Source organism: Zingiber officinale, chromosome 1A (genome assembly GCF_018446385.1).
Source record: "Zingiber officinale cultivar Zhangliang chromosome 1A, Zo_v1.1, whole genome shotgun sequence".
NCBI lineage: Eukaryota > Viridiplantae > Streptophyta > Magnoliopsida > Zingiberales > Zingiberaceae > Zingiber > Zingiber officinale.
The window spans coordinates 9,712,282-9,778,267 of NC_055987.1; the positions used below are offsets into that span (position 1 = coordinate 9,712,282).

A 65,986-nucleotide genomic window follows, 5' to 3' on the forward strand; every position below is an offset into this window, starting at 1 on the left:
CATGCAATAAGTGACAGGTCTAACGGCATGTGCCTAAGTACCCCAACAATCTCAACCAAGGAAAATGCTAGTCCTCTAATCATAATATCTCATCTAATATAATACTCTATAAGTACACTTCAGTGTAACCTCACTAGCATATAGGCATGAGCCTGAGTAATAATTAAAAGTATAATATGATACTCGATACCCTATACTACGGTATAATCTTACTAAAATATAGGTATGAGCCTACAAAATCAATAAGGTTTAGTAGGATATTCGATATCCTACCCTACAGTATCACTACATAAAGATACAAGTATAAATAGCATGGATATTAATGAGACTATATGAATATCAAATAGATCAAACTAAGTACAAATACTTAAGTATTAACTCAAGACATAACTAGAATGGAGCCAGGGTAAGTAAGTAAATACTACCTAATCAATATATAAGCAAATATAATCATGCACTAAGATCAAAAATCTAAAGAAGACAAGCAGGAACTATCCGCCTTTATATGTACTCCATGCTAAAACTATCAGTATATCAAAATGTTCGTCTCGCATCAGAGTCCTACAACATAATGTATGGTTTAACTAATTATGTTATGCTTCAACATGCTAAACCAAATTTCAAAACTAATTAGGTCATACCCTAATCGAATAATAATCAATTAACCCTAATTCATGATTAACTCCAATTAATATCGATTCCTTGATTGAATTAGGTCTAACCAACATCAACCCTAATTAATTCATCTTCTTTATTAGATTAAGTTTAACCCTCAATTACCCCTAAACATTCCATAATCTTCAATTGACTGATCATTTAATCCATGAGTTAAATCAATTCTTGATTATCATAAATCAGTTAACCCATTACCAATTGATTATTCATCCCCTAATCCCCCATTAGTTGAACAACTAATCATCATCAACTGCTATCGTGAAATGACCTTGTTAATTGGAACCAACAAAATTTAAACAACCTTTTAATTCAACCAACTTATCAATGAAATGGTTAATACCTTCCTAAATCACTAATAGATTTATCCTCATGTATTACTGTAGGTTTTTCATAACATTTGAATGAACCGAGCATAGGGAATAAAGGGATTTCATTACCTATGGTTTCTTCTCCGATGGCAATGCACAGATGGAGGTCACTAGCGATGGCATAGCTATCAGTGGTGGCTCACGGCCAGAGGAGTGGTCGACCACAGAGAGAGTGCCTAATCTGTCCGAAATAGGATCCAAAGGTGAGAGGTGTGTCCGAGATGATTGGAACAGTGGCAACCCTCCTTGGTGCCTGGTTGATGCTCAGCTTCCCAACGAGGAGCGGTTCGAATCGACAGTGGCTTGGGAGGGCCGACGACTCATGGGATTGGTTGCGTTAGTAAGGACAACAATGCATGAGGATGGCGATGTCAACCAAAGCAATGACGACGGGGACGTCACACGGACACAGTGTAATGCTAAGTCAAGGGAGAGGGGTGACTACTAAGGAGGATCACAGAGAGGATCGGCCAAGGCTACACTGGCAGTCGGGTGTGCATGGTGGCGTGCACGGCGTCGCCGAGAGAGAAATCGTTAGCAGCATGAGTTAGGAGAAGAGATGAGAAATCGAAAAAAAAAATAAGTGGAAAAAACCTAGGTTTCCACTTATATACCTTAGGTTAATTAATCAAAAACTTATATTAATTATATTAAATAGCTCCCTTTTAAGTGATAATCCAAACAGGATTTCCCTAAGTCAATAGATATATCATCTTAAAACATCTCATATATAAGAGTCGGATAGAGCAACTGTAGAGATAAGAGTTGGGCATAATGACTGTTGAGATAAGATCCGGGCAGAGTGGCTATAGAGATAAGAGCTGGCCAGACTGACTATAGAGATAAAAGTCAGGCAGAGCAACTATAGAGATAAGAGCCAGGCAGAGCAGCTGTAGAGATAAGAGTCCGGCAGAGTAGCTATAGAGATAAGAGACGGATGGATTTTAATCCTAACTAGGAAGTTATAGGCGTGAGAGCCCTGCTTGCTTATAACTCATACTAGGGCAATAGTCTGGAATCTAACCAGACGGTCGTTGTCACGCGAGAGCCCTACTCGCTTATAACTCTCTTGGGGTGAGATTCTAGAATTCTACCGGACAGTCATTGGGATACGAGAGTCTTGCTCGCTTATAACTCACACTGGGGCAAGAGTCAGGAATCTGACCGGACGATCATTGGAATGCGAGAGCTTTGCTCACTTATAACTTGCACTAGGGTGAGAGTCTAGATCCGACCGGATGGTCATTAGGACTTGAGAGCCTTGCTCGATTATAACTCATACTAGGTTAAGAATATGGAATCTGATCGGATGGTCATTGGAACATGAGAGCCTTGCTCGCTTATAACTCACATAGGGTTAAGAATCTAGAATCTGACCGGATAGTCATTGGGAGGCAGAGCCTTGCTCGCTTATAACTTTCACAGGGGTGAGAGTTTAGAATCTGATCGAATGGTTATTGGGACACGAGAGCCCTGCTCGCTTATATCTTGCACAGTGGAGAGAGTTGGAATCCGATCGGATGATCATTGGGATGCAAGAGCCTTGGTCACTTATAACTCACACTAGGGTGAGAGTCTGAAATCTGACTGGATGATCATTGGGATGCGAGAGCCTTGCTTGATTATAACTCACACTGGGTGAGAGTCTGGAATCTGGCCTGATGGTCATTAGAAAGTGAGAGTCCTGCTTCTTATAACTCGCACAGGGGTGAGAGTTTGGAATTCAACTGGATGGTTGTTGAAATACAAAAGTCTTGCTCACTTATAACTCACACTGGGATGAGAGTCTGAAATCTGACCGGGCGATCATTAGGATGCGAGAGCATTACTCACTTATAACTCGCACAAGGGCGAGACTGATGATCATTGGGACATAAGAGTCTTTCTCCCTTATAACTCACACAGGGGAGAGAGTATAGAATCCAACCGGATGGTCGTTGGGATGAAAGAGCGCTGCTCGCTTATAACTTGTATAGGGGTGAGACACTGGAATCCAATTGGAAGGTTGTTGGGATGCGAGAGTCTTGCTCATTTATAACTCACACTGGGGCAAGAGTCTAAAATTTTATTGGACGGTAATTGGAAAGCGAGAACCTTACTCGCTTATAACTCGCACTGGGACTAGAGTTTGGAATTTGACCGAATGCTCATTAGGATGTGAGAGCCTGTTCACTTATAACGTACATAGGAGCGAGAGTTTGGAATTCAACCGGATGGCCGTTGGGATGCGAGAGCTTTGCTCACTTATAACTCGCACTAGGGCGAGAGTCTAGAATCAGACAAGATGGTCATTGGGATGCAAGAGCCTTGCTCATTTATAACTCGCACAGGGGCGAGAGTCTGAAATCTGACAGGATGGTCATTGGGATGTGAGAGTCTTGCTTGCTTATAACTTGCATTGGGTCGAGAGTCTAGAATATGTTCATTAGATAAAATTTAATACAGATAGAGAATGCTCCTCAATTATAGTAAGGCTAGAGGTATTTCGCGCTCCCTAGGAGATCTAGCTTTTCACCTTTAATATTTTAGACCCAAGCCCCTTGAGGATTTTCTATGGTCCATCCTCATGGGGTATCAGCTTAGCTACATCTTTGACCAACACTATACAACTTTCCGATCGAGTACAGGACATGTCTACAGAATGTCCCAGACGGCAGCATTTCCCTGGTTCTCCTCCTCCCAAGTTTCCCTCATTTCCTTTCCTCTACCGCTTGACGAGCCACCCAGATCTTCTTTCCCTTGAGGTGGATTAGTCAGTTGGGTAGAGATGTTAGGGATGCTGGCCTACTGTCTCAGAAGTTGAGGCATGATTTCGGTTGGAGGCAGGCCTAGTTCGGTTGCATGGTGAGAATCCTGAGCGAACTGGAGACAATTTCCTGTGTCATGAGTGTGAGATCGATGGTAAGTGTAGTATCGGGCCTCCCATGGGGCAGACTAGTTGACAGGAGCTTGAATAACCCTGACCCATTGTACCACCCCTTCTTCTTGAACCAACGGAATATTAGGCCGAGGATCCTTAGGACAGATAGGAGGCAGTGGTGGCCTCCTCTCCGCCCGATCGGTTGGAGCGGGGGTCTTTATTTCTTTCTTCTGGGAGGCTTGAGGTTCCTATGTATTAATGTATTTGGCCACTTTCCCTAGCAAATTGTCAAAGTCTTTTGCGGGTTTTCGGATGAGGGCTCGAAAGAAATCTCACTCTAACATGCCTTGAGAAAAGGTGCTTATTAATATCTAAAGGTGGGGGAGGGGATGTCCAGCATCACTTGATTGAAACGCTTGATGTATGCTCTCAAGAGCTCTGTAGCCTCTTGCTTGAGAGCAAATAGACTATGATTAATCTTCTGATATCTCCTACTACTGGCAAAATGATGCAGGAAGACGTTTTTGAATTCTTTGAAGCAGGAGATAGACTCGATTGGCAGTATGTCGAATCATCTTAGTGTCGAGCCAGAAAGAGTTGTCAAAAACACTTGAAATTTTATGGCATCGCCATATTGGTGCAGAAGAGCAACGTTCTCAAATTTTTAGAGATGATCGTCTGGGTCATTGCTACCTCTATACTCTTCAATGGATAAGGGCTTAAAACCCTAGGAAGTGTCTTGTCTATCACTTCCTGGGAGAAAGGAACGTTGATTTATTTAGACGTCTCCTGAATGGCTAGGCCTTTTCCCCTCTTCAGGACCCTAGAGGGCAAGTTCTTGACCAAGGAGGCTTGAGATTGCTCCATTCTATTGCCACCCTCCCCAGAGACTCGATACAATGCCCGGGGGAAGTCACATGATCGATTCTGTTGGACCGCCTTGGCCGGCTAGAAGGGAGGTTGAATAGCCCTAAAAAATAAACATAAAATGTCATTCTCGAACTTATAACTTAAACACTTGCATAAAATTGAAAGCAATAAACTAAAAGAAGAGGCTCACAGACTTGACTTGGTTACAACCGAGAAGGTTGTTAATCCAAGCAGTGAATCACATTCTAAAAAGATCTCCTTCAGGCGAAGAAGCCTCTTACAGTAGTGAAAGCGCAAAAGAGAAGCTAAACTAGAAATGGAAGTTCACAAGTGTTGTATTATTAATTCTTGTTCTGATATGAAGCTTCTGGACCAAGGTTATATTTATAGCCTTAGTCAGAGTGTCTGGAAGGGTTCCAGGCACCTGAGAGGGGACAAAACTTTATCCCCGATGCAACGATCAACGTCCACGTTGATATTGATAAATTTGAGGTTCCAGGCGCCCGGAAGGGTTCTAGCTGCCCGGACCCTTAAAGTCAACCTCGTTGAACTTTTCGGTCCGGGCTCTCTACTCCGGTTCAGCTCGCCTTGATCCGGGTCTTCCGCTCCGGCTCCGCTCGCTTGGGTGATCTCGTCCATCCGAAAATGGGCTCACTCGAACCCAACTTCCGGCCTTCTCGAGCAACCTTCCGCTCCGACTTCTCATCCCTCGGAAACGTCGCGCGCCTCCTTCTCATCCGCTCGCGTACTCTTCCGCAACACCTCATCTCTCAGGCGCAGCGAGCTCATTGGCTCTCTCCCGTGTCGTCCTTCTCGCTAGCTGCGTCTTTTGCTCGACTCTCTATGCTCCTAAGCTCCTACACACTTAGACACAAGGTTAAAACATCATAGAACCTAACTTAACTTGTTGATCACATTAAAACAACCTTGGGATTCCAACAGATTCCTCTTAGGCCTTCCGTCTGAGGTGGAGGACCTATCCTTCAAAGCCACAGGTGTGCAGCGCGGATGAGAATCTATAGTCTATTTTTCTGAAGTCGATCGCATCTTGGTCTCCTTGAATAATTCATATTCCTTGAGCATCATAGTGATGTTGATTTTACTAGTATTCTCCCATTTCACATTCTGAAGCAGGTGCATATGTTCCCATATATGACACTAAATTTGATTTCATCTGGAAACTGAGTCACATGGGGGTACCGGTGATGATGGCAAGAATGTTGATGAAGAGAGGAATCTAAGGCCTGGGAGAGAGGATCGCTGATGGTACCCACGACCCTGCAAATGCCACAAACCAAGCACCCGAAAGTTAGAACAAGAACTAGGAAGAGGTCTTTGGCACAGGCCCTTTGATGCTCAAGTCAAAAGAGAGGTCGAGTGAAAAAAAGATGAAGAATAGTAAATGTGTGCGTGTAACTAAGACTACTATCTAACATGTACCTAGCCAACGAAGAGGACCTCTCTGTCTTTTGTAACCTCCGCAATCATAAGACATCAGAGAATGTTGAATGTCAGGGTGTGTCGGGTGAAAGAATACGACGAGCTTCCATTGGGTAGAGGAAGGTTCCGCGATTTGTAGGTGGCAAAGTATTAGAATATTCCCTAATGAATAGCTATTATTCTTTGGCAAGTTATTACGATTCCCTGATAATGTTGTCCCCTTGGAAGTCCGACCGGTAAAGATGTCAACTAGGAGTAAGGCTGGGATGATGCCTAGCAGAAGGGGACTAAGCCTTGGGTTTCTGACCGGCTAAGAGGTCGATCGGGAGTAAGGCTGAGACGATGCCCAAGAGAAGGGGACCGAGCCTTGGGGGTCTGACTGACGTTAAGTCAGCCTGGATTATATTGGGAGCCTTGCTCATGAGAAGTGAGGGGACTGAGCCCTAGGGGTTCAACCAACTAAGAGGTCGACCGGGAGTAAGGTTAGGATGATGCACCAAGAGAAGGGGACTGAGCCTTGGGGTTCCGACTGACTAATAGATCGACCGGGAATAAGGTTGGGTGGTGCCCAAGAGAAGGGGACTGAGCCTTGGGGGTCCGACTGACGTAAATCCTATAGGGAGTAAGGCTGGGGCGGTGCCCATGAGATGGGGACTAAGCCCTAGGGTCCGACTAATGTAAAGTTGGCCGGAATTAGATTGAGAGTCTTGCCCATGAGAAGTGAGAGAACTAAGTCCTAGAGGTCCGGCCGACATAAAGTCGATCGGGATTAGATTGGGGTCTTGCCTATAAGAAGTGAGAGGACTAAGCCCTAAAGTCTAATCAGTGTAAAGCCGACCGGGATTAGATTGGGAGTGTTGCCCATGAGAAGTAAGGGGACTGAGCCTTGAGGTCTAATGATGTGTGTAAATTATATAAGTTTTCTGGCATATTTTAAGGCACATATATCTTGTATTTCATGAGAATAATGTATGTTTATTACATTCTATTTTATTATAATATCATATTTCCACTTCTTTTATTCGGAGATCTACTCTTTATATATTTTGATTGATATGATGCAATTTGAAGTGAAAACGGAGTAAAAGACGCACATTGGAGCAACTTGTGAAAATCCAGTAATCTGATCGTGCCAAAAGGCATGGCTGTGTGCCCTCTCCCGTGGTAAAGCAAGGGCAAACCGTGTCTTAAGGAACGGGTGTGCCTCCCATCAGCAACCAACTGAGTGGTTGTGTGAAAACACACTACCATGCCCTCTTTCCATAGCCAAGCCATGGTCTGGTTATGCCATTTAGCACGGTCGTGGCTCATTTGAGAGTCTAAGCAAGGAGGGGTTGTGCCAATTGGCACAAACGTGCCTCTCCACCCGAGGCTATCCATGCCACGATTGTGTCTCCAGGCACAACCGTGTGATGGAGAACATGAGGGGATCGTGTCGCGCGAAAATAAGGCTGAGTTGAATCTTGGCAAACTGCAGAGTTATTTTGAAATGGCTATAATTTTGCGTTTGATTAGAGTTACAGTCTATTCTTTATATCGAAACGTAGCTAACTTCAAGATCTACAACTTTACTTCAAGTTAAATCGATAGAAAGCAAGGTCTAGCCATGATAAAAGGCATGTTCGTGCCTCCCAACCGTGGTTGCATCGGAATATGTGCCCAGACTGCAGATCAAATTTTGAATCACCTTAACTTTCAGCTCCAGGGTTCAATCCAAATATTAGATTGTATATAATTTCAAGGGATACAACTTGGGTTCAGGGTGGATTACAAGAAAACTGGTTTAAGGGGTGAAAAACTTTATTTACCGGACCCCTGTAATCCTACTTTTCCTGGGAAGTTTGGAGGTATAAAATGGTCAATACCTCATTCTTTGACTCATCTTGGGTTTGAAACTTTGTCCCTCTCCTTGGGGAAAGGTTCTTCCCTTAGGGAAAAACCCTAGGGCTTCATTCACCTCTATTTCTTGATCATCTGTCCATGTTCGAAGCAAAGAGGTATCCCCAAGACATTGGAAAGCTCGGCAAGTAGAAATATTGTATGGACATGACTCTCCGACAATTTTTATCAGACACATTCTTTAATATGGGTATGACATCTAGATAGAAACATTTCCTATAAAAAAAAGCCCTGTCCCCGCATGCCAAGGGGGGACAAAAAGAAAATTTTCTTACTACATACACTCATTCTTCATTATTTTATGTCACTATTTATCTTTTTCATTCTTCATTGTTAACATTGTCAGAGACTGACTTGAGTGTCGAAGTAGAAGGTTGAGATAGCCCAGTCTCCGTTCTAACCACTCATTCGCTCTTTTACTCTTTGCTAACTCTTTTGGTGATGGGGATAGCTCACCCTCTCATTTTCCTGATTTTCAGTTCGAAGTCTTCTCCCCCAGTCAACTCCAATAACACCTCACCGACGTTCCATCTCTCACAACTTTAGAATAAGATCAGGGGACATGCTCCTTGACCATTCTAATGCCTTCTCTTTGCTTCCGATCGAGATCTAATTTCAAGGATACTGCTATCGTTCTCATGCTCATTCATCAAGTAATCTTTGTTAATCGTTGATGCGGATATAGCTTAGGGACCTAAGAGTAATTAGGGAGGAAAAGAGGGGCATTTTCATCTTTTCACATGTTGAGGGTTTGGGTTTTTAGAGGAGCATTGTTCACAGAGGAGGAGGGGGCTTCGTGTTTTTATCCGCTACCAAGGTCGCACGCAAGGGGGTATCCTTCTTTACGTCAACGTCGACACTGATGTCGACATCGTCGCCTATGCTCTCCTCCGAAGCAGGGAGGCTGCCTCCTCCCTTCTCCATGCCGACTGAGGTCGACAACGTCGTTGCACAGCCACCTCTTCTTCATGCTACTAGGATCTTACTCACGCTGCTTCTCCCTCTCCTCTCCTGCAGGACACGCTGCCACCGTCGGACGCAAAGGAGAGACCAGCAGAGCTTCTCCTCTCTTCTCCCTCAGATTTACTCAAGTCGATGACACTAACACCCCCTCTCCTCTTCTCTCTCCCGCAAGACATCGTCGCCTCCAGCGCAGCTGCCTTCACTGGCTACCCACAACTCACTCCAGCATCGAGGGCATTGTCGTCGTACTTCACAGCCCTCACATTGGCGCCACAACCCGGCGTCACTTCCTCTTCTCCCTCTCAGCCTTGGCCGACTACCACACCTGCGAGAGCACCGCTTCATATCCCTAGCAAGCAGCCACCAGCTATCGACGTCGCTGCCAATATTACTGTTGGCACCCCCGCCGTTGGATCTGACCAACTGGCACCTATGTTAGCATATTTGACTTGCCGACGCCTCTGCCTTTAGATTCGACTGATTCATGTTTAGCGCAACCTATGTTATGGCATTCCGCTTGGCCAATGATTTACCTTGTCTACGACCATCGAGCCGTTATGTTTCGCCCTTCGCACTGATGATGGTGAGCTGTTGATATTATCCGGCTATGAGCGATTATTATGATCTGGCTTTCGTGTTGCTATAGTATTATGGCCTGCGAGCCACTATTATAGTCCCTTTTGCGTGCCGCTATCATATTCCGGCAATTTAGATCGCGTGCAACTCCGTGCTAATAGATCCCTGCCGCATCCGACTTTGTGTCATCAGATCTGGTTCCTCCGGCTCACATTCATCTATTCTTCAAGGTTACGACGACTCGATCAGTGTCACAACTAGCTCATCGATCCACCAGATCCACCAGAGGACGCCCCCCTTGGGCCAGGGTACGTCACTGTACTCACTTTTCGTTCATTTTATTATTCTACTATTTAGTCTGCTTTTTATAAACCCCGTCGCTATCTGTAAGTATCATTGACCAGAAATCTTCTGACAACTTGATCAATATGAAGACGACTTATTATATTCTCCCCCTTCATTCTAGTCATATCATTCAGATCGTTCCGTGTTCTGAGCATCCTGACTGGATCAATCGTTAAACACATTGAAACGCTAGTTCGGCTTGGAAATTTTGGCGTTCCTTTGTATGTATTCACGCAGTTTATAACCTTCGGATTCGCGTACACGCCTCTTTACTTAGTGTGGGAGAAGGTGATCGGCATGCATGAGACGAAGAGCGTGTTCAAGAGGGCTTTGGCTCCCCGTGGTGATGATCCCTATATGTTTCCTAGCGATCGTATTCCCCTTCTTTGGCTCTATCAACTCCACCGTCCTCCCTTCTCGTTAGCTTCACAGTCTACATCATCCCTGCCGCAGCTCATATGATCACTTTCGCTCCCGCTTCAGCAAGAGAGGTCTCGCTTAATAGTTTTGGTCTGGTTTAATCCTCTTTAAATTTGCCAATTCTCTGCCATGGCGATCAACTGTTCGACGGAATGCCGTGCAGAGGCCTCGTCTTTCTAGGAAGCTGGGTGGGTCATTACTGCGTCAACGTATTTGTGGTGGCATGGCTATTGGTCGTTGGCTTTGGATTTGGAGGGTGGGCGAGCACGATCAACTTCATTCGGCAAGTGGACACATTTGGACTCTTCACCAAGTGCTACCAGTGCCCTCCCGAGCACTGATCCAAATCAATTGATTTGATACTTCACTCGATCTGTATCTTAAGTTTGAGATTGTGCCTGAGCGTGTGGGAGTAAGTGCCTTTTGTATGGTTGATTAGCTTGTATACGTATCCAATGATTTGGTATAAAGGATTATAGTGCATGCTTAATCTGTTCTCTCATCAACAAGGCAAACAAGAAAAAAAAAATTAGACAGAAACAGCACCGAACAACTACGCAAATGACATTTGTAATTCGTTAATGTGATTCCTTATCCAATCGTGAACACGCTTCAAATCTATACAGATACAGAAGAATCAACGAACTGGTATCAATTGAGATTTAAATTCTGACAGAGAAAGAAAAGAAAAAGAAAAAACTTTAAAGAAATGTACTATCCGATTCTGACCCAGACGCCCTTGCTCGGCACACCCTCGTGCACCACGAACCAGAGATAGTATCCCGGCGGCGACACTGCTGGCGAGGGAGGTGTCATCACCTCCGTCTCGTACCCGCCTAACTGTCCCAGCGTCTGGGACGTCTCCAGCACGACCACCCGTTGGTTCATCCCCACCGAGTGCGTCTGGAACGCCGGCGACAGGGCCACCACCTCCACGTCCTCCAGTTCCTGATGCCCCGAGCGGTGGAAGTGCCCCGCCACCAAGAACCTTACTGCCACCCTCTCTCCGTAGCCCACCTCAGAAGGCGCGGACAACACGTGAGGCCGATCTCCGGCGGCCGTCAGTAGGTACGGCGGGTAGAAAGCCTCGAGGCTCAGCTCGGTCGGGAACATCACATTGGTGAACTTGTAGCTACTGTGAGGGTTGCTGCCCCCAACGATCACCCGCCCGTGGGTGTCCAGCACTGCCGTCGAGTGGTACATCCGCGGGATTTGCGACTCGCGCAGGACGGAGAATCGGGTCCCTTCCGGCAGGTCCGGCCGGTAGAGGACCGGATGCAACACGGGTTCTCGCGCGAGCTCCCATCCGGCGGTGCCGGCCGCAGCGCCATTGACGATGAGGACGTCGCAGGTAGGGAGGAGGATCATGTCGCCCATAACGCGAGCGAGTGGCATGTCCTCCATTGACCAGGCTGGCTCGGGGTCCGACGGCTTGATCCGAGCGCACGAGCGGAGAGCCGGGAGGAAGTTTCCATTGAGCGCGGCCTGATAGGACCCCAAGGGCGCGCCGCCGCACACAAGAACCTCCGCTGCCGCCCCCGGGCGGAGGGGCAGGAGAACAGAGGAGCCCGAGCTCGGATAACTTCGTTGGCCGTCAGGGATGGGAGGCAGCCTGCGGATCACGCGCTTGCTGGCCACGTCGAGGACGATGGCGCGGTCGTTGGCGAATACGAAGAGGGTGCCGTCAGGGAGGAGGTGGAGGAACGGGTACAGGTTGCCCTCCGACTCGCGGTCGTACGTCTCAACCAAGAAAGAGAGTTGGAAAACAGGGGAGGCAGAGTACTGGTCTCGGGGGAAGAACTCGCCGGAGAACTGGCGGCGGCCTCCGATGATGATGACTCGGCCGTCGGGAAGTATCTGGTTGGAGGCGTACCAGCGGCGGACGGCCAGGTAGGAGGGCTGCTCCACCCAATCGGCGAGGGGGGAGGGAGAAAAGAAACGGATTACGCGGTCGCCGTCCCTGAAACCCCCGGTCTGGAGGAGGGTGCCGTTGGAGAGGAGAGTGCCGGAGGAGCACCAGGTGTCGGTGAGGATGGTGAGAGGGCGGATGGAGGAGGAGGACAGGTGGAATAGGACGGAATGGGCAGTGCAATCGGTGCTGCAGCGGCTGCCGTCGGGGAGCGAGATGTTGGAGTGTCCAGTGTCGGTGCGGTCGAACATAACCACCGTGTCGTCCGGCAGCAGCTGCATGTGCATTGCGGAGATCCCGACGCTGTTGCTGAGGAGCTTCCACCACCCGCCGCCGTCCACCGTGGAGAACGGCCTCTGCTGCGCGAAAATTCCCGCCGCAAGAACGTGAAGCAAATAAGAAAGGAAGAGGAAGAAGACACCGGCGGTGGTGGCCGCGCTTCTTGTTCTTGATCTTGGAGTCGCGGAGGCCATCGCCACTGTTTCTCTTTTTGTCAGCGTTCGGTGGATAGAATGGATCATTGCATGCGGAGCTCGATACTTATAGATCGCTTGCAGGGGTCCGATCGGGCCTGGTACGCGGGTCGGGTTAGGCAAGGATGGTTCGGCCCGCGGATAAACTGATTCGATCGGATCGCTTTCCTACATTCTTTGAATCCTGATCCGCGTCCGATCCGTTTCAAAGCCTGCCCTCTTCTTCCTTCAACCCCGGGGCAAGCTGTTGTCTTCAAACCTTCGGCAGAGCCATCACGGCCGCGCGAGGGAAGCAACGGAGAGATCGAGGAAATCGTACGCTTGGGGTGCGGCCGTCGTAATCTTCGTCGTGTTGAGGATCGTTACCCCGTCGATCCCTCAATCTCAGGAATATCATGACTTCGCCGATCGACGCGAGTTGTTCCCCGGTAACACCACTCCGAACCTAGGGCTCTTCTTGGCATCGATTATTACGGCTCTAATTTTCTTGGAATCGTATTTTCTAGTATGTTTCACAATTAAGTTCTTACCAACGCATTTTGTTGGGAACATTATAATTTAGGATTTTTTATCATGTAATTTTTTTCAAGATGATCTATAAAAGACTTACTCAAGGAACTACAGAAAATGTTCATTCAAATCGATTCTTGGAGTCTGATAAACTCATCAGAGATTGATATAAATAAACTCGTTCTCAGTCACTAAACCTTGTATAATGACAATCACCTCATTTTCAATTTCACACTAAATCCATATATTCACCTCTAATTAAGTAGTCTTGAAGGCATCACCCAGATTAAAGTTTATGCTGTTTCTCATGGTCCTCCTTCCAACACCTCCGTTTCCATTTCCTCCATTGCCTTTTCTCATCATCGCTGTGAATTCACTGTAATCTATTTGCCCATCCTACAAAGCAATCGGGTAATATCGATAATTATAAACTGAATTATTGTGCCTCAACAGCAAAAGGCAATGATGATCTATAAAAGACTCACATTATCCTGATCAACTTCCTTGATCATCTCGTCAAGGTGAACGTCGTCTAGACCAAATTCTTTACATGCTTGTGAAAGTTCATCGATTGTTATGTAACCACTTCCGTCTTTATCGAAATATGAGAATGCTGATTTCAGGTTTTCTTCTCTCTCCAGCTTATTCATGTGAACCGTTGCTGCGAGGAATTCACCGTAGTCTATTGTGCCATTTTTGTCGATATCAGCCTGCAATTTTGAAACGATCAAAAGAGATCAATACAATGACAGCATTAGTCAATCATACCGCATCCATGAGTGCCTGTATCTCAGATTCCATAAGTTCGGATCCCACTCTTTTTAAACCCTCTTTCAGTTCATCAAATGTTATGGTTCCACTGCTGTCCGTGTCGATCATCTTGAACAACTCTTTTAGACCACCAATCTCTTCTTCAGAGAGGCTTTCAGCAATAACCTGCAAAACGAAGAAATGCATACTTGAGGAAACAATAGTTTTAGGAAAATAAGCATGAGGCATTAAGACAATTCAGCTTCGTCCATAAAAAGGTTGCGTATAAAATTGTCTCGATCAAAGCTTAACGAATAGACAATAGCGAACAAAATCAAAAACTTTGAACTGCCTTAGTATTCTTCATCTATTAATGCAGAAGTAGAGTTTCAACTATTGCAATTTAAGGGCATACAACTATACGGGCATGATTTAAGCTTTCACCAATCAAAATGAAAAATGGCAATCATGCATCCCGAGACAGATAGCTCTCCACATAAAGAAGCATCAACAAGAAAAAAAAGTTCTAAACAGTGAAACAAGTGAATTCACAGGTATATATACAACCTTCTACACCTATAAAAACATTACTGCTACCCCATGTTTTTATGGAAACTGGTTGATACTCTGGTAACTATTAACATATGGTGTGCAGCATGCCAAATGAAATACTTTAATTAACTGGCAAAAATGCAATCGATATAATTACACAATAGAAGATTACCCGTAGCGCCATCTTCTTGAGCTTGTTCATAGCAGAGAACTGCTTAAGACGTGATAGCACGGCAGAGTCCAATGGTCTATCAGGTGCAACTTTGTCATCAACGATCCACGGGTGACCTGGAAGAAGAAACACCATACCAATAGAGAAACTAAAGACATTCCTGAAAGTGTACCCATAGAAAAAAAAAAAAAAAAAAACAGGATTGAAATACTAACAAAGAACTTGATGTGCTGTAAATCTCTTCCTTGGGTCTCTATTAAGCATATTTCTTATTAGATCCTTTGCACTATCAGAAATACCCGGCCACGGTTGAGATTCAAAATCCAAATGACCTTGTAATATTTGTCTGAAAATCCCTGCTTCGGTTTCTGAGAGCGACAAGAAATGCAAATAAAACAATTTATTATTGACAATAAGAGAATTAGATTTTTGGAAATTAGCTTGATAGAACCAACAAATCAGCATCAGTAACTACACACCAGCCCAGAAAGGTGGCACCCCGCTCAACAAAATGTACAAGATGACACCTGCACTCCACACATCTGATTCTGGTCCGTAAAGCTTCCTCAATACCTCAGGTGCAACATAATATGGGCTTCCAACAACATCAGAGAAGGTATCACCTGCAGAGTTCCAGAACAATCAGCTAATGAAAAACATTGTATTCAAGAGGCCAAATTTGATAATACAAAAATTTATGATGATAATAGCTATGGACTTTATGGTCTAATAAACCATCTTCAAGTTTAGCAGAGTACTAATTAAATATAAGCTGAATTCCCTTGCTTTGTCTAGCTACCAATTAATCCTTTGTGCTTTCAGTATTTATCATTAAATGGCAGTAGTTGTATGCCAGCAGTGTTCATAAAATCTGCAGTTTGGCTAACCAGTCTAGATTCTATTTCAGATTTTAATTAGTTTGGTCCAAAACAGGCAAACGGTTCAATAAACATACACACAGACACTAGTGTATCACACAAAAAAGAAACAAGACATGTTAACATCCTATATATGCTCTCTCATAAAGAAGACAAAGAAAGGAAAAAGAGAGTTGGAGAAAGAGATATGAAAAGGAAAAGAAGAAGAAAAATGAAAGTGAAAAGTAGAGGATAGGAAGAGAGAAAGTAATGGTAAAGGAAAAGGCAAGAGATGATCACGCCACCACATATTTTGCATTAACTGCTTTTATGTGACTGTGACTTCAATCTCCACCTCCTCAGCTGTTGTCTCTGCACTTCAGCCTCTTCAGTTATCAATCTCAATGTCCCTTCCTCCTGTTGGTTCCTATGAGAACCAGCCCCTACCATGTGTCACTCTGTTTACGATAGTGGTAATCGATTTGAATGATTGCCATCCAATACATGTACTAAACCAGCAATTCAGATAACAGTGTCAGTAAACCAGCAATTCAGATAACAGTGTCAGTATGCACCAATATGTATGTTTAATCATTGAAATTTAATATCAATGATTTCTACCTAATCACCTAAGCTGCATTTTAATTTATGAGAAAGAATAATAAGATCTTACTTGTTATCTGAAAGTAGACTTGTTCTATGATTTGCCTAGTTTTGTCTCTCCATAAAGAACTATAGAAATTTTGACAAGAGAAATGGCAAAGTTTCTTGGTCATGAAAAAGTTCCATATCGCTCCATTTGGCTTTTACATGTCAATCAGACGGTATTCTGAGTTATATCAAACCATACCAAAAGGAGATTTGACAAGTATCATAAAAGAGAGTTCCCTAAGACATACTACGGAAGTTAAGACATCCTATGAAGTCTGCCGGACACATCAATCTAAAGCAAGCAAAGTAATTATGTTAGTCTGCGCAATGAAGCAAAGCATCTGATATTTCATACTTCTGTATTTAATAAAAACACACTAAGAACTGTTTTGTCTATAGGAAATTAACAATTCAAATTGATAAATTTGCCAAAGTGTTGCTATTAAGAAACAAATTTTCTTGGTGACATTTTAATATAATGGAAAACGGAGTGTTTTCTAATGAAATTTTATTTAGAAGTTATTTTCAATTAACAAATCTTCTTCATAGATATGAAAATAGTTGTGGTTAAAATCAGCCAACAATCAATTGTTCACTCTGCACGTGTATATTATGTACATGTGAAAAGAAAACTAGCAAGAAAGTGGATGACTAACCTGTATTAAAATTTTGAATTAGGATGTCACATGTCAGTTTTACCTAATAAACTTCAGTCCAAAAGGAAATTCAATCTCCACACATATACTTTCTAAGTTCAAAGTTGGTACTATTTCAATGCAGGAAGTAATGTGTAAGTAACCAATCCCACGTAATTCATTCTTCTTTTTGGGGTTCCATGATTTTGTATGCTTGACATGAAGCAAGTTCCTAAAGCTAAATTTTCAATGCTAGTCCAAGATATTCACTATTTGTCAGTACACTTCACTACTATATAAAACCATCTCAACGAGATATTCCTGCTTTATCATATTTTTGTTTTGTAACTTGCAACTTATTAAAAAAACATAAAATCCAAAATCTCACATATCTAGCTAGAATTTTTGCTCTTCTTCATTTTTTCCCATACATGGATGTATTAGAGCATTGATGCAGTAAATGCTGTGTCATTGTGTTATTTCTTCGATTTTAATCTTGGTATCCTAGCTTATGTGAAAAAAAGACGTTCCAACTGTAATGAGTGATGCAGGAAGATGTGGATAATAAGAATCTTATGGCGTCCCCTTTGATTGTACAAAGGAAGAAAATATTCATCTGTGAGACTTATGAAGGATAATTCCAGAACTATTAACCAAGAAAAACAGACCATATGATAGCAAAAGATTATCACCAATATGGCAAAAAGAGCAGCCAAATGACCATGGATGGTAATAGTTCAATGCCACATAACTACTGAAGAACGACCATTGGAAATCCACATCTAATATCTTACGAGAGTAATAGCAAGCTTCTTCAAAAACTTAAACAAGTGCAAATTCTCATGTTCCAGAGAAAAATGAAAAAGAAAGAAAAAGGTAGGCAAAGGGTTGGTTGAACAACATGAAACAATAGTTGTGTGCTAGAAAGATGCAATAAAATGCACATCAAACCATTATCAAGAGTAAGGAGCCAAAGAAAGAGAAGTGCTATCTCGAAGAAGAACAGACCTGGCTTATAGAACACGGATAGGCCAAAATCCGTCGCTTTAAGTGCCGCATCCTCATCGGTGCTGGCAAACAGGAAGTTCTCCGGCTTGAGATCGCGATGCATCACCCCGAGCGAGTGGCATGCCTCGACGACTCCTACGATGGTCTTCATCAGCAGCGCTGCTTTCCTCTCGCTGTAATGCCCTTTTTGGATGATCCTGTCGAAGAGCTCCCCGCCCGCGCACAGCTCCATCACCAGGTGAACGAAGAGCGCGTCCTCGTAGGTACCCTTGATCCTGACCACATTGGCGTGCTCCGAGAGATGGTGCATGATCTGGATCTCGCGCCACACGTCCTCGTAGTCCTCGCGGCAGAGAAGCTTGCGCTTGGGGATGGACTTGCACGCGTACTCTTTGCCATCATTCTTGTCAACGCACAGGTACGTGGTGCCGAACTGCCCCTGCCCTAGCTTCTTGCCGATGCGGTAATGGTCCCGCAGATTGGCGGTCTTGTACGGGAGGACGGAGGCGGGCTTGGAGGAGCGATGGGGAGGAGGATTGACCGAAGGCTGGCTCATCGGTGATGGTACCGGTTGCAAAGTCCAAATCTTGGGGCCTGAAGGATGATTCCTACACAGAAAGATTCGATTTTTACAGGGTTTGCATCAGCAAAATTCCATCTTTGTTAATTTTCGCCAGGAGTCCAGGCGATTGTGAGCTATTCCTAGAAGATTTTAAACCGTCCTCAGATAAATCAAAGAGAAAAAGAAGAGACTAAAATGACCGGGAGAGAGCCAGGAAGGATAGGGGGGAGGAAGGGACCAGGGAAGGGCATAGTTGAAGGAGACTGGAGGGGACAGAGTCAAAGAAAGAACAGAGAGAAAGGGGCAGCCTCGGCGCTCCAATTGGCGGCGACAAGAACATGGAAAAGTTCCATTTATTACTTTTAAATGGTTTTTCTTTTTCTGCTTTCCTTCTTCCTTCAAAACCATAGACTGGAATGGATCAGCAAAAACTCTTTTTTAAATGAACTAGAAAATAGGCAGAAAAATCTATAATCATATTTTGCCTATCTGGTTGTGTTCCATATCACGTGATTCCTCTCTCTTTATGTTTTTTTTGAGTTTATGATGTCTGACAGCTGACGATGATCCAAAAAGGAAAAAAAATTACATACCTTTACTGATTCCAACTTCCATTTCCTCTGGGCTCTGGATGGGAAGAGGGAGGGATATTGGAAAGAGAAGTGCTTTTTAAGTATTTAATTTTTATTTCACTTTGACGCCAATGTTTTTTATTATATTCTTAATTGGGATTACTTTTCTTCATCATAAATTTGGAAGGCATTAAATATCTAATCTTTATCCGAATATACGTGGGTAAAAATTTAAAAGTCAATTCCTTATTATTATTTTTCATCGAAAAGTTTTTTTAAAAAAATATATATATAATGAGGTACATTATATTTTTTTTAATCCAAACTTATAACCAAATAATCTTTATTAATCTAATCAAAACTATTTAAAATTATCAAAATAATTTTAATAATATTGTAAGCCATAATTGTAATATCAGTGTTAAGCCTATTTTAATTAAATTTAAATAAAAAATGTTTAATATATAATAATTTTTTAGTGCAATTTTAATATTTTTAAAAGTAGAATATCATTTCAATAAGTTTTTTTTTTATTTGTGCCCCCCCCCTCCTCCTCGCGGATCCTTTAGACCACAAAATACAATTAAAAGAATGGACCAATTTACTCATAAGTGAAATTTCATGAACTCTATCAGTTATATGAGCGAGATCCATAAAATCCTATCTATGAATGATCTTTGGTCCAGGAGTCATGATCTAGACGATCTCAGTTAAAAAAAAAAAAAAAAAAAAAAAAAATTGTAGGTTGAACCCTTAGTTTTTATACGAGAAACACATTAATTAATATTTTAAATTGGAAAGAATTTTAAATATTTAATGATTGACAAGTTGATTTATTTGCAAGGTTAAATCTTAAATTTATGCAAATTAAAACGCGAGTAACTCCTAATGGTAAATCCACTAGAATCAACTAACCAAATAAACATTTGAAGCTTCTTGTTGAAGAAGAGTGACTGAAGGTTTCAAATTGTGGTTAGTCATTGGAATCAGACGCGATCAATCGATCCGAATGTCGGCAGTGAGCAACCGCACTGTCACCTGCCTCCTCTTTCTTCTCCTCTCCTTCCTCACCACCATCACCAATCTCGACTCCTTCCTCAACTCCACCTCAGCCTTAGCAAGGCCTCACCGCCATCTTCACTCTTATAGCATAAGATGATTACTAGACGTCCTCCTCCCACCTCCTTATCTCACCGCCATACATTGCTATTCTTATTTCAAGTGTGCAATCATCACTAGTCAGAGATTCACATCGCTATAACATTTTAAAAAATATTTCTAAATGAAAGAATAACGTAGTCAAATAACGCTATAATGCTCGAGCTTTCACTGATTCTACAAGCAAAATAAAGAAGTTGAATCAAAATTAAAGTTGGGCCATGTTAAACACATCCTCATGGCATTCTGCAATGTACATGATCTGGCTGCTCATTCCTATCGAGCCTTTGCCCATGTTTACAAAACAAAGTATGGATCGAACTTCAGCCAGCTTCTATTCCAACTAGAATTCAATCTTCAGTAGCAATTATAAATCCAAGAACCATTGCTGAAAAGTTCATCCCAATGATCAAAACCGCTACAAACATTGAAAAAAGAATCCATACTGTAAGAGATGCCATTTGTCCTCAAACAAAAAGTAATCGAATTTAGCAGCAGTTATAATAATTAAATAATGTAATAAAAAATTAAGAATTTTGTTTTTTTTGGTGGATTTTGTGCTGAACATAAGCGACTTATAATGACAATATGAGATGCCTTAGACAGTAAAAAGAATCCATACTGTAAGAGATGCTATTGTGTTTCCATTTGCCCCCAAATTAAAAGTAATCAAATTCATCAGCAGTAATAATGATTAAATAATGTAGAAATAACCCAAATAAGAACTCCATTTTTTAGGTAGATCTTGTATTGAAACATAAGTGACACACAATGACAATATAAGATGCCTTAGGCAGCTTGTTATGTGATGATGTACTTAAAATTTTTGCCTAGTTGGCTGCACCAAGTTTATAGCATCAGCATGTGGTTTGCCACCGTGAGGATTACTAACACTCCAGCATGATGGATTACTCTTATTATAAGAGTTGTCATAGATAGCCATGATTGAAAATATAATTGTCTTTGTAGAAATGATCTACAATATAAATGCTAACTAATTTCTCATGCAGTATGATCCTGTCCGAACCAGGAGTCAACGGACGCTGGGGATGTGGCGCTCCCTGCTGGATCCTCGAGTGCTCCGGCGAACCTGCAACAAAACCGAGCCGGGAGGGGTGTCCCGGCGACGGCCCTCCGACGCTCAAGTCAAGCGAGGAATAACAAAGAGGTGGCTTAGAAACAGAAGACTCGTGTACCTCCGGTGAAGAAATGGAGACCTTATATAGACCTCTCAAAGGAGCCTGGGCGCGCCAATCAAAGCAATCACCTGCTTTCGACCATGCCCAGGTATGGGTCTGTCAGAAGGGCATCCATAAGGCCATACCGCTACTGTATCAACCTCTCCATGATGTGACGGCAAGATCCTCTATCGTGAAATCTTGTATACGGCATAATCATTAGACATGCCTTTGCTGACATCCCATATCCCGAGCCGAACGAATAGGCCGTTCGGCTAATCTTTATATCCTCGCCCTTATCCTGGCCGAACGGACCACCCGCTCGGCCCTTCGGTTCCAGCCGGGCAGACACCCGCCTTGGCGTCGGAAACCCAAGCCGATGGCTGGGTTATATCTGGCTCCGCTTGGACCCGCTCAACTGCTCGACGCGGCCCTTACCCGCTTAGTCAGCCCTCCATCTGTCCTCAGGCTGGGACCCTTCAGGAAGTGGGTCCCCCATTCTTACCGCCGGATCACTTGCCTCCCCTTCAAGTCTAGTCGAAGGAGGCAGTGAGTCCGACTGACTAAACTATGTGTCCGAGCGGGCGGTCGTCGCCTTACCGTCGCTTATAATATCCCTTGCGCCGTTCGGCCCTTATGCCAAATTCAGCCGCTCGGCTCTTCGTTTTGAATGTCTTGGCGCTCAACGTAGATGTTTGCTTGTCTAAATCTTCTCGAAAATCACGCAAATCCTTTTCATTAAGTCGAAGCATGCGCGGTATGGGCGCATTAATTGCGCCTGGTGACAGAGCGTCACGTAGCTCTTCTCGCGTGGCGGTGATGATCCGTACGATGAGACGCCGATTGTTTTGAAATGGACGGCCCGATGGCGTCCTTGTTTCCCGTGACCTGGATCGAACGGTGGAGGCCAATCGGCTTCGGCCGTATAAAGCCTTAGTCCTCCTCCTCTGCCGCATCTTTGCTCGTGCTTTGTCCTCCTGACTCCTCTGCTGCTGCGGCCTCCAGCGATCCAGTTCCCATTTTTCGGCGGCTACCATCTCACCGGCGATCTTCTCCGCCCATCTCCTTCTTAGTGAGCCTTCTTTCCTCGCTTACCAGGTCTTTCCTAATCGTTTCACCTCTCTTTCGCTGCTATCCTTTTGTCTCTTCGAGATGGCGAGCTCTTCCGAACCCGCTACCCATGTTCACGGTCCATGGTATATGAGTATGGAAAGTAAATTTGATAAGGAGGGCGCTCGGCGTCTTGTTCGGACGTACAGGATCCCGGACGACCATGAAATAGTTATAGTCGACCCAACCGATCGGCCCCATAACCCGCCGATCGGTACCATTTGCTTTTTTCTAGACCAATTACAGGGCGGCCTTAGATTTCCTACCCATCCATTTATTTTGGAAGTTTGTAATTATTTCCGCATCCCGCTCGGCCAACTTGTGTCGAATTCCTTTAGGCTGCTGAGTGGGGTGGTCGTCCTCTTTAGGCTGCATAGTATTCCACTTGACCCCAAAATATTCCACTTCTTCTTCTACCCCAAACAATCCGAATTGGGCACCTTTATTTTCCAAAGTAGAATAGGCTTCAAATTTTTTGATAATATGCCGACCTCCAACAAGCACTGGAAGGAGTTTTTCTTCTATATACGACTTCCCGAGCGCCAAGATTCGAACTAAATGGCGGATCATTGACCAGTAGAGCTTGCAAATTCGTATAATCCAGTCTACCTCCATGCAAACTGTTGTCCGGTGACAAAATCGACCGATTGCTTCTCAAGGGTGTTGTACATTTTGGATTATCTCCCGTTCGGGCCAATCTCCCTACCGTATGGGTAAGGACCTTTACTCTCTTAGCCTTTTTATCTAACCGATTTTAATTTCTTCCTGCAGTCATGTGGCGCTCCAAGGCTCTCGATCATCTGAAATTGAAAGCCGTGGAGATTGAGGCGGCTACCAAAAAGAACTCGCCGAGCGGGGTCTAATCCCAGCCGCCCGGCAGAGGGGGGAGAAACAGAAGTTACTCCATCCGCTTCAACAGAGGTTGAGGCGGATCCTGTTTCCTCTGCCCCAGCCGAGCTGGGAGTCCCCCAGGCCGGGGATTCACCACGGGAAGTTCGGCGGAAACGTCGAAGAGACCCCAGCCTTCCGCCGACCCAAGAAGGCGAACCACAAGCGCCGATCGAGGTCGCTTCGCCAGATCGCACGCCTTCGCAGATCGGGACCTCAGTGGTCTCGCCCACCGCACAGCCCTCTGGCTCTCCTCCACTGACTCGTCGTCGCTTACGACGGTTGGGCGAGACTTCAACCATAGGGGAGTCCTCGGGCCATGCGACTGCGGCTGAGGAAGTGCCGGCCGGCCACCCGACCATCAAGACTACCCTTCGATTCCCAGCGGAGGAATATTTACTGTCTGCCGATCGGCCATCAAGCCCCGTTCATGAAATAACCTTGACGGGTCCGCTCGCCAAACTTTTCGAGGACGCCCAGATTCGGGTGGCCCTCATGACGCCCAAGCAGCTCGGCGATAACCATATGCAGCAAGCCACTCAGGTAGGTTCGTTTTTCTTCCTGTGCCATGCTACTGTTCAGTTCCTGATTTTGTTATTTCCCTTACAGCATTGGGCGGAGCAAATCGCCACTAGCCATCGGCTGGCTGAGCTGGAGGATCTCATGGAAAAACTCCAAGTCTCGGGGGGTCCATCGGCCGAGCGGGAGAAACAAACCCGTGAGGCCGAACAGAAGAAGGCCGCCGACCTGGCTACAGAGGTGGCTCGACTTGAAGGCCTGGTGAAGAAACGCGACGCAGACGTGAAGCGCGCCAGTAGCCGGAAGAAGCGGGCGATTGCTAATCTGGACAAGATGAAAGTTGAAGTCCGAGCCCTAGATCAGCAATCTAAGAATCTGGAAGCCCAACTAGCTGCCGAACGGGATGGGCGCTCCGCTGAACGCACTAAAGCGGAGGTGGACCAGAAAGTTCTCCAGGACTCGATAATTGCCTCCCGAGCGGCTTTCAGAAAGTACAAGGAAGGGGAGCCGAGTCGCCTAGCAGCAGCGCGCCAAGAATACCTCCGCTCGGAGCGGTTCGGCGAAAAGTTCGGTGGCAACGTCTCCTCCACTTTCGCCGAGGCGGTCAAGGTCACCATGGCGTACTTGAAGAAGGGGGGGCACCTTCCTGCTGATCTGAGCATTCCCTCTTCAGATCTGGCGGCTATGATTGATGATATCCCGGACGCCTTTTTTAATTTTGAGGACCCGGAGTGAAGCGAGTTCTTCCCAGTACTTCCTGTATTCCATCTGCTGATGTAAAATTTTTGCATGAGCCGATCGGCGTAATTGTCTTCTTTTGCCTCTATTTTTGCTTGCCCTTCATTGCCGTCTTTTGTCTGTTTGGTGCTTATTCGTAGAGTCAGTTAAGCTCGACGTGTTCCCCACTAGACGACCGATCGGGTTAATCAGTTGACTTGTTTTCCTCGAAATCGTTTAGCGCTTGGCTATGCTGTTTGCATTCAGTGAATGCGGAGTATTGGCAAACTGATGGCCGATCGGACTTAATCAATTTAGTACTTGCGAACGCTCGTTATTTGGCGTCCTTAGTTTCGTCCAGTAAGCTCACAGTCGCGGGTTTGACTCTCGATCTTTAACGTCGGATATCGACGGCGCGGATATTTATAGCCGGTCGGCGCGGCTCTACGGTTTAACGTCTGGGCTAGACGGTCTTCGGCGCGGATATTTATAGCCGGTCGGCGCGGCTCTACGGTTTAACGTCTGGGCTAGACGGTCTTCCGCTCGGAGAGTTTATAGACGCCGGCTCGTCTCTACGGTTTAACGTCTAGGCTAGACGATCTTCCGCTCGGAGAGTTTATAAACGCCGGCTCGTCTCTCGATCTTTAACGTCGGTGCTCGACGGCGCGGTTATTTATAGTCGGTCGGCGCGGCTCTCGATCTTTAACGTCGGAGCTCGACGGCGCGGATATTTATAGCCGGTCGGCGCGGCTCTACGGTTTAACGTCTGGGCTAGACGGTCTTCCGCTCGGAGGGTTTATAGACGCCGGCTCGTCTCTCGATCTTTAACGACGGAGCTCGTTGGCGCGGATATTTATAGCCGGTCGGCGCGGCTCTACGGTTTAACGTCTGGGCTAGACGGTATTCCGCTCGGAGGGTTTATAGACGCCGGCTCGTCTCTCGATCTTTAACGACGGAGCTCGTCGGCGCGGATATTTATAGCCGGTCGGCGCGCGTCGATCGTTTGACCTCTGGGCTAGACGGTATTCCGCTCGGAGGGTTTATAGACGCCGGCTCGTCTCTCGATCTTTAACGACGGAGCTCGTCGGCGCGGATATTTATAGCCGGTCGGCGCGGCTCTACGGTTTAACGTCTGGGCTAGACGGCCTTCAAGGCTAACTCCTTACCAGGTCGAGCGACCTTGGCCTTCATAACTTATCTCGCGCTTGAACCGTCTTTATGCCCGGCCGAACAGCACGGGTCATTTGCTTGCGAATCTAATCGGTTGGGAGGCCTTCGCTATTCGGGCGCTTGGCTCGGATAATCCATATGCCCCTTCCACCCAGCTCGGAGAACGTACTCCTGGCCGAATGGCTCAGGGTCTGTTTCGTCGAGCATTTTGGCTCGGATAATTTACCTCCGACCGGAAGGTACTGGGTCTTCGATCCTCGAGCGCTTGGCTCGACCCATTTACCTCCGGCCTAACGGCGCGGTTTCCTCGTCGACGATGCCTTATATTTGTTCTCTTGATTTTCATTTCGCATTTCAAGTTCGAAAAAAGTACACAGGATGATTTACATTGGCACACCTTTCACCCCGCCTGGTAAGGCTGGAGGTGGTTCCACGGTCTATCTAGCTGCCTACCGTCCTCATCCTCCAAATAATACGCCCGAGCTTTTCGATGATTTTGAAGGCCGCCCACGGAGCTTCAAGCTTGCCGACGCCGACCGGTTTGACTTTCTTCCGGACAAGGTCGCCGACCGAATGATCGGGGAATGACGCGACGGTTGTAGTTTTGCTTCATTCGTTGACGGTATGCCATCAGCCGAACGGATGCCTTGGCTCGCTCCTCGTCAATCAAATCCAGCTCCATGTTCCTCCGATCGGCGTTGCCTTCATCGTACAATTGGACCCGGACGGACTCGACGCCGACTTCAACCGGAATGATCGCTTCGCCGTACACCGGATGAAAAGGTGTGACGCCCGTTCCTTCCTTAGAGTCGTTCGGATGGCCCATAAACGCCCGGCACTTCATCCGGCCAACTTCCGCGCAGAATACGGAGAATTTCCCGGTTGGCTACTTCGGCTTGACTGTTGCTTTGGGGGTAAGCCACGGACGTGAAGTGTTGCTCGATGCCATAGCTTTTGCACCAATCTTCTAGCACCTTCCCTGTGAATTGCCGCCCATTGTCGGAAACCAATCGGCGAGGGATACCGAACCTACAGATGATGTGTTGCCAGATGAATTTTTTGACCATCTGCTCAGTGATCCTGGCTAGTGGCTCGGCCTCCACCCACTTGGAAAAATAATCGACCGCCACCAGCAAAAATTTCCTCTGCCCGGTCACCATCGGAAATGGACCCACAATATCCATTCCCCATTGATCGAAAGGACATGAAACGGCTGATGTCTTCATCTCCTCTGCCGGTCGGTGCGAGAGGTTGTGATACTTCTGGCATGAAAGGCACGTAGATACTGTCCGAGCGGCGTCCATTTGTAAGGTCGGCCAAAAGTATCCAGCTAGCAAAATCTTCTTGGCTAGCGATCGTCCGCCCGGATGTCCTCCGCACGATCCTTGATGTACCTCTTGGAGGATGTAAGCCGAGTCTTCCGAGCTCACACACTTCAACAGCGGGCGAGAGAAAGCCTTCTTGTAGAGCTGATCGCCGATGAGTGTGAACCGACCGGCCTCCTCCTGAGCAGCTGGGCTTCATCCCGATCGGCAGGAGTGGTGCCCGAGCGCAAAAACTCCATGATGGGTGTCCTCCAGTCGTCCAAAAACATGAGGTCTTCCATCCGGTCAACATGTGCCACCAAAGATACTTGTTCAATTGGCTTCGGGATAATGACCGGCGTTATAGAACTTGCTAGTTTGGCCAACTCATCGGCTGCCTGGTTCTCCGTTCGGGGAATCTTCTGAATAAGAACCTCGCGGAAATTAGCTTTGAGTTTTTCAAAGGCCTCAGCGTAGAGTTTGATTTCAAAGGTGCCAGAAAGTTGCTGAGCGGCCAACTGTGAATCCGAATAGAGTGTCACCCGACCGGCTCCCACATGCCGTGCTGCCTGCAATCCGGCTATGAGGGCCTCATACTCTGCTTCATTGTTGGTAGCTTTGTAATCCAGCCGGACGGATAAGTGCATCTTTTCTTCTTGGGGTGAGAACAGCAATATTCCAATTCCACTTCCGAGCCGAGTGGAAGACTCATCCACATATATTCTCCACATAGCTTCCGGCTCTGGCCTCTGCACTTCCGTCACAAAATCAGCCAAGGATTGCGCTTTAATCGCCGAGTGGGGCTGGTATTGGATGTCAAATTCACTCAGTTCTGTCGTCCACTTGATGAGCCGTCCGGACGCTTCTAGATTCAACAGTACTCTTCCTAGTGGACTGTTCGTCTGGACAATGATGATGTGAGCCAAGAAATATGGTCGGAGGCGCCGAGCGGCTAGAACCAAAGCAAAGGCCAACTTCTCGAGCCCAGTGTAACGAGATTCGGCATCTTTTAAGATGTGGCTCAGAAAATACACCGGCTGTTCCTCGCCGCTGGACCTTACAAGTGCCGAGCCTACAGCATGCTCGGTTGAAGACAGATAAATATAAAGTGACTCACCCCCGATCGGCTTGGCTAGTATAGGCAGAGAATTAAGATATGTCTTCAATTCTTCGAATGCTCGGTCGCATTCCTCGTCCCAGTGAAATTTAGTTGCCTTGCGCAAAATTTTGAAGAAAGGGAGGCTCCGGTCGGCAGATTCGGGACAATGCGGTTATCCGACCGGTCAAACGCTGCACTTCCCTTGTATTTCTTGGAGGCGGCATGTCTTGTAGAGCTTTCACCTTGCTGGGATTAGCTTCAATTCCCCGCTCGGTCACTATATACCCCAAGAAACGCCCTCCTTTTGCTCCGAACAGGCACTTCTGGGGATTTAGCTTGACTCCATATTTGCGTAGCGTCCGAAAGGTTTCTTCCATGTCCTTGAATAGATCGGCCGCTCGGACGGTTTTGATAAGAATGTCATCCACATAAACTTCCAGATTCCGCCCGATCTGCTCTCTGAACACTTTGTTCATCAAGCGTTGATAGGTGGCCCCGGCATTCTTCAATCCGAACGGCATCACATTGTAGCAATATGTGGAAGCTAACTTTTTCTTGATCTTCACGGGCGAGCGGCACTTGATGATAGCCTTGGTAGGCGTCGAGCATACAAATTAATTCGCAGCCGGCCGTAGAGTCCACCAGCTGATCTATCCGGGGCAGAGGATAAAAGTCCTTGGGGCATGCTTTGTTCAAGTCCCGAAAATCAATGCAGACTCTCCACTTGCCACCCGGCTTGGAGACTAACACTACGTTAGCCAACCAACTCGGAAACTGTACTTCTCGTATATGGCCGGCCTCCAGAAGCTTCTCGACCTCCGCCCGGATGATGTAATTCTGCTCGGCGCTGAAGTCCCTTTTTCTTTGCTTTACTGGCCGTGCGTCCGGTCGGACATGCAACTCATGTTGCGCTATGCTCGGCGAAATTTCGGGCAATTCATGTGTCGACCAGACGAATACATCATGATTTCGTCGGAGGCATTGGATCAGCTCCTCCTTCTGCTTCTCCTCCAGATCAGAGGCAACAAAAGTCGTGGCTTCCGATCGGGTCGGATGAATCTGCACTTCCTCTTTTTCTTCATAAATTAAAGAGGGTGGCTTTTCGGTGATGGCGTTTACCTCGATCCGGGGCGTTTTCCGAGCAGAATTGGCCTCTGCTCGGACCATCTCGATGTAACATCGCCGAGCTGCTAGCTGATCCCCTCGTACCTCTCCCACATGGTCCTCCACGGGGAATTTGATCTTTTGATGAAAAGTTGAGACGACCGCCCGGAATTCGCTGAGTATCGGTCGTCCCAAAATGACGTTGTAGGACGAGGGAGAGTCAACCACCACGAAGTTTGTTGTTCTCGTCCTCCTGAGCGGCTCTTCTCCCAGCGAGGTAGCCAGCCGGATCTGGCCGACCGGCTGAACTTCGTTATCCGTGAACCCGTAGAGCGGAGTCGTCATAGGTAGCAGCTTGGCTCGATCAATTTGCAGCTGATCGAACGCCCTCTTGAATATGATGTTGACTGAGCTCCCTGTGTCAACAAATACGCGGTGAATAGTGTAGTTGGCTATTACCGCATTGATGAGCAGAGCATCGTCGTGAGACAATTCAACTCCTTCCAAGTCCCCGGGCCCGAAACTGATTTCAGGTCCGCTTGCTCGCTCTCTGCTGCAACCGACGGCATGAATTTGGAGCTGCCGAACGCTCGCCTTTCTAGCTCGATTGGAGTCTCCTCCGGTAGGCCCGCCAGCGATGACATTGATCTCGCCTCGGGGAGTGTTGCTTTTATTTTCCTCTTCCCGGGCGGATGGTCTGGACCGTTCTCTGGACGCTCGACGATTCTCTCGCCTGGGAGAGCGATGTAGATCGGGAGTCTGTGGCCGTGGCCTATCAACTCGCGTCCGATCGGCTTCCTGAATTCTCTGTCGCCGATCGACTGAGGGAGATTGCCGTCCAGCACTCCGTGGCACAGGATGAGCCACGAAGGGAAGACTTCGACAATCCCTGGTGTTGTGCGTATCCGTCCGGTGGAAGGAGCAGAACATCGGGGTCCACCTCTTCTTCGGTTTGGGCCGGGCGGCGGCTACCTCCTGCACATGGGACCGGACATGGGAAGATCGGATTGCTTCAGCCCTTGGTCCTCTAGGCGGCTGATGAGCGGCGTGCTGGAGGAGGCCGCTCGGCGAGAGTTTCTTTTTTCCTGGCCGCCTGTGCTTCTTCCACGTTAATGTACTCGTTAGCCCGATGTAGCATGTGATCGTAATCCCAGGGCGGCTTTCGGATGAGCGATCTGAAGAAATCTCCATCCACTAGGCCTTGTGTGAAGGCGTTCATCATGGTTTCCGAAGTGGCCGTTGGAATGTCCATCGCCACTTGGTTGAATCGCTGGATGTAAGCTCGAAGCGATTCCCGGGCCTCTTGCTTGATGGCGAACAGACTTACGCTTGTTTTTTGATAACGCCGACTGCTGGCGAAGTGGTGGAGGAAGGCCGTTCGGAAGTCCTTGAAGCTTGTGATGGATCCGTCCGGCAGCCTCCGGAACCACCGTTGAGCCGATCCCGAGAGAGTGGTGAGAAAAACTCGGCACTTTACTCCATCTGTGTATTGATGGAGGGTTGCCGTGTTATCAAACTTACCCAGGTGATCATCCGGGTCGGTTGTCCCATTATACTCGCCGATCGTCGGGGGCGTGTAGTGCTTGGGCAGAGGGTCTCGTAGAATGGCCTCTGAAAATTGGCGATTGATCCGCTCGGGCGACGCGTCCGCTCGGGGGACTTTCCCCTTCCTGTCGTCTCGTCGAGGCATCTCCTCCAAAGAAGACCCCTTATATCTGTGAGTTGGTAAGGCTTCAGGGGTGCGGAACAGAGCCCGATGAAATGCGGCGGTGGCAGGTGGTGCTTCCGTTCGGCCACCAGATGCTGATGTTGCTTGCTACTCCGGCCGCTCGGCAGATGCTTTCTGTTTTTGCTCCACAAGTTTGGCGGCCCTTATCTCGACCAGAGCGTCCAACTCTTCTTGTGAGAGTGCCACGGTATGTATTCTTCCAGCCTCGTCCATTACCTCTGCTCAGATGCAGGTGCGTTCCCACAGACGGCGCCAAATTGATCCTGTCCGAACCAGGAGTCAACGGACGCTGGGAATGTGGCGCTCCCTGCTGGATCCTCGAGTGCTCCGGCGAACCTGCAACAAAACCGAGCCGGGAGGGGTGTCCCGGCGACGGCCCTCCGACGCTCAAGTCAAGCGAGGAATAACAAAGAGGTGGCTTAGAAACAGAAGACTCGTGTACCTCCGGTGAAGAAATGGAGACCTTATATAGACCTCTAGAAGGAGCCTGGGCGCGCCAATCAAAGCAATCACCTGCTTTCGACCATGCCCAGGTATGGGTCTGTCAGAAGGACATCCATAAGGCCATACCGCTACTGTATCAACCTCTCCATGATGTGACGGCAAGATCCTCTATCGTGAAATCTTGTGTACGGCATAATCATTAGACATGCCTTTGCTGACATCCCATATCCCGAGCCGAACGAATAGGCCGTTCGGCTAATCTTTGTATCCTCGCCCTTATCCTGGCCGAACGGACCACCCGCTCGACCCTTCGGTTCCAGCCGGGCAGACACCCGCCTTGGCGTCGGAAACCCAAGCCGATGGCTGGGTTATATCTGGCTCCGCTTGGACCCGCTCAACTGCTCGACGCGACCCTTACCCGCTTAGTCAGCCCTCCATCTGTCCTCAGGCTGGGACCCTTCAGGAAGTGGGTCCCCCATTCTTACCGCCGGATCACAGTATATTATCTTTCAACCAACATCTCTTCCTATTTCACCATCTGCTATCCTTTTCATGCTCCTTAGAATACAACATCTTCTCTAATCTACAATATAAAATTTATCAATACAGTTCTTTCAAGCAAGATTTAAAATTTCGACCCGTGCCGAAGTTTCGGTCCTCGACCGGAACGATACGGTTTCGGTACCGTATCGTGCCGTGTCGATATAGTTTCGATATTTTTTAAATATAAAATATATTAATTAAAAATTAAAATATTTAACATAAATATTTAAAAAATAAACAAGATAAAAAAAATAATCTTTTAAAAAAGGAAAAGATATGAAAATAGATAAATAAATAAATAAAAATTTTATTATAATTTTTAAATTAAAATAAATGAAATATAAAATTAATTAGATAATTTTATTAGGGTTTAATAAAGTCTCTTTAGATTATCTCTATCATAGCTAGGAGTTGATTAAAATAATTAACCTAAGTTTAATTAAAAAAATACTGAAATCCGACACCACTCGCTAGCCCGCACGACTTCAGCATTGTCGCGGGATTGCGCAACAAGCCATGGCCGCGGGGCTTGCGTGACTCCTTCGGCGCGGCCACGTTGGTCGTGCGACCCCTCTGCAGTGATCGCAGGGTCGCACGATGCCTCCGCGGCGGCAACGGAAGGGTTATGCAACCCCTCCACTACTGTTACAGGATCGAGCGACCCCTCCGCTGTGACCACGGGGTCGCGCAACACGTCGCACCTGTCGTGGGTCTGGTGTCGGGGTCGTGTCGGTGCCGGTCGCTGAGCAGAATGAGACATTTCGCCCGTTTCGACCGTTTCGGCACGACACTTTAAACCATGCTTTCAAGTGCTATTTGTCTTCAACATAAAAAGTAACCGCATCGCAAAACATTCTTAAAATGCTATCAATGATGTTCAACCTCAGTTGTTAGTATCAGCTTTACATGAATATAATTAGGATAAGATCCATGTCATGACCTAAGTAGCCATCATCATTGAACAAACTACGTTGTACAAGGTGTGCGTATTCAACCCAACTATTTCGAGTTAGCCACGTTGATGTTATCTAGCATGGAGCTCTATGTATTTGAAAAATACATAAAATATGGGACCACAGTCAACAATTTGTAAGGCCTATAGAATTAGGCACACACTTTATTGAACCAACTACACATTTTTGGTCGATTGCACCACTATCTTTCTAGATAGAAGTAATAGCACAAGAGTACCATCTAATTTCTGAGATTACAAAAAAAAAAAAAAAGCTAATCCTACACCAGGAAGAGCATGATTTTGGGTAATCAATTTTTATGTCAGTGTGAACTATCTGGTTTGATGGTAGTTCACTAGTTTTTGTTTGTTATAACAGGTATCCGAATCCTAAATATGAACTGCAAATGTATCAACCAAAAAGAGACTAGGGTAACAATAGATAGAAATAACAATCTGGCTAGGTCGAGAGGTTCATAATACTGAAAAACAAATCCATGTAATGGGAGCATGTTCTCTACTGAAGCCATCAAACAGAAGGCAGTATTAGTAATTTTATTAGGTTATTGGTATGAAATTTTGGAACTAAGCATTTGAGAGCAATGTATATTGATCCAAGATGGTATAAATATGAATGCCTAAAAAGCTACCAATCATAGAGTAAACTAAGTTAGATGGTATTGAATATGATTTATATATTTTTATTGGCATCAGCCATCAAGAAAATTTCTATCTATGATCTCAGATTGTGCTCAATTGAGAAAAGAATGGAAAACAAGATAGAAAGTTCCCATATGAAATTAGTACAATATGTCTTCAGAACTCTAGATGCATGAAAAAGAGAAGAGGATCATTTCAAGTTTGTAGCAGAGTTTTGATCATTGAGGGAAAGAGATGATAAACACAAAGAGATCAACTTGTGTATGGTTTATGGACTTTTCCTTGAGGTTTATTGGCACAATTCACAAATGGACTTCAGCATCAAGTTTATTACACAGATGGACTTCAGCTTAAGGTACTCAGGTATCTGTAAAAATAAAAATGCAATATCAAAATTAAGAAAAACAACTAATCAGGCTGAACTCAAGATTTATCAGGGGTAAAATTATGACTACTCCAATGAGTTACTGCTACCTATACTGACTCAGTAAGTGACAAACCTAAACCACTTGCCTAAAATGTTTAAGCCAACTCAAACGCAGTTCCATCATTTCAGTATTATCAATTCTCTCATCAGCTCCATGATTTCCTATATGGATCCAATCTAGGTAACACAATCTCCTCCCTTAAGGATTCGAACCTCAATCAAGGCCCAAAATATAACTCAAACCATCCTTAATATATGACATGTGCATCATAGTCTACCAATGTTGGCTCCACCACAACAATAACCCTTTTCATTTGGAAAATTCCATCATTCTTAGTACTAGGTCTAGTTGCTACCAATATAACAACTTGCAAAACACGAGCATTGATCTATTAACTTGATAGAATAAACAGTTGGAACTTGAAACAACAATGCATAAGCCTAAGTCAAAGGTAGTTACATCCTATATATCTTATCAGTGACCTTCAACTTCCATACAAGACAACTCGGCGGAGACTAACAAATAAGGAAGCAGTTTTTCCTAGCAGAATACTGTGATGATAATAATGATAAAACACATTATATATTCTAGTTTCCACAATGAACTTAGATTACAAAATGTTCCATCATGCAATTAGTTCAACCACTTCACAATAGCCTAACAGAACAAGGTAGCAGTATAATGGAACAAGAAATAACATTCTAAAACAAGAAAACAATTTTGAAAAAACTGCCATACCAAACTTATCAGATGCGAGTACACGAGGGGTCAAAGTCATCAGGTGCAACCTGAGCAATCCAATTGCTAAGAGTCTTCTTGACATCTCCGTGGTTGACATATGCTAGTTCATACATGCTGCAAAGATTCACGACCAATGTTTCATTCAAAGCTGCAGTTGGAACCCTCTCCAAAGCCCCCTCTAGAACCTTGATTGAATCGGACAGGTCTCTCGAGTACATCAAGCATAGAGCTTTATTGTTCAGTGCCACTACATCCGCAGGATCCCTTTCAATGCACTCCTCGTATTCTCTCACAGCTGCAGCATAATCCTTGACAACGATGAACTCCAGCGCCTTGTTCCTCCCGACAAGGTTTTCCAACTCCACTGTTCGCTCCCCTGACGGATGAAGGTTCTCCAACCTCGCAAACGACGCCTTAGCACCAGTCAGGTCACCGATCTGGAGTTGGACATACCCGAGTCGGGAGAGGAGCAAAGGGTCGGATGGATCCCGCTCAAGAAGTAGCCTAACCAGCGCCAGAGCCGCCTCGAACTCCCGGTGGACGAAGTGGTTGCAACAGAGGGAAGCTATCACGAATACCTCCCTGCGTCGCCACAAGTCGGCAGATGCGGTGGTGGTCTCCTCCAGAATCTTGGATCGCACGAGGTCGAAGAGCGCGTAGAGGCGATCGACGGTGACGGATCTGGTACCGAGCCGCTGGGGAAGGTCAGCGTGGAGGAACCGGAGGGCGAAGGGGACCATGGAACCGGAACGTCCAGGGTAGGAAGACGGGTAGGATTCGAAGCGGAAGCGAGGGGAATCCAAAGGGGCGTCGAGGGCGTCGATCTCGGCGGCGGCGTCGGAGAACCGACGCAACTTCGAGAGGGCGAGGGCGGACACGGCAAGACACACGAGGTGGTGGTGCGGAAGGAGGCCATGGCTGCGGCGGGCCACGGCGACGGCGTCGAGGACGGCACGCCACTGCCCGCGTCTGGAGAGGGCGAGGAGCGACGGCACGTCGAAAGGGAGATCGAGGGGTGAGGTCGGAGGGGACAGGAGGGGATCGGCGATGGCCACGCTTGGGGGGTCCCCGCCGGCGTCGGGTTCTTCTCCCGTCATCGCTCGGGAAGGGGAAGCGGTCGGTAATGGTCAGGTTGAAAATTGCGGGCGTCGACTCGTTATAATCGCATGGAAATTACTTCATATGAAAAATAAAATAATAATAATTTAACAAATAATTTAAAATAGTTAAATAGATGATTAATAAAACTTATGAATTGTATTTGGAATAAACTCAAACAAATTAATAAGGCGTGAGCAGTTCTGCATCCGTTGCCACTTAGTTGAGTGAGTCTCATGCAGTCCATGAAGCTGACCTCTTTATCACGCGCTTCTTCCCCTTCTCCTCTTCAAGGGAGATCATTCCAAGGTGAGAAGGGTCTTCGAGCATCATTTTTGCCACCAAGTAGCCGGCGATAGACCATGTCTGATACTTCCTCGCTTGCTTGCCGATGTATCTTCCAAGCTTTCCGTCGTAGTATTCCGGCCAGCCGTCTTTTGACAACCTGCTCTCCGCAAGGTCAATGGCCTTCCTTGCAATCTGTGGCCTGCCGGTCTTGATACAGGCTGCAGTGAGTAGCCATAGAAGAACTGCCATAAACAAACATAAAGTACTTCCTTCAGACTTTCATCAATAAGAAATGAGGAAAAGGATTTCAATTCACCTGGCCAAGATCCACCGTTATGATAACTCCATCTCGTGTTTTTAGGATCGCATCCTGTCACACTTCTCCATTCATGACCTTCTAAAGCAGGATAAGATATCTTTAAGGGCATTTCACCGACTAGTTCCTCCCATCTCCCTTCGATGAGATCCATAATTGCAACTGATTGCTCTGGTGTAGCAAGGGATGATAATATGGCAATGCAGTTACCAAGGGCAAACCATCTGAAGTCCATTCTCGCAGGGCTAACATTTCCGACAAAGTAACCGCCGCGAGACGGCATGAAATCGAATATCCACTCTGGGATTGAATCAGGAATGACATTGAACTTATTGACAGCCGTATGAGAGTACTCTTCAGTCTTGTAGCGGTATATATCATTTAACTGTTGGAAGTCCAGCCAAAAATAACTTCTCATGTGATAACCTAAGGCGCGCAAACGCTGTACTATTCTCTCTATAAATTCCTCACCTTCTGCATCAGGTTTGAGCATTGCTAGTGCACATCTCAGTGCCATGAAAAAGAGGGATTGGATTTCTATGGGATAACCATATACACCCTAAATTTCCCCAAGAAGGAAAGCAATGTCAAGATGATTCAAAAAGTTATTATCTTACCAATGATTGAATATATACATAAATCAATCAGAAAAGGAATAATTATAAACAAACTGTACAATCAACTTCAGTAATGAAACTATATGATAGAAACTTGAAGTCTTGAACTTCTACATGAGTACATCTTTAGCACAACAATTCTCTTTCCATATACTTGATATCAAACTGATAGCTAACATCATTCTGCATTACCATAAACAAAACACATGCTAATATATTCACTATAGAAATGGTTTTATTAAGAGTTTATGAACTTCAAGACCAAGCATATCACTGGATGTTATTGAATCCGCCTTCCGGTATTCGAACAATTGACTATCAAATCCATTTTGGCACAGTTTAGTCAATTGTTAGATGAAAGATGAAACCAGACGCCACACTTCATACTTTTTTACTGCTGCTTAACAGTTGGAATATGAATTTTGTTTCTGTTAATTGGGTTCAGTAATGTACTAAAAATGATAGAACAATGATTAGATTTCAAGCTGCAGTACATGCAAAGTCTATTGCTCTGTCGAAATAACAAGCAATAGGGAAATATGATCAACTACTAGAAAAGAAACTTGAAGTAGCTTAAGTTGTTCACTGAAAGTAATGCCATCAGTTTTTTGCTATGCAACTCGTACAACTAATAAAGTCTGGAAATAATCTATCAGCTGAACTTTGCACAAAGCACAAGTTATTGTTGCATACATAATCAAAATATATCTTGTAGTTTCAGAATTTGTTGAACTTACCATCCTACGATCTATCATGGAGCACCCATCGGCACATAGTAAGGTAGGGAAAGTGTCAAACCCCTCGGAGAGACATAAAGATAAAATAAGCCTCATCCCTCTCTGGCATTCTGGTGTTTCTGCTAAAGATAAATCTCCAGTAGATTTTGTATAGGCTCGAAGAAGAATAATCCACCAAAATCCAGAATCAACAGGTGCAACCCTACCAATTGCACTCCCACCAAAATCTGCTATTAGAGTCTCACTTTTCCTAGCAGGGTCATGGTTCACCTTGAAGCTTGCTGGTAAGACCCCTTCCCCAAGTTTGAAGCGATCAATTTTCTTTTCCCAGCTCTGGAGGAGGAGCGTCTTCAACAGAAAGTTTTTAACTATATCGGCTTCACCATTCATTAGAAAAGCCAAAGCACTTGGCACAAAATCACGCACAAAGACCTAAATACAAGATTAACAGACATAGAACCAAGGATTATGATATGAAGCTTTGATATAAACCAACAAAAATATTCATTTAACAAATGAGTGAATAAAAAGGGATCAACTGATAGGATCCTCGTAGAATCCTAAAGAGATTAAGTTCAAGAAGGTTCTATCAAGTTGGCATTTTAGGAAGGTAAAGAAGCGAGGTGCAGTTGAAATCAATAGAACAAAGTCAAATATGGAATCTTTTTCAGGATCTAATAGGATATCTGTTCATCCATGTACCTGGTCATAGTTAAGGACTTCCTCCGAGGCGTGTTCGATGGCAGCCATGGTTCCAACAGGCTGCCGACGGAAGAGCACAATGGACCTTCGGAGAGCATCCCATGCCTCTGCGATCATCGGATGTGGGCCATGCGGCTCAAACCAGTCTCGAGCCGATGAGGCTGGTGTGTCCAAGACTGACCTACCAGCAGCAGGGGAGTACATTTCGTCAACCAGCCGAAGATTGCCCGAGAGCTCGCTCAACGACCGCTCGTCGAATGACAGCTTGCGCTCTATCTTAATCCTCGGCCGATCGAGCAACCGTGACAGGTGCTCGAAGTCGTCGAGCTCCGCGACGGAGCAGAGCGGCTCGACTCGCCAGAGACCCTCTTCGTCCGTCCCCTCCATTTCCTCGATCATTCTCACAGAAAATCCTTGTGAAATGCAAGTAAAACCCGCTTTTATTCCCTCAAACTTCCATTTAAGCAGAGTAAAACTTTATACCGCAGTTCAAATGAAGGAAACACATAAACACTTTAGCTCCAAAAAGGTTTGGAAATATAAAATAAAATTTGAATTCTTTTGCGAATAAAAGGATACACATTCTTACAGATTGCATCAGAAACTCGCATTTTTCTTTTTTTTTTTTCATTTCCAGAGGATGCTAAAACTTCATTCGAGCAGATTAAAGGGACGTAAAAGCGTAGATATCCAGACAAGAAGCAAAATTTGATAAAAAAAAATTGGGAACAGATCTACTAACAATAACATAACAAGGATTAAGCACCGAGCAAAGAAAAGAAACTCAACCGATCATCAAAAGTTGGAAAAGAAACGGAAAAATCAGCAAAGGATGAAAAAGGGGAGTCACCTGCGTGGATCTAGTATGTCGAGAAGGTAAATGAGATCGAAGGGAGAAGAATCAGAGGGCTGCGCGGGCGCGGCGCGGCGGAGGAGCTGCAATGAAGAGAAAAGGAAAGAAGGGAAAAAAGAGCTAATGTGGCAGTAGCTGGGTACTTATAGCCGAGAAGGACCGAAATGGTCGCCATCTTCCTCCTCCACCTTCAAAAGCGACCGGCTGCAGCCGGTAAGTGCCCTGCCGTGGCGTGCGAGGAGACCGCGTGGTGAGTTGCCGGTGCGCTGTTGGTTTGTTTTTTCGCCGTTCGTCTCATACACCCAACCTGTTTAATTATCTTGAGAGAAATTTTAATTTTGCCCCTGATCACTTTTTTAAAAACTCCCAAGACATTTCAAATTATAATTTTACTCACTAAACTTTATTTTCAGTCAGTCATAAAAACTAACTTGTGCCATGTAAAATTATAGTTTTCTGTCATTTTAAAATAAAAAATATATATTGTTCTAGTTTTAATGTCATTAAAATGAAGGGCAAAAACATAAATCGGTCCCTAAGAATGAAAATTTTCAGAGAGGCCCCTATATTAAAAAATGTTCGTAATTAAATTCCGTCCTATCTCATTAATAGAAATGACCGGAGCGAAAGGGAAGCCGAAACTTATGTGGCCAGTCGAGACGGTTCTAGGCGGGCCCACCCGGCGGCAACCCCACCTACGTCGCCGTCGTCGTTCGCTGCTCGTTATTTAATATTCCTTCAGACTTGGCCGTGTTGACCAGATTGGGCTCGATCGAACGGTTGGAGTTTGGTGGCGTCGATGAAAGGCACCTTACGTGAACACGAGCGTCACCCAGATCCCACGAGCCACGTGGGGCTAGGCTATTGCCGTCCTCTAGCGGGAGATCTTCAGTACTGATTGATTTCATGGAGATTGAAATCACAAAGAACATGTCAAGATAACATAATATTTTCTTGTGGCATAGATAGATGTCTGATTCTGTAACAATTAGAATGTGGCAACTACAGACAATCTGTTACTGATTCACATTTATTCATATTTATCTAATTATGGGCGATAGTGGAAGCCTAATCAGGGAGTCAGAGTATCAACAGCGATCTCTCCCCCAGCGACGGCGATTGGGGGGGTTGCTGATGGCGGCTGCGGTTGAACGGGCGTGGTAGGGACGGTGTCGGCGTCGCAGTAGCCGCGTAGGATGTCGGTCTCCTGGACGGTGAAGCCGAGGTTGGTGAACATGGAGGTCCAGCAGTGGTGGGTGATGACGCGGATGGCGCGGCAGCAGTCGAGGCTGAGGTACGACTCCCCGTTCAGGAAGAACAGCACGATCTCGTTGGTGCACGACCGCAGCTCCATGAGCGAGTTCCAGCACTCAACCAGCCCGCCGGCTTCGCCCATCCCCACGGCAAGTCGCGCCTGCAGGTCGGCGGCCTGGTGGAGCTCCACCGGAGAGAGCTCGCGGCCGCTGCCTGACGCGACCAGGAAGGCGAAGGCGAGCGCAAGGACTGCCAGATTCTGAATGGAATTCATGGTGCTGCTTCTGGCGATCTAGACTGAGAAGGAAACTGGACGGTGCATGAGCATTTATAGTGCAAGAGCTCGCACGCACGGTGGAAGCTGAAGAGAGCAGGAGGCGAAGTGTCGATCGACGTTAACGCAGAGGAAGCTACTTAAATTAGCAGATTCTTAGTGACTAATAATTACAAAGAATGCAAATCGAAATGTAACGTGCGACGCATAATTAATTTTGATTAGCTTCGGATTGAAGCAGCCGATTCATCTTGGCGGGCGATTCCTGTTCTTGTGAGTCACTGAAGAACCATCACGGAGCAAGCAAGCGCGGAGGGAGAAGGAAATCAGGAGGAGAACGACGTACGGATCAATCCAACAAAATCCGACCTTCAATTTAAGGAGCTTTCAGATTGCATGAAGATTTAGGCCATTCCCTTTCCGAACTGTTCAGTTAGAAATCTAACGGCATTATTAGAATAGATTAACAAGAGGAAGGATGCAAACAATAAACTTGTTATTATACTTTATCCATATGCAAGCGATACAATTTATAATGTGGTTAAGATGGTCAATTGACCAATTAATAAGGAAAAGATATAGTCTAATAAATATTATGTCTTAATATTAACTTAATTTAATCTGGTCATATTTAGCAATTCACTTTTATCCCTCGACAAATTTAACGGGAAATCTTTGATGTTAAATTTGCATACTAGCTAGTATGTTGAAACGTTGTCTAGATAAAAACTTAGTAAAGATATCAACAATTTAATCTTTTTGTAGAAATATAAGAAACAGATAATTGTTGAATCACTGCGCATTCTCGAAAAAAAATAAAAATCAAATTCCATATATTTTGTACGAGCATGAAAGATTAGATTTGTTGTAAGATATATTACTCCAATAGTCACACTAAATTTTTGATAGAATTTTTGACGTAAGATGAAGTTCAGAAAAAAAGTGATTGAAGTCAAATAATTCCTGACGTTATATTGGCTATAACTTTATATTCAGCTTCAGTGTTTGAACGAGATAATGTAGTGATACAGTGCATAATGGAAGGGTCCGATAAGGCCAGGCAGTCAGAAGTCAAGAGGGTGTGACAGTCAAAAGTCAAGGGGGTGTGACAGTCAAAAGTCAAGGGGGCATGACAGTTAGAAGTCAATGAAAAGTGTCAGTCAGCAGTCAGGAGGACGTGATAATTAGCAATTAGGGAAAGAAAAAGTGGGACCGCCTTGTTGGACCCCGTGGTAGTTTTGATGTGATCAACCAAGTTAGTTAGGTCCTGCGTTTTGTCTGAACCCTGTGTCTGAGTGTGCAGGAACTTAGGAGCGCAGGAAGTCGAGCGGAAGACGCAGCTAGCGAGAAGGACGGCACGGGAAGAGAGCCGACGGGCTCGGTGCGTCCGAAGGACGAGAGAGCTGCGGAAGAGTACTCCAGTGGAGCGAGAAGAATGTGCACGACGTTCGAGGGACGAGAAGCCGGACAGAAGCCTGCTCGAGGAGAAGGCCGGGAACTGGGTTCGGATGATCCCTATTTCGGATGGCCGCAATCACCCAAGGAGCCGAATCGAAGCAAGTCAACTGGGGTTGACTTGTCAACCGTTCGGTCGACCGAACACCATGATCGGTCGACCGAACCCCAATCCTCAGAAGACCAACCGCTGGTGACACGTCAGAAGCCACGTCAGCAAGCCAGCCGTTGGAGGATTGATCGGTCGACCGAACCTCTTGGTCGGTCGACCGAACCAACGTTTATCCAGAGACTCAGTCGAGCGTTTTGATCGGGCCAGCGCAGAGGAAGACCGTTAGCCGATCGGTCGACCGAACACAATGATCAGTCGACCGAACCTGAGCTCGATCCACAAAGACTGCACCTGGACGAAAAGATGGGCAGGTACAGCAGGTTCGGTCGGCCGAACCTGGGGATCGGTCGACCGATCCCTCTCGAGTCGAACCTGATCCCGAAGATCAGGTTAACAGATAGACTCTAGAACCCCTATATAAATGGGGTCTCGGGTAGCTATTGAAATACAACGAATACGAACGAAGTAGCAACTCTAGTAATCTCTGTTTAAGCAACTACTTGTAATCTAGTAACCCCTATATAAGATCTTCTTTACTGAATTTGTTGCAGTATAGATTTGAATCCAGATTCCATTTTCTGAAACAGCAGCACTTTACCCATTGCTGATTTGAAATCTGGAAAACCAGATTTCAGCATTTACTTTTGATTTATATAGAAGGAAGTCAATGAAAGGAGTCAAGATTCAATCACTGTAATTCTGGGAATGGATTTTTGATTTTGAAGCAGTGAGCACAGACATTCCAGAAACTGAATCTGCAGGAGGAAAAATTTATGAGACTAGGTTGCTGAATTTTGTGATAAAAGCTACAATTGGTGGTTGATGGAATTTGATTTGGTCTTCTACCAATGCAATAGAGATGCACATCTTTTTGAATCTGCCATTGACAGAAACAGAGATCAAATTCTGCAGCAGGGAAATAATGAAAACAGTGGTTTTTAAAGTGTGTTAAGAATTGGAAAGCTTGGTGTTTTGTTTAATTGTCCGAGACGGCCAACAATTTAAGTGTGGGGGAGGGGATTCTTGTTGATTAATTATTGTGAGATGGTTTTAGCTTTGAAGTGATAGAATTGAAGTGGAAATTCAGTAAACACAGTGAAGGAAAGGAAAAATGTGGCACATCAAAAGCGTATCAAATGTGGAGATAGAGTATCAAGATTCTAGGTTTGCCATCAAATTGAAGGGGAGTTTAGCTTGGTCTTTTGAATTGGTTAAAACAAATGATATTCATCTCTTTTCACATCAAAATGGTCAACTCATCAAGTATATTCCTCCAATACTCTCATTTTCTCATTTTTTTCATTTAAGCCTTTTCTTTGCCAATTCATTCACTTTCATTGTTCTTTTTGCTTCCATTTCAATTTTTCATGATAAATTCCTTTTGATTCATGTATGCTATGTTTTATAGTGGTGGAGAAGTAGAAAATAAGCAAGCTTATGGTAGTGAAATGTTGTGAGTTGCATTGAATAAGCTCCACTTTATACACATGCTTGAGTGTGAGAGCTAGAATAGGTAAATTCTTGTGAGATTGCAACTTGCTTAATTTTTCAATTGGATTGAAACTACCATACCTACTGATTATTGTTTGGATTGTATTCATGATTGTTTGTGATCTTTTAGATGATCTTAGTTAAATTCTTTTTACTATCTTCTAGGTATTGCTAGGGAATTTTCTATGGAGATGATTTTTAGTTTTTTTTACTTTCACGGGACGTTCAAGACTAAGTGTGGGGGATTTGATAACTATGATTTTACTGCATTATTTTGATTCATATATGCATGGTTTGATGTTGATTTTATAGGTTTAAATCATGGTTACATCACATTTTGTGCATTGTGTGTATTTTTGGACTTAATTGCAAATTATATTATTTTTGGTGTTATTTGATGCTAATATTTGATTCTTATTTTGTAGGCATCAAAGGATCTTGGATTTGGATCTATTTGGACCGAAATTGGGCTCAAATCGGAGTTCAAACGAGAAGATCTAGCCATTGAGCATTATGGGCCGTTCATCAAGAATAGGACAGATCTGGACCATCCGTTGAAGATCTGGCCGATCCAACTTAATGGAGAGCAGATTTGAGCCATTGATGAAGATCCAGAAGTTTTGATGCAGATCTGAGTTCATCTAGCTATTGATCCAGTCGGATTAATCTGGGCCGTTCACTGAAGACTGTGCAGATCTGGGCCATCCAGTGATGATCTGATCGATCCGACTTACAGGAGAGTAGATCCAGACCTTAGATCAACATCAGTACATTCGGATCGGATTTTGGGCAAGCTTTCACCATTGATTTAGCCCGAAACATTCTCAACCATCCGATCAGATTTGAAAGGGGTATAAAAGCTTTGAGAAGCTACAGTGTACTCAGCTCGGCGTTGGCTCGCGATTTTCCACTGTAGCTTCATCTTCCTCCGCCGACACTCCCATCTCCACTTCAGATCCACTTCTCGGCGAGTTTCATTGGCGTTGACACTTCCTTCTACTGGCGTCCAGCTTCCGTATCTGAGCATCGCTTCAAGGTGGTCCTGCGGCGACGATTCTGCTTCGGCGACTCTGTTTCTACCCTGCTCGGCGGTGTTCCTCCGATGCAGTGGCTCCGCTTCACAGTTGTTCACCGGAGGTGGTCCTCCGGTGGTACCTGAACCCTTCCGACGATCTTCGATCCACCATTGACTCCACCACAGCTCAGAGTTTCCATCACAGTAGAATTATATATTTCTGGAGTTGGGCGGCACCGATCTTCATTAGCTTCGTTTGGAGTGGTCTCCGATGGTGCTGGTGAAGGCTGAGCTAAGTGTAGCTACTGAGGTTGTCTTCCCCAATTACAGTTGGAGTGTTCTCTGCTGTTTCCTTGTGTGACGGCAAGGAGAAGTTGCCGTGAGAATTGATTTGGTGTAGAGATGGTTTAGGGTTTAACTTTTGTATTCTTTTTACTATTGATAGATTTCCATTTCAGTTTATTATATTTTGATTCAGTAATCATAGTTTTTAGCTTAATTGTTTTAATTCAAGTGTCTTGGTTAATTAGGTTCAATTAAGTTTGAAATTGTTCTTAATCTTGCTTAGCTTAATTTGTATCACTGTTCACTGTTCAGTAGGTTAATTTCTGTAGTTAAGATTTCAATGCTTTAGATTAGGTTTAATTTGAGTCTTGTTATCTCATTCTTAGTTTAATTGTGTGTCAATGACTTAATCTCAATGTAGGAGTGACAATGCGTTAAGATTTGATTGTTGGCACATAGGTAGGTTTTATTTATGCATTAGAATAATTTCTTAATTGCTATGTTTTCATTTGTTAGATTTAGATTTAAAGTTTAAATCCCCCCAACTCCATTTTTATATCGAAAACCCCAAAAATAGGAATAAAAATACAATCCTAAATTACATCATACTGTTGGTTCTTCGGATCGATCCTGGGCTCGTTACTACAACATTATTGTGAAATTAAGGGGTTCAGTGAAATATTAAATTGTTAATTTGATAAGCCTATTTGTGACATTTAATATAGATTTTAGGCTTATCATTGCTCCAATAACCAAGAAGGCCTAGTGCCTCGCCACGACCTGGAAGCCGAAATATCGAAATAAAAATATTTAATTAACCTTCTGATAAAAGCATTAATATTAGAATTAAACAATGCTTTAAAAAGTTTTTAAACATATCCTTAGGAACTCTTTAAATTTTTTTTCTAGAAAAATTTTTTCTTGAAATTTTAACTTAGAAATTTTCCTTTGAAAATTCTAAAAAAATCATCTTAACTTAGAAATTTTTTTTTAACACTTAGAAATTTTTTTTAAGTAAAACCTAATTCAACTTTTGTAACTTGTTTGCCCCTGTTTTTGCTGTGATCAAAGGGGGAGAATAAAGAAAAGTACAAGTTTAGGGGGAGTTAGGAGGAGTTAGGAAGTTTAAATTTTTAATATTTTTTCTAAATATTGTTTCAATTTTACTTATTGCAAAACTTATGCTTAATATGCTAGTTTAGTAATTTTTCTTTAAAATTACTTCTTGTGTCTGTTTTACCCTAACTAGAACTTGGGTTGATGCACATCAAAAAGGGAGAGATTGTTGGACCCCGTGGTAGTTTTGATGTGATCAACCAAGTTAGTTAGGTCCTGCGTTTTGTCTGAACCCTGTGTCTGAGTGTGCAGGAACTTAGGAGCGCAGGAAGTCGAGCGGAAGACGCAGCTAGCGAGAAGGACGGCACGGGAAGAGAGCCGACGGGCTCGGTGCGTCCGAAGGACGAGAGAGCTGCGGAAGAGTACTCCGGTGGAGCGAGAAGAATGTGCACGACGTTCGAGGGACGAGAAGCCGGACAGAAGCCTGCTCGAGGAGAAGGTCGGGAACTGGGTTCGGATGATCCGTATTTCGGATGGCCGCAATCACCCAAGGAGCCGAACCGGAGCAAGTCAACTGGAGTTGACTTGTCAACGGTTCGGTCAACATAACACCATGATCGGTCGACCGAACCCCAATCCTCAGAAGACCAACCGCTGGTGACACGTCAGAAGCCATGTCAGCAAGCCAGCCGTTGGAGGACTGATCGGTCGACCGAACCTCTTGGTCGGTCGACCGAACCAACGTTTATCCATAGACTCAGTCGAGCGTTTTGATCGGGCCAGTGCAGAGGAAGACCGTTGGCCGATCGGTCGACCGAACACAATGATCGATCGACCGAACCTGAGCTCGATCCACAGAGACTACACCTTGACGAAAAGATGGGTAGGTACAGCAAGTTCAGTCGACCGAACCTGGGGATCGGTCGACCGATCCCTCTCGAGTCAAACCTGATCCCGAAGATCAGGTTAACAAATAGACTCTAGAACCCCTATATAAAGGGGGTCTCGGGTAGCTATTGAAATACAACGAATACGAACGAAGTAGCAACTCTAGTAATCTCTGTTTAAGCAACTACTGTGCTGTCAAAGTGTAAAAGGATTCTCCGCCTTCTGAGAAGGAGTTTTTCTTACTGCGCTTTTCTTATTGCCCTGGATTAACAACCCACTTGGTTGTAACAAAGTTAATTTCTATCTCCTTTTATTTCTGTAGTTGATTTTATATTGTTGCTTTATTTTAAGAGTTGGAAAGCTTTGAGGAGGGTATAATTTTTATTTGCAGGCAATTCACCCCCCTCTTGCCGGTCCCCGCTGCGCCTACACGCCTGACGTCATCAGCCGCATGATCCCCGGTAGGGTGCTTACAGATCAAGACTCCAGATATGAGACATGGGGCGCAACTGGGGGTAATGCCTGACCTGCCCTGACTGGTCGGATTTTCTCTGCTTGGATTACATATCTAGACCTGGTACTCTCGGTAGGCCGACTCCCAGTCGGTTCTTGAGCAATCCAAAAGGGAAGATGAGGCTCTCGCCACAGCTCGTCCTTCTCATCAAGACTCGAGCCAAGTGTTATACCTGACAGATCAGCCCAAGCTGCTCCTAGTCATACCCGGGCTAGACAGAAGGCACTAGTTGACAATAAGGTCAGGGAATCGTAACTGGCTGTCAGAGAATACCTGCTGTATGTCAGAGAATATTTCAACGATCTACTGTTATCTGCAAATGGAACTTTCTTCCAGTCCATGGGAGAGTGTCACACGTCCTTCATCACTTGACAAGTCCTGACACCCGACATTTTCTGACATAAGTCAAGTTCCAGATGTACACACGGTCATATAAAAAGGGAGGTCCTCTCCCTTGAGCGGGTACATTCTCTCGCACATTCGCACTTGTCCTCTACAGTTCTTTTTCCTTTGTACACTGTTCTTCCGGACAAAAAGTACCTGACTTGAGCGTCGGAGGGTCGACGCCGGGGACTTTTTCCCTAGTATCTGGTCTCTAACGTTCCGTGTGCTTGTCTGAGTGTGCGCAAAGCTTAAGTAACACCAGCTTAATCATCGTCGTCCTTCAGTTCCACATGGGGGTCTGTTTTCCAGTGCACATACGCCAAGTGTCCTCGAGTAACCTCTCTGACAATACCTCAGTCGGCCTTTGTCTGATTCGGATTCCGGACAGGATCATGTAGGTTGTTTTTTCAAATTCTAAGAGATAAGGTTTCGTCTAAGAAATATTACATATCTACTAGTAGAGCGTCTATCTTCAAGAGAGCTTGCCCAATCCGCATCGCTATAGGCATATAAATCTCAAGACGAGTGACGCTATAAAAGAAAACCATGTGAAATAGTACATTTGAGATAGCGAAGTATTCTTTTCACACTCTCCTAATTTTGTTCAGTGGGAGTATGCATAAATTGACAAGCACAATTTACTACAAAGGTAATATCAAGGCATGTGATAGTAACATATTGTAAGGCTCCGACAATACTTTGATAAACCTAGGGATCATACATCACAAAAGAGGATGAAGTTGTAGAAAAGTTGTTTATAGCAGCAATTGGTGTAGAGATTGAATGTGCTCCATCCATTTTAGCTCATTAAAGAAATTGTAACGTCCCGCCTTCTACTAACTAGGCTGTAAGGCCGGGGGTTACATTATGCTAACTATTCTTGTGCAAAAATAAACTGAATGAATTAAAACTCTATGCTGTGTGCTATAAAATTCGAACTTTGTGTTCGGGATACATTGCTGAAGTTATACATATGCTAAAGAAGGGATCTTAACTTCTATTTGGTTGTAAACTGAAGTTAGGCACTTCTGGCTGAAATCAGACACTTCAATCGATCAGCTGATCGATTGGAGTTGGTTGATCGATCCACTGATCGATTCGATGTGCTACTATGCACGGAGTCAAGTCTGGATCGATCGGCTGATCGATCCAGCCTGGCCAATCGATCTAGAGATCGATTCAGAGGCTCTCTGATCACGGGATTTAAATTCCCGATCGATCGGTTGATCGATCCATGGCCGATCGATCAGCTGATCGATTCATCAACTTTCTGTACGCGGAAGTCCGCTTCCCAGTCGATCGGCTGATCGATCGAGGACTTCTCAATCGATCAGCTGATCGACTCAACTGCTCATTGTTCGCGGGGAATCACCTCTCAATCGATCGGCTGATCGATTGAGGACCTCTCAATCGATCAGTTGATCGATTGAGTTTCTGATTTCACTGAAATCAGCCACGAACTCATACAGAATTGTCAGAACTCAACTATAACATAACACAATACCACTAGACAGGTTATCACTTATACTTTGCTAGCTTATATCAAGATAACAAGCAATCCAAGCATGGCATAAAATCTAGTTTTACAATTTATGATATTTAGCATCCTAAAAGTGCAGAGAAGTAGCAACATAAGAAAATATTAAGTTTTTAAATTTGCTAGTCTCTAAAGATCTTTAATCCAAGTTCCTTCTCACACACATCTTCATCGCATTGCCTCCAGCCTCCGCTATTTCATCTTTCCTTACCTTTATCTGCAGTATAAGGAAAAATGCAACTATAAGCTTGGGAGCTTAGTAAGAAACCATCTACCTCAAAAAAACATGCATTTACAGAAATCATGCTTTTTTTAAAAGATGCTATCCTGATACGTAAGCTGAGAATCATGCTAGGAATGCTAAAACATGGCATGTGAGCATGGAACTCATGGTAATCAAGAACTAACATGAACCTATCTGCTATATCAATAGAAAACTGAACTGAAGCTAAGTTGAATTCACTTATCTGTTTTATGAAGTTTGAAAACTATTTTCATAAATAGGTAAAAATACTAAACATGCTGTTGATGGGTCCGGCAACTGTACTTGCTGTGTGCGCATCCCTAACTAGGCCCGAGGTAGCAAATCCCGAATCTAGTAGGGTTACTAGGTTATCTAAACCTAGGGACGACTATGGGAGTCCAACCCAAAGACAACTGAAGTCTAGTACAGTGCCACTGATAAAGTAAAATACTGATTTTTAATCTGACTATTTTGTCTTGTTCTGACTAGGTTATCTGAACCTAAAGGCGACTGTGGGAGCCCACCCATTGGACCGTAGTCCTATATCACTGAAGCAAGGCTATATTTGCTAATTAAAATGTATCTAGGGCATTTAACTGAACTATTAAAATGCCTATCGTAACATTTAACTATACTAGGCATTTTATCGAGCACTTGGTGTGCTCTAATTTTGCATGTAGCTAAAGTAAGACCATAAAAGTGAACTAGAACCATAAGAGCATGCGAATAACTACTTATACTGCAGGTGAGGGGTTACTTACTTCCTGCGCTAATTTTTCTTACAATCCGATCGCTAGGTTTTCGGAGAAGATGACCGTTTCGGCGATCCTCTTGCGTCTATGCTTCCTTCTCGCGGAGGGGAACGTTCTCGTGCCGGAATTGTCGCCGGAAGGTGCTCCTATGGCCCTAGGGTGGAACCCTAGATTTTCCTTGGACTTGTGCGCCGAGAGGATGAGGAGAAGAGGGTTCGGCGGTGAGGGTTTGAGGGAGAGGAGAAGTTATCGTTAAAATAATAACTCCCCACTTAAATTCCCTATTTATATTAAGTGGTAAAAAAAACCCCTACTAAACCTTAAGTATAATTGTCCTCCATTCCTTTCAGCACACCCCTGCCGGGGTCCCTTGGTTACTAGAGTCATCTATAAGGCGTAGAGTTTACTAGGTCTCGGGTTCAATTCCTGTTTAGATTGTTTTACGTCCTTATTTATTTTTGCTACTTCGTCTATTCTAAAAATTCTAGAAAAATATTCTAAAATTTCAGAAAAATAATAGAATATTTCTAAAATTACTTTTAGAATTTTCGGGCGTTACAGAAACTCAATAATATATTTTCTTTGGGAGAGGAGATAACCTTCATCATGTGGAATAAATTCAATACCAAGAAAAAAAATGAACATTTTCCAAATCGAATGGGAAATTCTTGATTAAGAAGATTTAATATAGTTCTGATGTCCTTCTGATCAATGCCGATTAATAAAATGTCATTCACATAAATAAGAAAAAATATCATAGATCTATTATTATATTTGTATAATAGAGAGGAATTAGTCTTTGATTTAGAAATTCCTTGAGTTTGTAACAATTTAGATAATTGATGAAACCATGCTCGAGGAGCTTGCCAAAGACCATATAAAGATTTCTTGAGTTGACAAATATGAGATGGAAATTGTGGATGAATAAACCTAGACGGTTGCTTCATAAATACAGTTTCCTTAAGATGACTATGGAGAAGTGCATTAGAGATGTCTAATTGTCGTGCATGCCAATTAGAACTAATAACTATTGATAACAATAATCTAACAAATGTAATTTTGATGACTAGAGTAAAGGTGTCATTGAAGTTAATACCAGGTTGTTAACTAAATCCTTTGGCTACAAGTCGAGTTTTGTACTGTTCTAGAGAACCATCAGCTCGATGCTTAAGACGAAATATCCATTTAGAGCCCACAACATTCATGGAGGGAGTGTGTGAAACTAGGTTCCATGTTCTATTACGAAGAAGTGCATCAAATTCTTTAGCCATTGCATTACACCAATTATGATCCTTGTTTGTTTTTATAAAACAAGTTGGTTCAACGGATTTTGAAAAAAAAAACACTAGAGCTCATGGAAGGAGATGTCATTGGTGGGCATCGTGCATATATGTCACTTAAAGGAAGCATACAACGAGGAGTAATATTATTTGAATCACTTGTTGATGGTGATGAAAAAGTAGGCTGATATAGTGATTCTGATGATGACTTGTATTATCTGATGATCCAAAATTAGAGGGTGTATTATCTATAGCTGGTGAAACTTCTAAAATTGGACATGGAATAGGTTCTAAAATATTGTCTCTTCTAATATTATCAGTACATTCTGCTCTTAATGGAGTAGTCACTTAGGGTGATTCTGATGATGTAGAAAAGTTTACAGAGAGCTCTGGAGCAAGACCTAGGATGTCATCTCCTCTTGAATCTTTAGTATGTCTGATTGGATGAGCGACCTGTGGGAACTTAGATGTGATATTAGGTGGTGTCAAAAAGATACCACATTTTCCTAAAGATAGAGTTGTTGTGGCTGCAAAAGGAAATAGAGACTTAACAAAATTAACATGTCGAGAGTATATATATATGTTGATATATGTAGACAACGATACCTATGATGTAAATTACTATAATCGAGAAAAACACATTATTGAGAATGAGGATTTAGTTTATGTTTAGAGTAGGGGTGTAGCCATGGATAACATGCGCATGCAACCAAAGATATGTAAAAAGATGTAGTTGGGAGGCTGATTATAGAGTTTTCCATGGGACATTTATGTTGAAGCAATGGAGTCAGTAGATGATTAATAAGACAAAGTGCAGTTTGAACTACGTCATCCCAAAATTTAAATGGAACTGATGCATGATTGAGAAGACCTAAGGTAGTTTCGATTATATGACGATGTGTTCTCGCCGTGGAGTTATTTTGTTTGGAAGTGTGAGGACATGAGACTCGATGGAGAATGCCAGAAGAGTATAAATGATAATGAAGTGCTTGATATTCTCCTCTCCAATCAGAGTGGAGAGAGAGTATTTTATGACTTGCCTTTAGAATCGACAAAAGATATCAAAAATCATATTTTCGTTTTATAAGAAAGATCTAGGTAAACTTACTAAAGTCATTAATAAAAGTCACATAATAAAAAACCCCTGATTTGATAAAATAGGAGCAAGACCTGAAACATTAAAGTGCATTAATTCTAAACGAAAACTAGATATATGAGAAGTATAGACAAAAGGTAATTTGTGACTTTTTGCATTTAAACATGCTTCAAAAGAATGTGATGAAAATACCACAGAAGTTGGTAAGTCAAATCGATTAATGATTTCTTGAATAGGATATAGAGATAGATGACCAAATTGTGCATTTTAAGAGGATTTGTTGTGTGTTCCCTAATGAGAGCTTTCAAGGAAGTAGGTTGAAGGTAATAAAGATCATCTCTGATTTCTCCTCGGAGGAGGGTGGTTCCTATTATGAAATCCTTCACAAGACAAAAATGAGAATAAAATTCAAAGAATACATTATTGTCAAGAGCAAATTGATGAACTGAAAATAAATTTTTAGTGATGGATGGAACATGAAGAGTATTGTGTATATGAAAAAAATTGACCAGATAAATGAAAAAATGTATTTCCAAGATGAGCAATTTGTAAACCTTAGTCAGATTCATTGCCTACTTGTACTGTGTTAGGACCATGATATGAGCAAGGTTCTATAAGAATGTCATAGTCTGGTGTAACATGATGAGTTACTCCAGAATCTAGATGTCATCTTAAGATTGAAGAATTTGACGTAGGTATATAAGGATTATTTGTAAGGGAGAATGCACCTGGATGAGATAATGAGGTTTGGGGTGAAGCTTGATTTGAAGATGCAAAACCTTCGTAAAAGTTTGAATCAAATCTCTTATAATATTGATGAGCAAAGTGACCATGGTTGAAACATATCTGACAACATCCTCGATCTAATCCTTGACCTCATCCTCGTCCTTGTCATCGTCCTTGGTCGCCTCCTCTATTTCTTCTACCTTTATTTCTTTGATTTTATTGATGATGAGTAGCACTATCGGTTTTGTGAGTCGTATGTGTTGTAAGAACGGTAACATCTGACATCCTTTAAGATTATAATTGTAAGAGTATTTCATGAGAGAATAAAATGCCATGAAAGGTATCAATTGACACTTGATCTATGCGAGTTGTCACATTTGGAATAAATCTGTCATTTTGAGGTCCCAAATATATATTAGTAAATCTGATTCTAAAATAAGATGTCCAATCTCGGTTAGATTGTTGGCTAGATTATTAAAACATCTCTTATTTATAAAATAGCCAAATACATATATTAGTAAGAATAAAATAAAAAACATTTTGACTCACAAAATACTCATTACTTATTTATTTTAAAAAAGCATAATTAATCTGACATGGCCAGGGGCAGATCTACATTAGGATAGGACATAAAGGCCCCCCCCCCCCCCTCCAAATTTTTTTAATAACATAATTTTATAGAGAATTTTTTAATATTTTATTAGTATATATATATTTAGCCCTAATTTGAAACATATATTTAATTGGTGTAATGGTAAGTTTTATTTTTATTTTAACACACCTGAATTTATGTTTTTTTTCTCCTTTATTTTTTACATTTCAAGTAAATATACATTATGCATTTTGAAAGTTTGGAGAGGTTATTATTATATAATACATTTAATAATTATTTTCGTCACTTAGTATACCGGCCCCCCTCCAAACTTAAAATCCTAAATATGTCCTTGGGCATGACCCACCTACTTCTCAATTTTAAGAGAAAAGAATAGAACTCTTAAAACATTACTAATATTAGAGTTCTATAAGAATTTTTTTAGTCTATAATATGTCACCTCAATAATACATCAAAAATATAAAAACATATCACTCTCTCCATAATTAAAGAAACTCTTCTTGTAATTTTTTATGGACCCTATACTATTTTTTTTGTACATCATTAAATTCCGATCTCACCCATGTTATTGATTTTGAAACGAAAGAACCTGTTTGAAATTTCACTATCATTCTTAAACTACAAATCTCAAATCATCCATAATTGTTAGAGTTTGTTTTCCAATTTTTTTATTCATAAACCTCTTTAAAATCTCTTATTGGAGATGAGATTTTTAAAGAGGGCTATGAAACCCAAAAGTTAAAAAAAAAAAAAAAAAACTTAAACCATCATAAGACACGAAGTTTGAGGTTTTTATTTCAAGAGCAATAGAAAATTTTCAAAGCTATCATTTTCTTTTAAAATTGTGAATGTGGGTAGGCAACTTGATCCAATACTAATTAATGACATGATATAAAGATGTGTGATTTGCTAATATAGAACCCCCAAAAAGGTCTTTGGGAGATTTTTGCAGGTGTTTATGTTTTTGATGTGTAGCATATTGAGGGGAAAAAAAAATTCATTCAGAGCTATAACTATTGAAGATGCCTTGAAAATAAAAATTTTAAACCTAGTGCTCATAATGATTTAAGTTTTTTGGTTTTACAAACCTATTTAAAATTTTTGCATTGGCGTTGCATAAAAAAAACGAAGCTTGACCAGAATTAATTACAATATCCACTGTAATTGATATATTCAAATTCACCCTCAGTATCTTAATGTCGTTGCAGTTCTCGAAGGGAGAAGAAAAGATCGATAAAAATAATTTGCTTTTCATTTCCTTCCATCCTAATTAATATTAGGTAATGCTAAATGGTTAGAATTTGACTACTAAGAATATATACATACATGTATATGTATGGACATTTTAGTAATATCATATGTACATATTAATTACATGCATGTACATGCATGCATTATCATTGGTAGATAAAAATTTCTAGCTGGTCAGATTCTGGCCAACAAGATTTACTTAATTACATAAACCATTCCGTGTAACATTATTCCATTCAGTAAATCTTGTTGGCCAGAATCTGATCAGTTAGAAATCTGTATCCCCCAATTATAATACATGTATGTGCATGCATATAATTAATATACACATATGATATTACTAAAATGCTCCTGTATATACATGCATGAATACATTCTAGCTGATCAAATCCTGACCATTTAACACTACCCTATTCCATTAATACAACTAAATAATAATAATAAAACAAACAAACATTGAATTGTCCTCGGTTCTTCACAGTGTCACAGCTGCAATGCTTCCAAAACATACAATCAATTCTCCCATCCTACGTTCATCGTTGCATTTCTCTTTGTCTTTTCAATTATAATGATTTATTGATTTTAGGGCGGACTAGCGGAAACATTGAAAACCAACATATTCAACCTCGCTCAACTTTGCTTTCTCTGACCTCGACTCACGAGGCCTGCCGCGGCCCGATTTAATACTTTGCCCAAGAAAAGGCGCCTCGAACTCACTGCGTCGCACTTGGAAACCGACGCCGCCTTCACTCCATGGACCAAACCCCACCGGGACACAAACAAATAACCTATCACGCTTTGTCAATTGTCTCTGCAGTAAAATAGGAGCTCTCGGAACTAAGAGACTGATTAAAGTAATCATTGCACAATTAGTCTCCCATCTCAATTTTGCCATCCTACTAACTTTTCTCTCGTTTGAGATTCTTCATAGAGCAGCTCGATTGTCGAAGCCTCCTCTCTCCTGTCCTGTTTCCCCCATTGAAGTCTCACTGTAAAGCCTGATGCCGCACTGCCTTCGCGCAGTCTACGGCATGGAGCTCTTTGCCAGCGTCGGCTGCCTTCTCTTCCTCCTCTTTCAAGCCTCTCGAGCCATGGACTTCCCGGAACTCCCTGCGTTCCCTGCTCCGGCGCCCACTTCCGGAGCCGACTTCGTGGTCTCGCCGACATCAAGAACTCCGCCTGCCTCCGGTCCTGCTCCGGCGCCGCTGGTGGACTCGAGGCCTCTGGAGCCCAAGGAAAAATCGGCTCCGGCAAGCTCGATCCCGTTCATCAGCAGCAGTCCGGCTGTACCGCTCCCCGTGGGAGAGACCGACACGGCTACCATCCTGCCATCTCCGACGCGGGGGTCGGACAACCGGGTGCGTATGCTTTTCCTAATTTGCTGTTTCTTTTTCAATAAAGATGACGACGACGATGACTGAGAAGTGAAATTACGTTGGGCAGGCGGTGGGTGCGTCGTCGTCGTGCGACGCGGTGCGCGTGTCGTCGCTGCTCATCGTGCTCGCCTCTGCTTTGCTCTCGATTCGTGCTGTCTCTTTTCTTTGATGTCCCTTTTTTTTTCTCTTCGTCTTTTTTGTTGCTTTTTTTTCTCATCGCTTTGGCTCTTCCACTTTCGAATCCATTTTTTTAGTTTTTATTTTTATTATTTGGTTTTCTCACTATTCCGATCAAAATGTTTGTGCTTTGTCCTAATCGTTTTCTTACAAATTAGTTCTTTCCATTCAATTTTATTTTTCAGATGGATAAAAACGAAATCGTTTTCAATTCAAGAGCATTAGTTGAATCTTCTTTAACGCTGAATGCTGAATGTTTGATCTTTGTGTAGTTGAATCTTCTTTAACTGTAAAATTTTGAATTTCCGGTTTTCTTCACGACTTCCTAATTTATTAATATGACATCACAGTCAACTCTAACAATATCTCTAACCCTTGGCCGTCATTTCACACCCTATCCTCGTCTTCTTTTGCATTATTGATTGATACCGCCAACTTTTATCTTCCATTATAATTTGCAAACATTGTGACAGAAGAGGCAAACCGAGGATAGATGTAGATACAAAGATGTTACATGAACACCCAAGATCACATGCAATTAACAAGATCAGTCCTAACAACAGCATGGATTTTTTTTTGAAAATTTACAACTAATGTGATAGATTCTCGACAAGTTTATCCGCAAATTATTTGTAAAACAAATCAAATAGTTGACCATATCAATATACCTTGTAAGGATTTTTTTTTTTAGTAATTTATCAAAGAGTGCACTCAGATTTTCAAATTGATGTAAACTATTTTGATATTTATCAAATAATTATTTTGATATTTAACAAATAATGCATTCAATTATATGTTCTTTCCAATTTACCCCATGTGGCTAATTTAATTTTTTTTCTCTTTTTTTTTTGTCAATTTTTTTTCTTTCTTCTCTTTCCTCTCTACTATGTATACAACCTATCTCCTATTTTCTCCCTCTCTCTTCTCTTTCCGTTTTCTTTTGCATGCATGCATAACGTGTATTTAACATGCAAATTATATAAGACCCACAACATTTCGAATTTAATTGATTTTTTTATAATATTTTAATACTTTCAAAAAAAAAAAAAATTGAAACAATCAATTAAAGGCACGATTGGACTTCTTATACCTTTAAAAATCTACAAAATCCAAAATAATTGTAATCTAATATCTCTAAATCGATCAAATCGAAATTCATTGATAAATTTAGTCAAGTCCAATTGAACTCATTTCTAATTCTATGAATTTCTAAGATTGTAAGTAGTCCAACGACTCATCCATTACTTATTTCAACTTCTTCAAAAGTGTTAAAATATTATCAAATAAATCAGCCCAATGTGAATCTGATATGAATCATATATAAATCGTGGAGCTAACATGGTTCATATCAAGCTCACATTGGTCCTAATGGAACCATATCAAGCCCTATTAAGTAAAAAAAGCGAGTTATGAATGGGAGTCCTTCAATCCATAAACACATTCATTCCATCTCCAACTAAAACCAACCAACCGTACCATATTATAACAAATTCTGTTGGGCTTGATATAATTTTATATCATACCCACATTAGGAAATAAATTACTGTTGAACTCCCTAGACAAGTCCGATTAAATCTATTTCAAATCCTATGAATTTCTGATATGGTAAGAAGTCCAATAATGTCTCTCATTGTTTATTTCAATTTTTCCAATGATGTTAAAATATTATCAAAAAATCAACCCAACGCGAGATTGATATGAACAATGGGCCAGATATGGATGGAACCATATCAAACCCTATTAGGTAAAAGAAGTCGATCAGATTTAGGATCTTTCCATCCATAAACACGTTCATTCCATCTTCAATTGAAACCAACCAACCATTCAATTTCATCTCTTTCTTTTATTTGTTTTTGAATTTCGTGTAAAAGAAGACTCTTCACATTAATGACCACCCTTTCTTTCCGTGATCTTACAATGAACATGAGTTTTTTCATTGTAAATGAGTCCGAAGTAATCAATGAATTCCAATGGTATGGAATCATATAAAACTCACGTTGGGCTAATTCTTCCGATAATATTTTAACATTATTGGAGAAGTTGAAATAAGCAATGTAGGTACCATTGGACTCCTTGCAATCTCAAAAATCCATAAAATCTGAAATAAGTCTAGGTCCATAAGTAGGTTCCCTAGTCTCCTCTCCTCTTCCATTATTGATCAATGTCCACGGTTCTTCTCATCTATTATAAACATCGTGACAGAAAAGACATACTGAAGATAGATACAGATAAAAAATGGTACAAGCACCCAATATGGCAAGCAATCGACAAGGTTAGTCACAACAACAGTGTGGATTTCAAAAAAATTACAGCTAATGTAAAAGATTCTCCACAAGTTTATCCACAAAATATTAGCAAAACCACAAAATATTAGCAAAACAAATCAAATAGTTGGCCTCATCAATATCTTGCAAGGATTTTCTACATAACAACGTTAATAACTTTCTTATATCTTTATGGAAATGATGATCTTATGCAAGTGCGACAGGTCTCCCTTTCCTTATTCTTCAATTATTCTGTATTCACTAAGCTTTGGATTTTGGATAGTGGAGTCACTCGTCATGTCACGTTGGATCTCTCTTTTTCACTAAAACACAATCACCATTGATACCTATTGTTAATTTTCCAACTGGATCTACATTTTCAATCACTTCAATTAGGATCATACCTTTCAATTCTGACATTACATTAGATGATGTTCTAGTGTTCCTAATTTTGCTTTTGTTTATTCAACTTTCAAAATGAAATTCCTAACCAGGGAATCTGTAGAGTAACTTTCAGCACAGAATATTGCATATGCATCAGATACTCACAATGCCATAAAGCTAAATTACATAAACCCAATGTTTCTCAATGCATATGATCAAGGAGTGACGCACCTGATGTAGATGGTGGCAGGAAGCCGGCGGATCCCAGGTATTATTATCGAGAACTCTTCAGTATGCCTCAGATCAGTCTCTTCCGCTGTCGTTGCCACTCCACAGAACGCCTCTTCCTGGAAAAGGCCCGGCGAGGACGACGGAGAAGGAAAATCTCTTCTAGCAACCCTAAACCATACGCCAAAAATGGACATGGCGGCCTTCACCACCTCATCTTCCTCGACCGCTACCAGCACGACACCTGTGGTACTGGTTGAAGAGGATGAGGAGGTGGAGGCCAACATCGTGTTTGTCAGATTTCTGGAGCATGAATTAGGGTTTTAAAAAGGATTTCTATTCTCTATCGTCCTCGATCTGGCGTTGTGTGGGGTGACCTCGGCGTCGGAAGTGCCTGACGAGGTTGGGATCGAACGGTCTTGTCGATGGAGAAGCGATTCGAGGGTTTGCAGGCGAAGGTGGAGAAGATGTCGTCAACGGATCGACGGAAAGAAAGTGGCGGCGATGAGAAAGAGCACTCCGCCTGTCAGAACCCTAACGAGCATATATATATATCCGCTTGTCTAGGTCTCACCGTTTCGTCTTAAATCAGCTTCACCGTTTCGTCTTAAATTAGCATTTTAGTTATTGTCTTCAAATGATATTTTTTACGACAATAATTGTACCGTTTATACTTTATATCCTTGATAAAACAAATAAGACTTCCATTTACATAAAATTTCATATTAACTCATGTTCCATTTATTTTATTATATTATAATATACTTCCATTTCTATCAAATTTCATATTAACTCATATTCCATTTATTTTATTATATTATAATATACTTCCATTTCTATCAAATTTCATATTAACGCATGTACATTTAATTTATTATATTATAATATTTGAGATCCTCATGAAATACCCATGCTCTCAAGTAAGGCTATAAATTAATTTAATATCTTAATAAGTATTTATTTATATTCGTTAAGTACTTATTGAATTAAATGAACAATATATACGTTAGCTTCATTAATATTTGATCCGGTCATGAAGGGGCCGATCAATAGGGTGGCCAATGATATGATGAAGGTTAAAATCAAACTAATTAATGCCCCGTATCGATGGTCGATCGAACGATCCACTTGCCCGACCAACTCGAAGGGTAGCTGAGTTGATATCAACCCGATGATTACCATAGCTCGATCGCATACCGAACTTCCGACGCTCAGAACAAGATACACGTCGAGTGGTCAGCCCGCTCGGACTCGCATTGAGGCTCAGAACCGACGATCACTCTCAGATATAGCTCAGACAGTGGAGTGTTGGCCGAGCGGCCACCCCCGCTCGACCAAAGGGCCAAACTCGCCGAACGGCCACCCCACTCGACCCACTAACAGACAAAAGAAGGATCAATCGATATCCTCGTGGGGACTTGCGCCATCGATAGACGACATGGTGGGCGGCATGGACAGGCAGAGGATCGTACGATGAAAACTTCCACTGTCATGTCAGGGATATGCCTAGATCATTGAGGTATGATTTTCTGACACGTCTTTTCAAGGTATGCTTTGAGAAGCGTATGCGCCTCGAGAAACGTACACGCGCTCCCCGAGAGTCATATATAAAGACCCCCAAACTTCGACGGAGGTATGCATAATCTCTACTGTAGCTACAGTTACCCTGCCATTTTACTTCCTTATTTCTTCTACATGGTCGGTGGTTGACTTGAACATCAGAGGGTTATCGCCGGGGAACCCCTCCCTGGCTCGGCACTGATGTTGCTGTGGTTGCAGATTTCACTGATGAGAACTCCACCAATGGTTAACAGGAGCGCCAGTCCCCAACATCCATCGCCTCGACTCTCGGACAGGATCAAATTTGGCGTCGTATGTGGGAGCGTACCTGCATCCGAGCCGAGAAGATGGAGGGCGCTGGACGACTTCACACCGTGACGGTCACTCAAGAGGAGCTCGATACACTAATACAAGCGCGAGTGGCAAAGATAGTCGAGCAACAATAGCAAAAGACACTAGTCGACCAACTAGCGCACCAAGCAACGTCGACCTCTGGAGGCCGAGCGGCTCACGACGATCGACCGGAGCAGTATTCTATTTGGGGACAAAATAGACTGCCGACCGACACGCATGGAGAAGCTCCACCCGTGCCTATTCTATTCCACCGGGCTTTGTTCCAGACGCCCTCGGAAATCACACAAGCAAATCAAGAGCGGAGGTCCTCTTTAGATGAAGCGCCCGTGTGGGACGCAAGGAAAGGCAAGGGGCCCTGAACCGATGCGTCTCCCGAGTGGATCAACCGCAAGTTCTCTGTAGCAATACTTCAAGACCCATTGCCAAGGCACTACGCTCCATTGGCAATCGGAGAATACAACGGATCGACCAATCCGGATGATCATTTGAGAAAGTTCAACAACGTTGCTATACTTCACCAATACACAGATGGGGTGAAGTGCCGAGTCTTCCTTACCACGCTCTCCGGCTCTGCTCAGCGATGGTTCAGGAGACTGCCAGACGGATCAATATAAAGTTTCAAGGATTTTCGAACGACCTTCTTACATCATTTTGCAAGCAGCAAGCGCTACCAGAAGACGAGCGTCAGCTTATTTTCTTTGAAGCAAGGGTCGAGAGAAACCCTCCGAGCGTACATACAACGCTTCAATCAGATAACAATGGATATCCCCTCGGTCTCATCCGAGACCATGATAAATGCCTTCACACAGGGGCTCACCGAGGGAGATTTCTTCCGATCTCTCATTAGGAAGCCGCCCCGCGACTACGACCACATGCTCAAGAAGGCCAACGAATACATAAATGTAGACGAGGCCTAGACGGCGAGAAGGAAGGAAGCACCATCCGAACCCTCGGCGCCGACTGAGTGGCGGCCGTCGAGCAGCCACTAACCGCCAAAAGGACCAAGGGCAGAAGGTTGGCCGCACCAGGAGACGAGGGCAAATGTCATACAACATGTGGCTTCCAATCGACCGAAGGCGTCAAAAGGCAAGGTATGGACGCTTATGTTTTGTTCCTTCTACCAGTCAGCGTCACAAAATACTCGTGACTATCGCGGGTTTACACTGATAGCCCGACCGACGCTAAGAGGCTATCACCGCCGATCCCCCTCGCCCATCCACCAGCATGAGCACCAATCTGCCGAATGGTGAGAGGACACAAGAAGATCACCCGAGCGGCACCATCGCCATCAGCGGAAGGAAAGTGTCGATCTTCCCCGGGCCTCTCGCGAGTGAAACATGCCATTCGCTCGAGAGGAGGAGATAAGCATCATCGCCAGCAGGCCGACCGACTGAGACTCTTACCGAGCTCGGAAATCATACGCGCGACGATTGGAAATTCACGCCGTAGGCTGTAGCCAGGAGAGGGTGAGTGGATCCGAAATCAGCTTCGGACCCTGGGACCTCGAGGGAGTGGAAGCCCCCATAATAACACCCTCATCATCTGAGCGATAATCGCCAACTATACAATTCACCAGATTTTTGTTGACACAGGGAGCTCGGCGAATATAATTTTCAAGAAGGCTTTCAATCGGCTCCAGATCGACCGAGGTGAGCTACTGCCGATGACGACCCCACTATATGGGTACACCGACAACGAAGTTCTGCCGATCGGCCAAGTCAAGTTGGGTATATCGCGAAGCCACTCAGAAGGAACAGGACCACAAACTTCATTGTGGTGCATGCCCCCTCATCCTACAACGTCATTCTGGACCGACTGGCCCTCAACGAATTCCAAGCGATAGTCTCAACGTACTACCAGAAGATCAAGTTTCCAGTAGAAGACCAGGTAGGAGAGGTTAAAGGCGACTAGTTGGCCGCTCGGCGCTGTTATGTCGAGATGGTTAAAACCGAAGCCAAGTCCGCTCGGAAGACGCCCCGACTAGAGGTAAGCACCATCACTGAAAAGCCTCCTACTCTAATCTATGAAGAAAAGGAAGAAATACAGATCCACCCCTGTCGAGCGGAGGCAACAACTTTCATCGCATCCGACCTGGGAGCTGAGTAGAAGGCGGAACTGGTCGCCTGTCTCCAACAAAACCACGATGTATTCACGTGGTTGACACACGAGCTCCTTGGGATCCCACCTAGCATCGCGCAACACTAGCTTCACGTTCGACCAAACGCTCGACCGATGAAGCAGAGAAAGAGGGACTTCAGCACCGAACAAAATTTGATCATCCGAGCGGAAATAGAGAAGCTCTTGGAAGTCAGCCACATACGTGAGGATCAATTCCCGAGTTGGCTTGCGAATGTAGTGTGGTCTCAAAGTCGGGCAACAAGTGGCAAGTCTGCATCGACTTTCGGGACCTCAACAAGGTATACCCGAAGGACTTCTACCCGCTACCTCGGATCGATCAAATGGTAGACTCCACTGCCGGGTGAGAGCTAATATGAATGTTGGATGCGTATCAAGGGTACCACCAAGTGCCGCTCGTGCGAGAAGATCAAGAGAAGGACAGTTTCATCACGACTGATGGAACCTATTACTACAATGTCATGCCGTTCGGACTAAAGAACGCTGGCGCTACTTATTAGACGTTGATGAATAAGTGTTCCGACGGCAGATCGACCGTAACCTGGAGGTATATATCGACGACATACTAATTAAATCCCTCCGAGCAACTGACCTATGTGCAGATATCAAGGAGACCTACCAGACACTCAGGACGTACGGAATCAAGCTAAATCCAAGCAAGTGTCTGTTCAGTGCAAAGAGCGGGTGATTCCTAGGTTACATCGTCACCGAACGGGGCATCGAGACGAATTCCAACAAAGTGAAAGCACTATAGGATATGCCACCGCTAAGAAATCTGAAGGAAGCCCAACGTCTCACCGGTCGGATAACAGCACTATCTCGGTTCATCTCCAAATCAGCCGATCGGAGCTTGCCATTCTTTAAGATATTACACCGAGCCACCAAGTTTCAATGGGATCCAGAGTGTAACCGAGCATTCGAAGAGCTTAAGGAGTACTTCAACTCACTGCCTATACTAGCTAAGTCAATTGTCGGCGAGCCACTCCGAATTTATCTATCCTCGACCGAGCACGCGGTCGACTCAACACTAGTTAGGTCGAGCGACAAGGAATAACCAGTGTATTTCTTAAGTCATATATTGAAACACGCTGAATCTCGCTATACCAATCTCGAGAAGTTGGCTTATGTGTTAGTTCTCGTAACTCGGAGGCTCCACCCATACTTCTTCGCACATTCCATCATCGTGATGACCAATAGTCCTTTGGGGAGAGTACTCCTCAATCCAGAAGCATCCGAACAGCTGATCAAGTGGACGACGGAGCTCAGCGAGTTCGATATCTAGTACCAGTCCCGGACGGCCATCAAAGCGCAAGTCTTGGCGGATTTCATCACTGAGGTATAGAATCCTGAACCAGAAGCTGTTTGGAAAATATATATAGACGGTTCGACCACTCGGCAGGGGAGCGGGATCGGAATACTGTTCATCTCCCCCCAAGAGGAGCGGATGCGGCTGTCTGATTAGCTAGGCTACCGGGCAACTAACAATGAAGCCGAATATGAATCACTTATAGCTAGCCTACAAGCCGCCCGGCACGTCGGAGCCATTAAGGTCCTCATCCACTCGGACTCACAATTGGTCGCTTAGCAACTGGTCGAGACGTTCGAGATAAGCAACACGCGGCTCAGGCTCTACGTTGAGGCTTTCAAAAAGCCGAAGGCCAACTTTCGGGAGGTCATAATACAGAAGATCCCCCGAGCGGAGAACCAAGCTGCAGACCAATTGGCCAAACTGGCCAGCTCGTTATTGCCGATTGTCATATCGCAGCCGATCGAGCAGGTGTCTTTAGTGGCCCATATTGATCGGATGGAGGGACTTACCTTCCCAGACGATTGGAGGACGACGTTGACGGAGTTTCTG

The 65,986-nt window shown here is 43.8% G+C and overlaps 7 protein-coding genes across 11 annotated transcripts; 1 reads left to right on the forward strand and 6 right to left on the reverse strand.

Annotated features, from left to right (window-relative positions):
• Positions 1-11,130: 11,130 nt before the first annotated feature.
• Positions 11,131-12,798, reverse strand: LOC121996420 (aldehyde oxidase GLOX-like). Its single transcript, XM_042550397.1, has one exon. The coding sequence runs from the start codon at positions 12,796-12,798 to the stop codon at positions 11,131-11,133; it is 1,668 nt and encodes a 555-aa protein (XP_042406331.1).
• A 619-nt stretch (positions 12,799-13,417) lies between these two features.
• LOC122017770 (calcium-dependent protein kinase 28-like) lies at positions 13,418-19,186 on the reverse strand. Its single transcript, XM_042575463.1, has 8 exons — positions 19,089-19,186; positions 17,934-18,541; positions 15,262-15,405; positions 14,998-15,150; positions 14,783-14,898; positions 14,077-14,244; positions 13,794-14,018; positions 13,418-13,704 (listed from the first exon to the last, which is right to left on the reverse strand). The coding sequence occupies exons 2-8, from the start codon at positions 18,487-18,489 to the stop codon at positions 13,567-13,569; spliced, it is 1,500 nt and encodes a 499-aa protein (XP_042431397.1). The 5' UTR covers positions 18,490-18,541; positions 19,089-19,186; the 3' UTR covers positions 13,418-13,566.
• A 1,164-nt stretch (positions 19,187-20,350) lies between these two features.
• LOC122017788 (trafficking protein particle complex subunit 12-like) lies at positions 20,351-35,960 on the reverse strand. The gene is made up of 2 exons (XM_042575483.1): positions 34,809-35,960; positions 20,351-20,643 (listed from the first exon to the last, which is right to left on the reverse strand). Exon 1 carries the CDS (start codon positions 35,906-35,908, stop codon positions 34,817-34,819), a length of 1,092 nt encoding a protein of 363 aa, XP_042431417.1. The 5' UTR covers positions 35,909-35,960; the 3' UTR covers positions 20,351-20,643; positions 34,809-34,816.
• A 120-nt stretch (positions 35,961-36,080) lies between these two features.
• Positions 36,081-39,521, reverse strand: LOC122017781 (probable alkaline/neutral invertase D). The gene is made up of 5 exons (XM_042575473.1): positions 39,420-39,521; positions 38,570-38,982; positions 37,868-38,299; positions 36,514-37,072; positions 36,081-36,439 (listed from the first exon to the last, which is right to left on the reverse strand). The coding sequence occupies exons 2-5, from the start codon at positions 38,966-38,968 to the stop codon at positions 36,144-36,146; spliced, it is 1,686 nt and encodes a 561-aa protein (XP_042431407.1). The 5' UTR covers positions 38,969-38,982; positions 39,420-39,521; the 3' UTR covers positions 36,081-36,143.
• A 973-nt stretch (positions 39,522-40,494) lies between these two features.
• LOC121996430 (egg cell-secreted protein 1.2-like) lies at positions 40,495-41,292 on the reverse strand. The gene has a single exon (XM_042550405.1). The coding sequence runs from the start codon at positions 40,948-40,950 to the stop codon at positions 40,495-40,497; it is 456 nt and encodes a 151-aa protein (XP_042406339.1). The 5' UTR covers positions 40,951-41,292.
• A 15,153-nt stretch (positions 41,293-56,445) lies between these two features.
• Positions 56,446-57,442, forward strand: LOC122017797 (classical arabinogalactan protein 5-like). The gene is made up of 2 exons (XM_042575495.1): positions 56,446-57,007; positions 57,093-57,442. The coding sequence occupies exons 1-2, from the start codon at positions 56,651-56,653 to the stop codon at positions 57,192-57,194; spliced, it is 459 nt and encodes a 152-aa protein (XP_042431429.1). The 5' UTR covers positions 56,446-56,650; the 3' UTR covers positions 57,195-57,442.
• A 548-nt stretch (positions 57,443-57,990) lies between these two features.
• On the reverse strand, positions 57,991-60,652 carry LOC122017805. Of its 5 annotated transcripts, XR_006121467.1 has the most exons (3): positions 60,082-60,652; positions 59,871-59,976; positions 59,390-59,789 (listed from the first exon to the last, which is right to left on the reverse strand). XR_006121467.1 is itself a non-coding variant. In XM_042575521.1 (2 exons), exons 1-2 carry the CDS (start codon positions 60,363-60,365, stop codon positions 59,380-59,382), a joined length of 288 nt encoding a protein of 95 aa, XP_042431455.1. In that variant the 5' UTR covers positions 60,366-60,652; the 3' UTR covers positions 57,991-59,379. The 5 variants fall into 5 exon arrangements, 3 of the variants coding, with proteins under 3 accessions (XP_042431455.1, XP_042431448.1, XP_042431442.1); XM_042575521.1 differs by lacking the exons at positions 59,390-59,789; positions 59,871-59,976 and adding an exon at positions 57,991-59,383; XR_006121466.1 differs by having other exon boundaries at positions 59,871-60,652.
• Positions 60,653-65,986: the final 5,334 nt, after the last annotated feature.

Coding starts and splice junctions, on each gene's coding strand:
- LOC121996430 (XM_042550405.1), bottom strand. CDS start 40,950: ATGAATTCCATTCAGAATCTGGCAGTCCTTGCGCTCGCCTTCGCCTTC.
- LOC121996420 (XM_042550397.1), bottom strand. CDS start 12,798: ATGGCCTCCGCGACTCCAAGATCAAGAACAAGAAGCGCGGCCACCACC.
- LOC122017805 (XM_042575508.1), bottom strand. CDS start 60,365: ATGTTGGCCTCCACCTCCTCATCCTCTTCAACCAGTACCACAGGTGTC. Junction 59,977..60,081: donor CCTGCCACCATCTACATCAG/GTGCGTCACTCC, acceptor CTGTGCTGAAAG/TTACTCTACAGATTCCCTGG.
- LOC122017788 (XM_042575483.1), bottom strand. CDS start 35,908: ATGACGGGAGAAGAACCCGACGCCGGCGGGGACCCCCCAAGCGTGGCC.
- LOC122017781 (XM_042575473.1), bottom strand. CDS start 38,968: ATGATCGAGGAAATGGAGGGGACGGACGAAGAGGGTCTCTGGCGAGTC. Junction 38,300..38,569: donor AAGTCCTTAACTATGACCAG/GTACATGGATGA, acceptor TCTTGTATTTAG/GTCTTTGTGCGTGATTTTGT. Junction 37,073..37,867: donor CCATGATAGATCGTAGGATG/GTAAGTTCAACA, acceptor GGGGAAATTTAG/GGTGTATATGGTTATCCCAT.
- LOC122017770 (XM_042575463.1), bottom strand. CDS start 18,489: ATGAGCCAGCCTTCGGTCAATCCTCCTCCCCATCGCTCCTCCAAGCCC. Junction 15,406..17,933: donor ATCCGTGTTCTATAAGCCAG/GTCTGTTCTTCT, acceptor GGAACTCTGCAG/GTGATACCTTCTCTGATGTT. Junction 14,019..14,076: donor TACAGGCACTCATGGATGCG/GTATGATTGACT, acceptor TCAAAATTGCAG/GCTGATATCGACAAAAATGG.
- LOC122017797 (XM_042575495.1), top strand. CDS start 56,651: ATGCCGCACTGCCTTCGCGCAGTCTACGGCATGGAGCTCTTTGCCAGC. Junction 57,008..57,092: donor CGCGGGGGTCGGACAACCGG/GTGCGTATGCTT, acceptor TACGTTGGGCAG/GCGGTGGGTGCGTCGTCGTC.